Genomic DNA, 72,089 nt, shown 5'->3' on the forward strand with positions numbered 1-72,089 from the left:
CCTTTAAGTTACCACACGAGTACATGCCCATTGAGCGATTCGATCGGAAGCCGAGCGGGTGGTGTTGGACGCTGTGGAGCCTACTGTGATGTAGGTGTTTTATATCTACACCATCTATCCATTTTGCCCGCTTGTTTTAGCTCCCGAGCCTGAGAAGTAAGCAGATCCCAAGCTCATGTGAACCACACCAGAGGAAAATGTGGGGATGATGACACCTTCATATGAAACCTTCTTAGGTCCACCATGATATTTATTTGCCATCCCACCTCTTAATAAGGTTAGATAGATAGTTTAAGAAGATCTTAATGGTGGGCATCTTGAGATTTTGAGACGCTTCGTTGTTAGATTAATGCCATGTAATGAGTTGGCAAAATTAATTAACCGCGTGAATTAAACATATACATCACGGTGGCTCACGGTGGGGTGGTTTTGACTCACATCGCACCCAATTCGATTCCATTCCTTCACCGTCCGATGGGACCCACCTTATTTCCTACAGATCCTAGCCGCCAAAATTTCAGACTTCTTTTAACTAAATATGGGCCATTGTTGTATCATGTTTCCTAACCATACTTTGGAAAACAACGGGTCCATCTATCACGAGGCCTATCATATCAACGGACTGGATCACGGGACGGTGGACAGCACACGTGTCCAATCCAAACCGAAGGCCGCCTGAGGATCATAGACTTTCCAAAAATCTGACCAAGGTTAAGAACGATGGTTAGGGTTTTCTTTTTGGTTATAAATATAAGAAGACGGAACGTCGTTTTACATAAAGACGCGAACGTCCGTCTTTTCGGCCTCTCTTCTCCTCCTTTTATCGCCGGAGACTGCATTTTCCGTACTATACCCGGCTAATTCGAATACGCAATTCGAGCTGTTTTGACATTTTCCAGCTAAGATCTACTCGTTTTCAGCGAATTTCCGTCCAAAATCGGATCATCTAATACAGTTTCCGGTCTTCTCTGCGTGAGATTGTGCTTCCCGTCATAGATCTGTCATCTTCCGACAATATTCCGGCGAAAATCAGATCCTTTGTGCAGATTTCCAGCCGATTTCACCGGAGATTACATTTTCCGGCACAAATCCTGCCGCCGCAGATTGCATTCTCTTGCCGTTTCTAAGGAAGTATTCATCTCCCGGATACAGTAACTTCTACAGATCTCCATCTGTTTCATTCCATTTCCGGCGAAAATCTCCGATTTCTATTGAGTTTTTGCAAGCTTCTAGGCGAAGATGGAGGGAGAAGATCTGAGCTTAAGCTTAAGCTTACGAACGGCTGACATTGATCCGACTAACCCCGCGCATCCATCGCTTGCAGGTAAGATATTTGGAGACTTTCCTTGTCAACGTCTCAAATGCGTGAGTGATCGAACCTTCTCATAGGTGGGCTCCAGTCGCTAAATGAGATGACCCAAAATCGACCCGTTGTGTATCTTAACAGATTTTCATGATCAGAGCATCTGGACCCTGGGCCCCTCCTGATGAGCGGCTCTGATCTCGTAGTAGTAAGCTAGAACAAAATAAACGCACTTCTCATTTCTCATCTCTTTCTCTCTCTCTCAGAATATCGTTTTCCTTTCTATTCCAACAGAGATGGAGACGAGATCCAATGCAAGAGGCATCGACGTGAATCGGATGCCTGCATTGAATGACGGAGATACGGATGACGCACCATCATCGTCGCCTAGGAATGGCGGGAAGAGACGTAGCGCGGATAGAGAGGAGAACGATGGAGGTGGCAGAATGACAGGGAGCGACGAAGAGGAAGGGGAGACGACGAGGAAGAAGCTGAGGTTATCTAAAGAGCAGTCTGCCATTCTCGAAGAGAGCTTCAAAGAGCACAACACTCTCAATCCGGTATATACACTTACACGCTTCTCTCTCTGTTTCTGTTGGCGCACGTGTGCAGTATCCGAGTCGTTCATAAAACGTGTCCATTGCTGGTCATCTACCTGATGAGTAGCCCACTTTCGTTCCTAGTAGTTTTCAGAGCAAGTTCTTAATAACTGATCCAGAGCATCCTGGTTGTGGGTCCCACTAGGCATGGGCCATGGCCCAATCACAACGCTTGTCGTGGATTGTCCACTGTTCTGATGAGCCGATCATCCAATCAGTGTGATTTTTTTTTGCTATGATCATCTATAATAGTGGGTCCCTCGGCTCGGTTGGCCCCGCTTGACTTAGATATAATGCCACGTGTACGGTGGATATGTTGGGGCATCCACCACCCTACTCTATGCGTGAGCAACATATCATTCCTCTCTGGAATTATCAGATACAATAATGAAAGAGGTTTCTTGGTCCCACACGTGTACGAAGATGTGGGTGAAGATGTGCAAGATCCAATCAGTCAATCATGTTGGCCACACGGTATAGATGTATACGCATGACGATCATAACAATTCACGATTCATACAGTGTGGTCCACCTGATGAACCACTCTGATCTTGCACATGTGACATATTAGCATGTTGATACACACGTGTAGTCTTGCAAAATCTATTTTTTCGATGATTGTACTTTATTTTGTTTTGTTAGTCTTCATCATGGGGTAAAGCATTTTAATATCCGCGAGCATTCATAGGCCAATGTACTCGTTGATCTGAGCCATTCATAAGAATAGCTACACTGCACAAAAACCCAGAATGGAACAGCGACTTCTTCAGACGATTTAATCGATCAGGATTTTGGTCAATGGGCCACCCAAGAGTTGATTCTTCTTATTGACGGCTCAGATCAACTAGTACATAAGCCATTTCACGGATCCTCGCCAAGTTGGTGAAGGTTAACACAATACCAACCTACAGGCTTGGATATTGGATCAACCTCTCTTGGGACTGTCGTCAAACTTGGATCCTGGATTGAGGCAAGACGATACCCATGGTAGGGCCAGGTCAGACAAACCTGGTGGACCATCCTATTATTTTTCATCCCTAATATTGCTTTTTTATTTTTTATTTTCTTTTCTAATAAAATTACATTTTCTTCATTTTAATGAGTAACAGAAGCAAAAGCTTGCATTGGCAAAACAACTGAATCTAAGACCTAGGCAGGTGGAGGTCTGGTTCCAAAACAGAAGAGCAAGGTAAATTCATTTTCATGTGTGAATTCGAGTGGGTGCATTTTCCATACTCATTTCAGAAAAATAATCACATGCTGTCCCTTTTCTCGCCAGCGAGCGGTCCACACCATGATGGCCACCTGAAAATCAGGCTGATCTATTCATTGGACCCGACAATACGATTCAAGGTACAGCTGTGGCTGACACAATGAGTAGATCTGCTTGATTTTTCTATTCCAAGTGATCCCCTTTGCAGTGCCCACTTTTTGAAAGGATCAGATTTTCACGGCAAAAAAAGAAGTGTTAAACAAAAGAATCTTTGAGAATAACCCACATGATATCCTTACATCCGATCATCAGCTTATAAAATGGACGGTGACGATTATTTATTTGGAAATAGGCCCAATCAACAGTATGATCGATCCATCTATTTGTTGGGGCATACCATGGATTGGTTATGGTTCTAAAGAATCACTCTCATCAGACAATCATAACCACCCATCTTGTTCATCTGAGCAGCATGAACTGCATTTTGCATTGTATAATTTCTTTTTTATTTATTCATCTATGTTTGAAATCTCGCAGAACGAAATTGAAACAGACGGAAGTCGACTGTGAATTCCTGAAACGATGTTGTGAGAACCTAACCGAAGAAAATCGGAGGCTCCAGAGAGAGCTGTTAGAGCTAAGGGCGTTGAAACGGTCCCCGCATTTCTACATGCCGGTCCCGGCGACGACCCTTACCATGTGCCCATCATGCGAGAGAGTGGAGGCGTCTGAGAATCAGGCTCCGTTTCTTTCTCGGCAGCAAATCCGATCATGACCGTCCTTCTTCCTTATTCTTCTTCGCTGATCATGTTCTTCTTATTCATATCTACTCTAGTACACCTGCATGTTTCTTATCAAAAAGGAGAGATTCTTGTGCAGCCAAAAAGGAAAAGCGGTGAAAAAAAATTTTAAAAAATCTAATGTAGAAATAGAAGAGAATTTATAAGCTTTGCATACAGATGTTCATATGTTTCATGCACTATGTATGCCTGCTTTTAGCATATATACATCTACATATCAAATGGCCCACTCGATGAAGAATCCATATCAAATATGGGCTCTACATTATTCGCACTAAGCTTTGTTTAGTGTCACGTGTAGTGCGTAAAGGCATGCCATAATTGATGCACCACCTTAATCTAAAATGATCAGCTTTGACCCTATGCTCCGAAATAAGTAGATATGTTTAGAATGAAACATATATGATTATATTATGAGAAGATTAGCTACCTACTTAGCCACTTGCAGAGTTTTATAACGATTAGGTGATAATCAAATGGCCTAGTTCTTCCTCCGAAAGTTGATTATAGATTTGAATTACAACTAAAAACCGTAGCTAGGAATTATTGCTATTGGATCATTGCTATTCTAAGATAAACTAAAATAAAAGATAGATTTGTTTTGATTTTGTCGCGTTGGATCGTTGATGATTTCGCCAGTAAACTAAAAGCCTTTCTCTAGATACTTCTTTTTTACTTTTCTTCTTTTGGTTATTCCTCTTATGTCGGCCTCGCTTTGCTTTTACCATCTCAATCATGTTTTGCCTTCCGACCGCTCAACTGCGCTTTGTAGCTCTTGGTCACACTCCCCTTATCTCAACTGCTTTCACATGAGATTCTCGGCCACAATCGAGCTTCCGAATATCTCGGCCACTCTCGACTTTCCTGCATTGACACATTTTCCCTCCTAATTGGCTCAACCATAATGAGGCTACAACATTGCCCCCCATGTCACCTCGCATTTGGTTGAAAAGATGAAGGCGACCTAATTCGTCATTAATGCAATAAATGTGACTGTTTAGCCAAGCAAAAATATTAATTTCAGCCATCTTGATTGAATATGATCGTCTCAATCGAAAAAACATCAAATTCAACCGTCTTAATTGAAAAATAGCAAATTCAGCTACCTTAGTCGAATTCGGTCGTTTTGGTTGAAAAACATCAAATTCAACCATCTTGGTCGAATTCGGCCATTTTGGTCGAAAAACGTCAAATTTGGTCATCTTGGTCGAAAAATAACAAATTCGGCCATCTTGGTCGAATTCGATCGTCTTAATCGAAAAATATCAAATTTAGCCATTTTGGTTGGATTTGACCGTCTTGATCGAAAAAACATCAAATCTGGCAATCTTGGTTGTATTCGGTTGTCTTGGTCGAAAAACATCAATTTCCATCGTCTTCGTTGACAAACATCAAATTTGGTAGTCTTGGTCGAAAAATAGCAAATTCGGTCACGGTAATGGAGGCCGCTGGTCAATCCATTCTGGATAAGGTTTATGGTAGACCAGGGTAATGGTACAACTGAAAATTTTGCTTGCAGTTCCAGATGTACCTAGTTTTGTCTTCCATAATATAGTGGATTCCCAAGGAAAGGTTGCCCCCAAGTATACCCTAGTTTCCTTTTATGGGAATGACTTTTTTACTTCCCATTCTGATCACATAAACTCAACAGGTGACAGAAGATTTCATACTTCATGTACTGGATTAGGATGCGTGTTCCATCGTAGAGGAGGTGCTTGTGGTATTGGCTGTACCAGGGGCATCAATGCCAGATTTCTGACAGAACTAATATCAACATGTTGCTAAGGTGCTACAGATGTTCTTTCAGCAAAGAGTCATCATCCGATTCATATTTTCAGCATGACTGGCCATCCATCTGCCTAAAGTTTCAGCCTAAACTCGTGAGTGTTCGGTGATATGCTAAATTCTTCGTTGCATATCGAGCATTCCGGCCAACAAAATCTTAAAAGGTTCAACTCAAGATGAGGATACCCTATCTGAATTTAATGAACCTATATTCAACTCATGATTTCGCAAAATTAATGTACCAATGAGTATACTAATACTCAATGTCCCACCGGACATGCTAAAAATTGTTGGCACTCGGTTTATACGACCAGTGCACAATAAATATTTATGACAACCTAATAATTGTTAGTCCCACCAGGCGTGCCAAAATTTGTTGGCACTTAGTTTGTTTTCTATCACATATAGTGTGTGCGGGCATCCCATAATCGATATAGCGGCTCGGTCCAAACCGATCAACTTTAACCCCAAGCTTGGAAATAAGTAGATACATCTTTCTTTCTTTTTCCTTTGAAAGGAGGGTCATGCCCCTATTTCTTTGTAATTATGAATAGAGGATGAACAAACCAGAGTTTCAGGTTGGCTCCACAAAAGGACATTGGGCCTAAGCTATCGTATCTCCTAATCAACAAACAAAAAATGAAAAACAAGAGGCTTAAGCTACCCTATAAGAAAACAATTCTTCAAACCGGCATCTCCTACTAATAAAGAGACATATCCCTGCTCCACCGCTGATCGGGATTGTTAGCAGCAACCACTCTTACCAAGTAGCCCAATACTCAACCTGGGAGCCAACAACCCCCAGACTCAAACCAATGACCCTGAAGCCATGATGCACCGGTCCAGCAACCACTCCACTTGTTCAAGCTTCCCACCCAAAACAACCATCTCCCATCCAATCCGGCCACAGAAAAACAAAATCATCTACAACAGCCCCTCCACAGTGAAAGATGCCTCCATAAATATCCCATAAGCAGACATGCTAGACCAGAACATAAGCTATCACGGCGTCCCAACTGATCAACCCTAAGATCTGCATCACACATCAAATCAGCAGAACTTCTGAGTTACGCCGAGAGCAAGGACCCACAACTTACGAAGCAAAACATGAACTGAACCAACCTAAAAGAAAATTGCACTACACTACTACACGGCTGTCAGTCGCATAACATCTTGCCACTAGCCATAGAAATCAGCATCACACAATGAACAGAAGACATAACCAATCAGCCATCATACACCAGCCTTGCAACACACACCCAAGTGTACCTTAGCCCTTAATAAAAAAAACAAAAAAACAAAAAAACAAAAAAAAAAAGGATTCTTGCATTTTCTTTCTGTAATTTGTTGTTTGCTAAAACGGATGGGACGACTTGAGACCTCAGTCAGCCCATCTTGACAAAACCTAGCCCCACCCTGTCTAAGAGGAGAGTTCCCCGAATAACAAAGGGGAGTTTGGAGGAGGAGTGAAAAAGTAGTCGCTGTTGGGATTCACTTCCTAATCTAGCGAGCCCATGTGTCACTTCATTTGTCTCTCTTGGCAAAAACAAGATCCTCAAACTAACATTTTTTTCTAAAGTATGAGACTCTGGCCCAGACGTACCAGAAGACCCAACCCGAGGTGCAATCCTTATTAAGCAAACCCACCAAGCTCTTGGAGTCACTCTCTATAATGATTCGCGAAAAACCTCTTGCCATGACCATGGAAAGGCCATCCAACATCACCCTTGCTTCGGCCCTAGAGTTTGTGCCGAACCTGTAGCCTGAGGAGAAGGTGAAGAGAAAGTCCCCATCACTCCTACAAATCCCCAGCCCCCCGACTGCCTGGGGTTCCCTCGAGCTGACCCATCCACATTTATCTTCACCCAGCCCTCGTCAGGCCTAGTCCACCTTACAAACGATGGCCCCTTACTGTGGTGGGGGTGTAATGACCCGGAAAATTTCGTGCAAAGACCCGAGTTCTACCTCTAATTCTTGAGAAGTTAATTGTGGGTTAATTAGCGCTAAGCTTGATTGCTTGTGAAATTAGCATCAATCACTTTAAATTTGATCTGCAGGACTCAAAACCTGTAGAATCGTTAGTGCTATGTTACTCTGAGATCTGGGATTCAACGCTAAATCCAGTTGCTCTCGAGAATTTTTGAAAACTTTATATCGGACCTGGACCGCGCGTCGAAAGTCCGATAGCGATGATCTTAGACAGTTATGGTCACCTTGTTGGGCTTGACCATCACCTCAAAAATCAAGTCCAGATGATGTCTTGGGTCAATTTATTTGAGTCCGGAGTAAAGAGTGTGAGAACGGTGAGAAATTAAGTATGATTTATGAAATCTGAGTCGTGTCGCTTGCGCGACGATTTTAAGCAATCTGACCGTTGGATTCTGACCCAATTTCACCCTCAGATCAGGGAAGGTGGCCCAGGTATGTCATAGTGCTTGTGGACCTGATCGAGTTTCGATGACCGTTGAATTGAGATTGGTCCGCCACGGCTGATCTGTAAATTCGATCGGTACAAAAACTCAGTCTGACCTAGATCCATGATCAGTGAGCTTAAGTCCGACCGCATATAGAAAAAGGACCACCGGAAGTGCTCTGTTGGATCGAAAGAGACCTGATTTGGTTATAACCTAAGTATACCTTAGCCCTGGGGCTATTTTCATCAATGTTAGGCCTATATAAAGACCTTAAAACCCTCACTCTCTATTCCATACGAATTTCCTAAACCCTAGCTAAGAGGGAGAGAAGAAAGAGAGAGAAAGTGAGAGAGAAGTTGGTGAATCATCTTGAGATTCTTTCTTGTTACTCTGCATCCTTCAACCATCACTTCTGAATCGTTATTCCGGCGATTCTAAGTTCCTTCTTGGGTAAGTTAATCAAACCCTAGTCTATTTTAGAGCTTAGAATAGTCTATGTGTTGATGTAGCTCATTTCGATTCATGCCTTAGATTATCTAGTCGCCGTTGACGAAGACTTATCGTCTGAATCAGATCGGTGCGCTTTTTCTGGTTTAAGGTGCGGACTATATTCGTATAGGTTATGGTTTTCAAGGCTTTCAATGTCAAATAATGGTTTAGTATTGTTGTGGGTGTAATTTCACATACCAAATGCGATGTTTATATTGCGCTCCTGATATATTTGAGTTATATTGAGATTTGTGTATTCCTTGTGTATGTAGAAAGTATCGTATACGTATAAAATACGAACATGTGTTTGCCATGATTAATTGTCATGTACTTATGCTAGTTGTATGTGTGTCAACTCCTTGGTAAAAGGAATTGTCCAAATGTGTGTTATCACCAACATACGTCATGTATGTTGGAATATGCGGTCTAAGTGTTTGTAGAAATGTCTGAATGGTCTAATGTGTAATATATTATCCTATATTCGGACGTTGAGAAGAGATTCTCAACTCTCCTATTAGTGTGTATGATTTCCTACATGCAATTTACATTCCTTGTTGGTTAAATTCAAGCATGTCTTATATGTACATTCATGTTAAGTTGATATTCTTCAAATGCTCACATATTGTATGATTTGAATTATTGTTCTATTACTGTTCTAAATTGTTAATATGAATATCTGTTATAATTGAATGTGTTTGGGACTATGGAATAGTCCAGGAAATCGGTAACAGGCTTTGAGTTCGTGGCCAAAGTTGTTTTCGCCACGTAGGACGTGTTTGACGAACTAGAGTCGTATTAGGGTTGTCGGCAGTGGTTTGGCCATATGAAGTGTTTGCGCACTATATGTCGTTCAACTCAACGTGCGCTCATGCTAGTCGAGTTCGTCAAGTAACCCGATTGTCCCGATGTATGTTCACCATGTATGGATGCTATTGTTTGAATCTAGGGTACCAAACTTACCGATGCAATCCCGTTAACCGTTGTACCTTGATCCGCTAAGACTCATGAGCCGGACATGGTGGTATGGGACACCGTGGTCGAGCTGTCGGCCTACGCTGGGGTGACAAGCCTCCCCGTAGTGACCAGTGAGCACACCAGACTCGTGAGCCAATTATGGTGGTATGGGACACTATATTCGCGCTGTCGGCCTACATTGATTGGTGACGAGCCCTTTGTAGTGACCTCGAGCATACCTTGATACTGCATTAAGGCGACGAGCCTTAGAGTAATAACTAAGGTATAATAGGCGTACATTGATTGGTGACGAGCCCTTTGTAGTGACCTCGAGCATACCTTGATACTACATTAAGGCAACGAGCCTTATAGTAGTAACTAAGGTATGATAGGCATGCATTGATTGGTGACAAGCCCTTGCGGCGACCTAGAACTATATGATCGTATGAGACTGTCTAGGACTGACGACCCTAGAATGGATCACTGTGTAGAAATTGATATGAGGAAGGTACATTAGCTTCCCAATCCTACTGTATGAAAAGGACTAATAACAACTTGGTAATCATGTTCATGCACCGCATTGCATGTGCGTAGGAGTTGTTGGCATTGCGGGAGGTTGTCATGCGTACCGTAAGATGAAGACAGTGAGGGAGTGCAGGCGAGGGCATGCATCATTTCTTCATACATCCTTACATTAACAAGAGTACTTAGGACGTGTTGATTGTATTGCCTTATCATTACTGTTTGATTAATTTGATATCATGTTAACTTTTACTGTATAGTTTCACTGAGTTGGTCACTCACTCCTATATTCTGGGAAGGTGTTTTCAACACCAACCAGACCCTATCTTAGATGCAGATGATGACGCGACCCCTGAGGCAGAGCAGGAGTACGAGGATGATGAGGACGCGTTTTCTTTTATGCAGTTCTCAGGCGGGTTCATGTGAGCCGTGTCCTGATCGACGGGGATTCTGGGTTTTCTTTTAGAATAGATAATTTCATTTTGATACTTGTATTTTGAAGATAAACACTTGTAATTATGACCTAGCAGAGCATACATATCCCAGGGACTTGCACATGTACACATATAGTTCTTTAAGTCTTCCACTTGCGACTTCCACTTATCTCTGGATTATGTTTGCAGTTTGGCTAAATCTATTCCATGTTTTATGCACTCATACAGACAACATACATCCATCATTACATATGTTGCATAAGTGATGTTTTGGAACTCGGGAGCTGAGTTATGCTCGACCCCCGAATATCAGGGCGTTACAGGTACATAGGCCAGAAGTCACAGTAATTAAACACAAGTGATGATCTAGTAGTGAGTTTTTGTTGGCAGACCGAACACCGTTTACTCTAGCTTCTCAAGCCTTTTCCAGTCAAATGATTGGTCGGCCATCACAAGTGGACCCCACGTTTCAGTGATCCCACTTCAAATGACCCAGAAAAAAAAAACACTAACTCAAATCTATTAGGTGGTCCACAAATAGATGATTCATCGACATCTTGTAAGCCTTAATCCATCTTTCCACTCTATCACGATTCATATCCTCAGTTAAACCATAGTCCTTTTGAAGTCTTTTATTAGTACCTCCACCAAGGCACATGAGGGAAGTCCAGATGGATGACCCTCCGTCCTAACCATCATACCAACGAATTCTAGCCACCAGTGGATTGTGGACAGCTTCCAATACTACTTTGATTATCTATTTTCAGGATCTTAGTTTGCAACTGCTTATTTGGATTCTCTAGTTAAAGCGCACTTTTTGGCCAAAGGCAATCTATGGATGGACAACCCATACGTAAAATCCAATTAGGCCAGGCAGATTTACAATCAATCTCTCTCTCTCTCTCTCTCTCTCTCTCTCTCTCTCTCTCTCTCTCTCTCTCTCTCTCTCTCTCTCTCTCTCTCTCTCTCTACATATATATATATATATATATATATATATATATATATATATATATATATATATATATATATATATATATATATATATATATATATATATTTGTTGGGACGCATCACCATCATCATCAACATACTATAGTGCATAAATAAATGCAAAGACCATCATCCACAGTACAAATTGCAAAATAGCTGCTTATGTTTTTAATGAGATGTCCCAAGTCCAAACCGATTGGACCAGATTATCATCCACCTAGTTGATAACATCCAAACTGTCCAATAGGTTGTATGCATCATGACGATCACCTTAGGCAATAATCAGCCACATCCACTCATTGAGTGGACAACAATTATATCTTGTTATTTATCAATGACTAGATGTTTTCTATGCTATATGCTCCGGCCCTCCTGAGAAGTGGATGGGGCTGATTTTCGCACAAGGTGATCCTCACGGTGGGGCCAACATCTTGGAAGATATTCGACTGAATGCCCAATCCCATGTCCATGTCTATGGATTTTTTAAATCCTTGATAAAGGCCTCAACTGATGTTAAGAAAGTGGAAATGCCTTGCGTACTACACATGTGGCACATGTTTACAATGGTCCTAACCATGTATACAATTATCAAACTGATTTACTTATTGAAGAGTTTTAGGATGGATTAGAGCATGGAAAGGAGCCCAAAAATCTTTTATAATTGGCCAAATTCATAGACTCAACAATAAATTTACATTGGAGCATATGTAGTATACTTTTGGGTCCATAAAAAGGTTTTTTGGGGCATTTACCTTAAATTATGAATTTTGGATTATTTTTTGACGAACTCTTTGGTTTATTTTTGCTTTGTTTATGTCACACTTAAGTAGATAGGGACATTTTAGTCATTTTTCCTTGTTTTTAAAAAAAAAGATTGAGATTGTAACATCCAGTCCATATTTTCTACTTGATGTAAAACCCATATTAGTGCTATAGCTTCCCTTTTGTTTTCTTTTATATAAAAACTCAATAAACAGAAAATGTATAGTAGCTTTTGTGATATATCTCTTCTGTACAAGCGTTGGGCGTCAACACTTCTTTAGGGTTTGTGCGAGTACATGTTTTCACAAGTGGAGCATATGATATAGGCCATCAAAACTAGTGCATACTGTAATTATTTTCTGATTATTGCATTTTTTTTTACTTTTCTTTTCAAGTGGGAGAATCTTTATTCTTAGATTGGATGTGATTGGATGTGATTGGGTATGATTTAATTTTAGAGTTTAATATAACTAGGTGTGGTTGTGATTTTCATTCATTAGCTACACCAGATTTGGTATCAGAGCCTCCACTTCCACTATTGTTTCATTCTTATGAGAGCTTATTCTACAATTTTGCCACGTAGATGTAGAGGTCGTGGTACACGAGGAATGGAAGAGGAAGATATGGATCCTATGGAAGTGAGATTTGTCATGTTAGATAGGTAAATATAGACCATCTTCCAACATCTCTCTCTCTGCTATTAGCGAGGAATGAACAACTGACTTAGGAAGATAATGACAATAAGTCGAGTGGGAGTGGCATTAACCCATTCCATTGTGAAGCTCCGTTTGTTAAGCAACAACGAGTCACAAAGAGTAATTATTATAACCAAAGTAGGGAATTAGAAGTGAAGGTGGAAGTCCCTAAATATCATAGTACTATGCATGGGGGTAAATTTCTGGATTGGATTGATGGAGAAGAAAGTATCTTTGCTTACAAAAATGTGAACAAAGTATATTTATATATATATATATATATATATATATATATATATATATATATATATATATATATATATATATAAATTGTTGTCTTATTACCATAAAATTGAAATGTAGAGTTATCTCTCATGAAAGAAGTCTCTCTACCCATAGAGGCATATGCCAAAGAGTTCCATCATCTAGTGGCTCGGAATAGAGCAGCTCGTCACTCGTTTCATGGATGGGTTGCGGCCCACCATTGCAGATCAATTAAAGATTCAACCAATGTTTGTTGTTGCAGAAGTATGCAAACAAGCCACTTTGGTTAAAAATGGAGCAACGCTAGGAATGTTCGCATGAAAACTTCTAATCAATTCATTAGTATTCGGGAAATAAGTAGGAAGCCAGCAGGGAATTTGAATCGGGCAAAAAATGGCACTTCAATGTCTAGGTCACGAGTTCTTATCAACAGAGCAACAGGACAAACAGTCATGTCCTAAGTGTACGTAGGAAGCAACAAGTTAATTTGACCACTAGCTTCAAAGCCATTTTTAATGAACACTCGGTTAACAATGAGGGTGAGACCTATATAAAACGCATGATGCAGATTATGACATAGAAAGAAATGCCTTATGTACTACAAATTGGGCACGTGTACAATGACACTAACCATCACCCCCAAGTGCTGATCTTACATTTCTGACACAAGATCTGAATTGTGTAATTGGCAGAAGCTAGCCATGAAAGATGCTCATGGAAGGGAACATAAAATAAGAAATATATATACACACACACACACACAGAAGCTAGCCATGAAAGATGCTCATGGAAGGGAACATAAAATAAGAAATATATACACACACACACACACACACACACACACACACACACACACCAAATAAAGGTTTCCGCTCGTTCAGTTCCTTGCAAAGAACGCCACCTTTTCTTTTATTTAACCCTTGTTTATTACATGAATATTTTATTCCATCCAATACAAAATAGTACAATAACATGCTTCCCCTCTGATACAAATTAGTACAATAACATACATTCCCAAAAAACCTGTAATCATCAATGGAGATTTTCCTAGTCATTCTCTCTTTCATTTTTTCTCATTTTTTCTCTTTTTTTTTTTTGCTCCAGAACTCATTTCCCTGTCTTCATTTCCTGCAGAAATATGAATCCAGGTAATTTAAAATAAGTTCCAGATGTGCAGCAGAATTTCAAGAGGGTAATTTCTCTGTCTGATCTGAACTCTCCAATAAATTCACAATACATTTCATGGGCTGCCATGCAAAAAATCACAGTGATTGGTTGATCCAATCCATCATTGATTTGGTCTTATTTTCTATAGCCATCCTTTTTCCAAGCCAGGGATGGGATGGCTATGATTGCCTAACAGAAGTGATTCTTTAGAATCACAAGCATTCCATGATTGTCCCTAACAAATAGATAGATCAAATTGTTGCTTAAGGCCATGGTGGTTTCCCATGAATTGTGCATGAAAAAGTGACTTCATATACTACAAGGCCGTCGACTGGATACATACAACATTACGGTATAGAAGGCTCTATTATATCATTTTCCATGACGCATCATGGAAAGTACCTTATCATTTTTAACATTCTTTGATAAGTATTAGACGCTTACTGTAATGCATAAGCATAATGGGTCCTCTCTCTTGTTTGCAGAATATTGGAGATATCCTGCATTTAGAACTTAGAGCAAGGGTTTTTTATAGGAAATATTTATGGGCCAAAAGCAGATACATACCAAGGAAGTTTGAAGGTGTCTTTCCACCATCCTTGCTTGGTGCAGTTTGCCACTATCTTGTCCAGCCGCATGATAATCTCAGAAAACGTCGGTCTCGATGCATAATCTGGACTCCAACATTCTTCAATCAACCTACACAAGTACCGTCCAATGATTCATCTAGGAAATCATCGTTCCAGTTTATTTTCTATAGAAAAATGGTATGAGGCTTAGATGATGATGAAGTGATTAGAACAAAATAAATTTCATTGATGTTGTACATGAGAGATTTTTTTTTTTTTTTTTTGAAAGGTAACATGACCAGGGATTGACAGCTAACTAAGAACCATTCCCAGGGCGCAGCCACCACTAGACAGTACTTGGCCCAAAGTGTTGAATAAGTCAGGCAGGGCCAGGCCAATTTCAGTGGGCAGGCCTCTAGGTTCAGATTGACTACTCCCAAAAACTGATTACCATATCACGATTCAATTAACTGACTTCTTAAGCATCAGGAGCCCTTTCCTGTGATTATCTTCCAAGCAGCTGTCAAAAGGTAACCAGATTATAACTAGCAGACGATGGTCTAGTTCACTTTATCTACTAAGAGCTACTTAACCTTTATCTACTAAGAGCTACTGGCGTTTAAGTACTGCTACTAAAATATTAACATTATTACAGAGAATCCAACACCCCTCAACTGTAAAAGACAACCTCAAAAACTCACATTTGATTACAACTTTATAGACTCAACAGTTTTGAAGAAAGCTTACTCTTTGAGGGACGGAGGATAGCTTCTTGATTTGAGCTTGAAAGGCGGTCTCATCCCTTCTGAACAAATCATTTTAGCTGCTTCTTCTGGAGACTTGGGGTGGAAGGCTGCTGCTCCTTCTATCATCTGCATAACAAGTACAAACATTAAATAGACTGATGGAAAACAAGTCTGAAAAGATTGTCTGCATTATGTGCATCTGTTGGGCAATATGGACCCATTTGGATGCTGAGACTTCCAAGTTCTGATCTGATTTAATTTTAACCAGACCTGGTGAAAGCCGCGTGCTATGTTCTTTTCCAGTTGGACTAAAACAGCCTTTCTAATTCCTCTTGAGATGGTGTCGAGAAAGACCAGCAGTGTTTGACCCAGCCTTTCTAATTCCTCTTCAGATGGTGTGGAGAAAGACCAGCAGTATTTGACCCAGCATCTACTAGTGTCCCTTGAATTGCATGTGGTTATTAGGGGTTGTTTGGCTACCTCTAGATACTAAAATTTTAGAAAGAAAGCCTGAGTACTAGGAAAGAAAATTGTGGAGAGTGGAACCTGCAAGCCAGCTAGTAGCTGGGAAGCAAAATATGACCATTAAGCTGGAAAGGACATCCATTTCCCTGTCTTTCCAAACACCCTTAGGGAGCATTACCTAAGGAAACAAGTTCCTTTCCAGGGGGAGCCAAACGGCCCCATATGTTATTGTCTCATGGTTTTAATCAACTATGTCCAAGGTTCTAAATATCAGTTCTGGGGGGTGTATTGGCATTAGCCCAAAATCATTTTCATATGGGCCAGATCGACCTTTTATTTTATTTTACTTTTTGCCCAAAAAATTATGAAAAAGATCAGAAGGGGGAAAATGGAAAACAAAAGAATCTATCATTGGATTTGAGTTTTGTATAGGCATTCCACGGTGTATTAGGCCATTCTATATGGTGTTTTGAGAAGTGCATAACTACATGGTCTTTTACCTTATAAAATTGGAAGGCTGAAACAAAGAAAGGAAGGGAAAACAACAGAATGGTAAAAACAGACCTATGAGAAGCATCCAGGCAATTGACATGGCCCATACCATCCACTGATTTTTGGGCCAAGTTGTTTCAGGCCCATATCACATGTCGGACCAGGCTGAAACAGATCCACATTCACAACCGTGCCTGTGGCTACTATTTATAAATGAGATCTAGATCCTATGGTTTAATATCTCAATCAGTCAAGAATCAAGATATAGCGTGGTGTGGACTTAGCAGTTACAATGAGATTCTCTACTACAACTTCTTAACCATACCTCAAATTTTAATCAGATGTCCCAAAGACATGACCTCATCATTTTTGGCAGTTATTTAACAAATACTGAACTAAGTAAAGTTAGTGGCTCAAATATTTGATTTTTTCTTTTTGATTACTAACCAGCAAAAGGTATCGAGAAACCACACATGTTAAATGAAAAGGTGAAATTAGCCAGATGTACCTCGTAAAGAATGAGACCAAAGGAGAACGTGTCAACACTTTTGTCAAATATCTCATCTTTGTAAATCTCAGGTGCCACATATAAACCTATTATAAACAAGAAACCATCATTATCCAAACATCTGGGTGCAATGATTACAGCAAAAATTCAAATCGTAGCATAACATACTTAAAAATCACAAGTTCATTCCTCAAATGTTATTAATGGGAAGAAGAATAACTATCAAATGGAGCATTCTGGAAATGACCAACTCCAGTGTATTGATGGTACATTTGACAAGACAGTAGATTTTAAGGTTAGGGAGGAGGCAGATAAAATAACTTACTTGAACTGTCTATGAAAGCCCCTGATTGTGCTAGTTTGGCTTTGTCAGGTGATAATTTTGACAGCTTTATCAAACCAAAACCCGCTACCTTCAGCAAGCCTCCACTATCCAGCAAAATATTTCTGGCACCTTACCAAAACTTCAAATAATCAAGAACTGTACATCACCCCAATGAGTACAAATTAAATTCAACTCTTAACTGCTCTATGGAAATTAACTCTCTCTTGCATTTGGTCGTCTTACTTTGGCTTTAAATCACAGTGGATAATGGGGTCTGGTTTGCATTCATGAAGACAATTCATGCCCCTGGATACACAAAAAACATCCAACATGCAAGAAACCATCATAAACTGCACGATATTAGGATTTTCATGTGAACCCAATAATTAAATGCGAACACCGACATGCATGTCAATATAGACTGGTTATAAAGACGAGTGAATCAGAAAGTAGGAAAAAGTGTTAAGAATAGAAGTGAGGATATGAAGACAAGTGTATCAGAAAGTCGAAAAAAAAGTGTTGAACAGAAGTGTACTCTAATTAGACCATGTAATAGGCATGTGTAGGATGACTATCTATAAATAACTTAGTGAAATAACCATAAATTTCATGCTAACTCCAATGTTCTATGCACTACATGATAATGCACTTGTGTTTTTATGGGGCGCAGCAAGTGAAATCAACAAACATGCACAAACATGATCTTGAACTGAAATGCACTAGGCACTAAATGACACACATGTGAATGAAAGTTCATGAATTGTCAAGCTAATTGGCAAGTACAAATCATATGAAAGCCCATGAACAGTTTCATGGACCTGTCTTAAATAAAATGCAAAGAAAAGCAGGAAACAAACATGTGCCTGCATGCCATAGCTTGTGGAATCTTTACAAAACTCGGTTGGGGCATTGGTATTTGTCTTTAGTAGTTGATTGAGTTTTCAAGGAAAAAAATAAAAAAAGGTCAAGCCAAACCCAAAAGCAAGCTCTAAATCTTTTAGTGGGATTTCAGAGCATGCTTCATCTCATATCATAGCTGCATCCAGCAATGCAAGTACTCTAAGATAATTATTTCCACAAATTCCATAATCAACAAATGACAGATAGTAACACCAAAAAGGAAGTGATACATTCCCTATAAGGACTGTCCAGAAACATTGGTTTATTGTTGAGGGTCAAATATTGCATATCAGACCCCAGTTATTGCTTAGATTTACGAACATGGTACTGTTTAACGGCCCGATTTAATCGTGTTTGTGATGCAGGGTGTATTTACAAGCTTGGATTGAAATAGGATGCTAAAAGCATGGATTTAACGCTCATGAGTCACCAAGGCAAGGGACGGGCCCCAGGGGACCAAGACCAACGGATTTACACACCAGAGATCCGAGAAAATCGAGAAACTAAAATTCAAGTGGCCTGAAAGTCGTCCAGAATACAAGATCACAAGGTTCCTACCATCCGTTTGGCTCGAAACTACATACATGGCCTGAGGACCATAAATTAACCGTACATATCAAATTTCAGCCATTGGATTGCTGAGGAAGTGGCCCAACGGACAGATCAGCCCATAAAATCCGGATTTTGGGCCCACCTGCAATCTGGATATGCCTAAATTTTGGTCCCAACAGTTAAAAAGATATGAGAAAAGAGATGGACGGAACGGATTTCTAAAGAACATCACAGTGGATCCCACTTCACGTGGCTGGTGTACATAGCGGGTGTACACCCGCTGTGCACCGGACCAAACGAAAGGGTCAAAGTCGGTTTGACCGACCTTCTCTCGTCAAAAACGGAAATTTCCATTTTTACAGCGTCTGCAGGCAGATGGTCGGTTCGCAGTTGTGGGCCCCATCCATTGTCCATATGGACAATCCAAACCGTTCATTAGAATCCCACGGCCCATCTTACCAAGGCCTATGTGACGAAATTTAAAGAAATAAAAAGGATGGGATCCCAGCCGCTCAAACAGAAGACGGACGATGGCTTTACAGATTTCGTGGGCCGAATCAAAGGATGGCCAAAAAAACCCTTTCCCAACTGAAATTTTGAGTAGAAGACAATGGGCAGTATGGATTTCCCAACAGACGTGGATCATGGGCCCCACCAACATCATAGTGTAAGTCCTATTACACAACCCCTGTTTCATGGTCCGAAACCAACCGGTTTGGGGGTTATTGCACGATCATGGCCATGATCGAACGGCAGATCTGATCCGTTCATCATGTAGGCCACCCCAAAACGTCCCAACTCCCAAGGGACGCTATTTCTTTGAGAAGAAAGCAACGAAAATGGGTGTTTTCAGACCGTCTTCTTGACTGCATAACAGAACTTACGCAAGGGAGTTCTCGATTGTGTAAGGGGCTTTCTCCACCGCCTCTTGCCTGCGTGAACCGACCAACCTACCAGCTTTATAAAAAGAGAAGAGAGCAGAGAGAGAAGATCATCATATCTTAGTGTGGAGCAGCCGTGAGCATCAGGCAGGCAGCCGTGGAGGCCATGCATGTGGAAAGAGAGAGAGTTTGGAGTTTTCTTCTTCTTTTCTCCTACTTTTTATTATTTTTTGAGAGTTTTTAGTTAATCAAAACTATGGTTGGCTAAACCTCTTAGCTAGGGCTAAGAGGTGAAGCTTGTAGCGTAATTAGGATGATTGCTTTGCTTTGATTCATGGTTATTAAACTCTTATGGATTCTAGTTTGATTATTAAGGAATACTTTTAGTTTTTAATGGTTTATTGTGACTCAAATTACAATAGATCTGCAATAGCTTCAAGTATGTTCTTTTCATTATGAGATTGTGAACTTAGGAGGCCCTGTTGTTCGCCATCGTCTCATGGGCATGGTTGAGTGATGAAACCCTTCCTAAATTTCACAATTCTCTCATGATTGGCTGTGAGATTGGTAAATTGCTGTTGTTTGTCATAGTCTCCTGAGCATGGTTAGGAGACGGAATCACTTCCAAATCTTCGTCATTCTTATCTATTGATGATTAGACCCATGAGAAGTTCAAAGATCTGACAAATCTCTTCTTACCAACTGGATAGGACTTTGATTCCAGTCGTGTCCTTGAATCATTGCTAGGTAACTTCCCAATTGCTACAAATGGATCCTTGGCACCCTAGTTTCCTACCTCTGATTTCTCTAAGTTTTAGATAAATATTTCAACATTTTTCCCTCAAGTTCATTCGATTTAAATTTCATCTTAGTCTAGTTCTAATTCTACTTAATTTCAGATTACATACCGGTTTCAGTCCCTTGGGATTCGACCTCGGTCTTACCGAGTTTATTACTACATCACAATCACAACCCTATACTTGGGGTGTGAACATTTATTGAATTAAAAAACAATCAGTTGGTGGCCAAATATCAAGTTACGAGCTTACCTAGCAATATCAAGAGCAAATCTCAGAGCTTTAGAAGGCTGTAGACGTCCTTTCTTTTGAAGGTAATTTGCCAAATCTCCCTGAAATCCACCAAATTACAAGAATCCATATGGTTTAATGACATACATAAATGTTACCTAGACAATGCAGGCTTCGAAATAATATTTTAAGTGATGCCATATGTATTATCAACATCGATGTAAACAAGAAAAATGTATGGCAAAACTGCAATAGAATGGAATTATGGGACAACTCAAAGAAATAAAAATTTTAGATCACAAATCAGACAACCAAACTTTTATAGCAGACTGCAGCAACCAAGTGTGCTATTAGAAAATTTCCATATGAATGCAAAGATGCTTACTTTTGGATGGTACTCTGAAACAATCATCATGGGTATATTCTGAGTAACAGCTCCCACAAACTGAACCACATTAGGATGCCGAACCTTTTCTAACAATGTCAGCTCATTTTTGAAAGCATTTCTGTTCCCAAAAAAAAAAGGACATGAGGGAGGGAAAAACTACTCACTGCAGCCAAGTGACTCTGTGCATTTGGTTTATCAACAAATTGATAAAAGATCAGAAACAATTGAAAATTAACAGAAACACTTATAGATAACAATGCCTAGAGGGTCTTCATCTAAAAAGATAGCTCTTCAAATAACTGTTAGGTTTGACCTCATAAAATATCACTCAAGTACTTGCCCGAAGGTCATATACCATGAAGCTTAGGGCATGCTTTAAATGATTTATATTTCAGCATGGAGCACAAGAGTTCCCATGACCGGAGGTCTTTTCTCTCTCATCCAACTTAGGAATAGTTTGTGCCAATATCCACTCACTTTGCGATGATATGCTTGCAAAAAATAAAAAATCAATTTGGAATTTCTCGACTAGAATTTTCAGTTCAAAGTTTTGAATCTACGATTCAGATGTTTGATATGTTTGATACACTTGAATGCATTTTACATCAGCGAGTTACAGCATACTAATTTTTATATAACTCAATATTGTATGGCTAAGTAATGGTAGGGTTTTGTAATCAATTCTCTCAACCAATTATGCATTTGGAAGAATGGTGAAACACGCTATCATGTTAATGAATGAAATCCTAACAGACGACGATAAGTAGAATAAATCGATAAACATTTCTAAAATAATCTGGTGCTGCTTTTGCCCCAAGGTGCACTAATAAATGACTTTAATTTAACAAGGAATCTAAAATGCTAAGGCAATGACATATTGACATTAAATAACTTATAAAGAGGGAAACATGATGGCGGGAAAAGCACTGCAGGAAATAAGGGACTAAGTTTGAGGAATTGAATCATGTAGCAGCTACATTTATTTCCTCAAAAACTTGAGCAACTCCCAGTTCATTTCTTTTGATATGAATTTTGCATTGGACAGAGTTTTAGCATCAAAATCAGAAAGTCTACACATTGAATGAAACATCACACACTAGTTCAGTTGCACACCATGTAGAAGATGATTTGAAAAAGTGGAAACAACATTAAACATATAAATTTGACTGCCTGGGCTATTAAAAAGTCTGGCATCCTTGAATATCTTCGTTCAGGATAAGAATAACATGCAAAACACACACACACACAGAGAGACCAGAAAAAAAAGAAAAAAAAAAAAGAGATAGATGAAGAAGAAGAACAAGAATAAGAAGGGAAAAACAAGGTTAGCTGGTACATGATATCTGGATCTGAGTAGCAGTCCTTATCAAGTATCTTAACAGAAACTTTTGTTCCATTCCACTTGGCCACTTGATATGTGCCCTGCCAAGGAAATAAATAGAACTATCCATTAACAACTCATTTAGAGGAAATCAAATGTATCTACAAGCATCAAACCAGTAATTATCCTATTCTGAGGATCCACATAAAGAAAGAAATACTCCTCAAGCTTCACATTGTTAATTTATTACTACTGATTCACAAGTTAGAATACGCATGGATCAAAACTCGGGGACTCAACTCGCAGCCAAGTCAACTTGATGAGGTTTCAAGGCGAGTCAGTAAGAAACTTGATCCTGAGCAAGACTGTGTCAAATTGATGAGACTCGTCGAGTCAGTTCACTGACTCGGTCAACTCGACGTGACTCTCGAACTTAGTCAGTCACCTGTAAACTGTTCTTTTTCAGAAAAAGAAGGGGACGTTTTGAATCCAAGACCTCTGTGAGGGAACCAAATGTTTTATCCAGCATACCATATTCTGCTATTTTATATATTTTGCCTATGTAATTATTTTAAACATTTTGAAATATCATGTGAAGTTCTTTAAAAGACTATCTCGGTTGGAATTTGTCCCAATGCATACAAGTCTTCAAATTGTCCACAGACAATGAGCACATGTTACGTAGGTAAGAATCATAGTATCATACCAGTCACCGAAGCAAAAAACGAACACAGGAGAGCATTCATACGCGCTCTCAAGTTTTTGTATTTTGCCATGAGTGATATGATATGAACATCACACAACACAGTTATATTTCTGATTTCGAATTGTTCATGTACATCTTCTTCCTTTCTTGGGCAACATAATTAAATTCTTCTGAAGCAAAGTTACTGTTGGGTTTTTTCAAAATAAGAAGAAAAGGAATTTTTAATTTATATAAAGAAATCTTGGGAAAAGGGTTGTGGCTTTTGGTGATTGTGTGCCTCTTGGTAGAGGAAGCATAATTTGATTTTGAAATGAAGGGATGCCATTGTTGAAAAGACACCATGGAAGAAGATGTCTTTTCATGAAAAGGGTCTTAAAGCATCTGCTTCCCAAATCTGACCATGTTATGAGATGCAGTTAAGACATGAGAACCAGTAATCTTTTCAACAAATAAATAATGAGAAATGCTCCCAAGCTCTCAGAAGACTAAGTTATGATGCTCCTTAGTTGCACTGGGTCATTTAGACAGTCCAATCCATTGATCTAGACTGTTCATTAGGACCAAAGCACATTTCATGGGCACTGTAAGCTTCTGTTTACCAAATCTGACCATGAATTAAAATACCATGCAAACATCATCCCAACCTGACAATGGCATTTAATATGGGCAGTCAAGGTTGTTTACACAAAATAAGTCCAATCAACAATGTGATCCGTCTGTTTGTTAGGGCCCATCATGGATCGGTTATCATTCTAAAGAATCGCTTTTGTTCAGCAATCGTAGCCATCCCCATCCATGGCATGGGAAAAGTATGACTATAGAAAATAAGGCAATATCAAGGATGTATTGGTTCGGCTGATCAGTGCTACTTTCGTATGATATCCATGAAATGTGTTCTAGACTTGATAGACAGTTCAGATAGATCGATGGGACTATCCAAGACACTGGAGCATATCTCATTACTAATTTAGTTACAGTTTGATATTTAAGAAAATGCTCGTTGATAGCCAAAAAATGAGGTAATTTCTAACCAACAACTGATATGTATAAATGTCATGTATGATGCATCAGGCACTTTGTAGGAAAATTATGTTTCTTCACCCCATCTTCTGGGCCAGAAAGAAAAGATAATGTGAATCTTCATTTCCAACACATGTGGACATAAATAATATTGTCAAGAATGGGGACTGCTAATATCGCAGAGATTTTAAATGACACATGAAACATCTGTCACTGATCCAGATTTTCCATGTGTTCCATCCTGTTAATGGCAACCATCATGGGAAAATCCAACCAATCAGATAATCCTAACGTTCTGATCAATAGCATGAAAAATGATCAGTCGAAATCAAGCAGGGGGAAAAAGGTCCAATCATCCTGAAACATATATTCAATAGGTTGCGGGGATTGCTTCTGATTCTAAAGAAGCACATGGTCAGATGATGCTAACCTGACCAACCATTCTATGGCCTACTATAAAATTAAAAAAAAAATGAACCCTTAAAATAAGTGAACAACATTCAAAGGTTAAGATCATTCAATCAATGTGATTTTTTGCATCATGACCTCCCAATATAGTGGTTACAAACAAATGTAGTCTGGATAGATGACTGGGTGTCCCATGTTTCATTTAAAAGTTTTTGGGACACTGCTAACATCCCCATGGAGCTGGGGGAATGCCATGCACTCACACACGGGCATCCATCTTAGTAGCAAGCCAATGGGAATGCATCCACAAGAAGAATCAGACCCATCTAAAAGACTATGGCCAAGGCACTCAAACATTTCCAACAGCTACAAAAGTATCTGATAATTTTCCCCGTTCAACACTGAAAAGATTGCCATGCCTACAAAGTCCAAACTAACCTTCTCTTATTATCAAATTCTAACTTAAACATGCACGATGCAATATGGATTTTTTTTTTCTTCTGATAAATCAAGATTTATTAATGGAAGAAATAAGGATTTTCAAAAAGAAAAGCCAAGTATTTTCACCACCATTATTTGATTTCTTGTAATTTACAGAATCATGTTTTCCGAGAGCAACAAAAACCTTGAAAAGTAAAACTATATAAACCAGACCAAACATTAATTGGACATGCAAGCTTTTATGATGTCAATCAATTACTGATCATGATGGAAACAAGAACATGCCTTTGAGATCCCATCACACCGGCGAAGCTGAAGCTCTAGTGGATTAATCTCATACTCTGGAACTTCTCGAGGATTTGAAACAACCATAGGAGTCTTCCTGGTTTTCTGAAAACATAAATAGGGTTAAAAAACTTGACTTCAACGGACTGTTATCTTCAAGATGATATTGACCTATTCCTTCCTCAAAATCAGTGAAGGATGAGATCATACCGGAGCTTTGGCTCCTCGAGCTTTCAAGATATTGTAAATTTCGACATTTCCATAGTACTTTGCATCAGCGGCGGCCTGTCATGACAAGAGTACTATCATAAATGTTCGGATCAAAATGATGAGTCTGTTGGCTCTAGAACCCCATGAACTTGTGCCAACCACCAAAACGACAAAATTTAGGGATGTCAACAGCCAGGGCTTGGGTTGGCTTCTGCATGGATTTTGAACTTGTAGGGCTGGCCCTATTCAAATTTTCATTTTGATTGGGCCTGGGCCATTTACAACCCCAACAAAATGTGGTGAATTTGCATGGAAAAAAAAAAACACATTTCTTACAGCAATGTTGATCTTAGGCTCCAAAAACTATTATTGTACAGCCAAGACCACACGAAGCTAACATGCTCAATAGCAGGGCAATTGATTCATTTCCAAATTGCTGGCAGCATATATAACTTCAAGTATGAGTTTCGGTCCAGATGCAAATCGTGCAAGCAATCTGGTACAATGCACAATACATTTATGACTTCTCAATTTCTGATTGCAACAATCATATACCTAGTTAAAGACAAACACCTCAATGCAGGAAGTGTGTTCAAATCCATACAACTTCGTGGTACGGGGTAATACACTTGGACTTCAGTCTAAGGCTATGTTCCCAGCTTGCCCTAATAGCATATGTGCATATATGGTGACTATTTAGTAATAAGAAATGCATTAACCAAAACAGAATGGAGAAAACCATGAAAAATGAGCCAGCCATGAATCCCTCATGTCACCACAGAATGAAATCATCTCCAGTGAGTGCATGGCTTCTCCCACCAATTTGATGTTTCCTGGCCTAGCTGCCATTGTATTCACATTAATGTCATGCAGAAGAATGGAAACTTTAAGGTGTGCTTGACATAAATGGAGGTTCATGTCTGATGACTATGACTTCCAAATTGCAAACAGAAATTCCCTTTGATCAACAATAGAGGACAAGATGGTCCCAGCCAACCAGCCGATGGTATCCTTACACTCCATTCAGTAAGCAGCACAAACACAACCAAAGCCTCTTAAACTGTGTTACCCAAACAACTAAAACGGGCAAAAAGCTTGTATATGACACTTCAATTTTAAGTGTAAAACATTGCCTTAGGTTGGGAGGTACAAGCGAATATGGGACATCCTCCCAGATAAATGCTTACTAGATTTTAGAAAAAATGCAGCACAACCTACCCTCCATTCATTTGGGTTACATTTCAGATGGGCCCTAAAATAGATGACTAGCCAACTTGGGAATTTCTTTGTTAATAACAATTCCATTAACAAACGTAGCAATAGTTACAGAGGGATTAGAAGAACAGAGGCAACCTAATAATAAATTTGGAATAGATGTCCAGATCTTTAGAGCAGGTTTAGACACAACATCTCACCTAGGAGTTTGCTGTTACGTTCTCACAAAGAATATGACGTTATGAGACACTAGGAAGAGCATATTAGATGAAAGGTCACTGTACAGAAATCTGTGTCTCCACAGTCATCAGCCTTACAGCTTACCCACTAGATATTGCTAGGTGAAGTGCCTGATGTCATAATAAGAGAGTTTGAACAAGAAGCTTGGAAGACACACAAATGTTCTAAAAGAGCTGGAACTCGCACTTCAATTGAATCTTTAGTGTCGATAGGATGCATCTACCCAAAAGAAACCCTCCCACATACAAATGGTTATGTTCTTTGAAATTTCATCATAGGGAGACTACAACAACCAACCTCTAATTGTAAATTGACATTGGAAAACTTCACCCTAACTTGCTACAAAGAAATTGTCGTGGATTAAATCCTCTCCAGTACTGCTGCATCTGCCAAGGCAATTAGCACTCTAGAAATCCTATTGATCCACTAATGCCAGCTTCCTCAAAAGCTGGCTAAGTGACACCCAGCTTGGCACCCAAGTTGGTAGTGTACCTGCTCTCATGAGACATGGCCCAGATCGAGTCTCCTTACCATGGTGTTCAGAAAGCCAGTGCCTAATGCCCCTACAAACAAAAGAAAAGGCAGTGGGAAGGGGAAGCCTTCCATATAAGTCTAGCTCCTACAAGGGAAGGGGCCATTAGTCCACAGGTCCCAAGGATCAACTGCTGATCCTAGGAAGACCCACGCAGTCACAAACAAGTCTAAAAGGAAAACAATCATATGCCTATCATACAGGTCTACAACCAAGTCAGAGAGAAGAAAAATGCTATTGTTTTGTTTGCATTGCAATTATGTGAAGTGGGACAATATGACATGCATGTAATCTACACACTGCAGGCCTTTGACCCTTCGTTTCATGTCCATTTTTCTTGTATGATCTCTATCTTGTAATAGATAATTTATGGGCCTGTCGGGCTACTTTTTGCATAAATCTAGGCCCAGTTGTTGAGTAAACCATCCAAAGTTCTGGTTTTCAGCACATTCAAGATGGGCCTCATCTGATGGATGGTGTGGTTATCACATATATGTGCAAATTTGGCACTTGTGTTCTGAGTTGCCTCTCCCTCTTTCTTTTTTTTTCTTTTTTTTTTCTTTTTTTTTTTTTGTTTAGCTTTTTAGTACACCCACTGTCAGTTCACACTTCACTGTTAGCCACCCCCACTAGGGAATCGATACCAAGACCTCAGTGTTGAAACAAGGTATCTTTCACTCAGTCTACCACTTGAGCTATGGATCTGGGTGTGAGTCGCCTCTCTAATCATTCTTCACACAAGTAATAGTCTTAGGAGTTAGAACTATGGAATTGGGACTTTACGTTGTTAACCCGGGTTAAGGGTGGCAATGGGCCAGGTAACCCACCCAACCCAATGAGCCTGACTCGGCTTTGGGCTGGGCTTGGACCTACGAGCATGGCCCATGGGCTGGGCTTGGGCCTTGCATGCATGGCCCAATCAAGTTTTGAGTTGCGCTTGGCTCAAGTCATTTTAGCCCAACCCAACCGGCCTGAACTGACTTTACATGTGCGTATGTTATATCTTTTGACTATGCCATTCTAATCCTTTGGTTAGGCAAGCACCTATCTTGATTGCAAAACATTGGTTTCCTTCCTCTAAAATGTTTATTTCTTTGTGCATGTGTGGCCCAATTGATAAACGGATAGATTAGGAAAATTCAAAGGGAAGTGAGGATTTTATCAGTTTTCAGGGCTAAAACAGAAAAGCAATGGTACAAGCAAAGGGGTTGCCAACCACCTAAGTTACCTAAAAGAAAAATGAGAAATTTTTTGATACTCAGGTAGAGAATAATATATGTACCCATGCACATGGCCTGTGTGAACATGGCACAGACACAACTCCAATTAAAACCTCTAATTGTTAGGACCAACTAGAGATTGATCATAACACAAAATCCACAATGAAGAGATAATGACAAGTGACAAATCGGTTGTTGGTGAATCGCGGAATCAAACCCCAAATTCAAATCAAACAAGATACAATCAAACGCAAACACGAATTTACGTGGAAAAACCCTTCAGGAAAAAATCGCGGGACAAAGCAACAACGAATCCACTATTACGTACAAATTACAAGAGATAGATGGACTTACCGATCCAAAAAACCCTCAAAATCCCTTTGGGAAAACCTTAGCTTTGTCTTAGAACACCTCAGGAACGTCTTAGCCTTACCCTAATCCTAATTACTCCTGCTTATATAGAGTTACAACTGAATTATGAAACAAAATATGCACTTCTACAAAATCACGCAATTCTGTCGACAGGACCTTCGATAGGACCGACAGCCATCAAGGCATGTCGATGAGATCAAAGCCACCTTCGATAGGATCAAAGAATACCCCAAAAACTATCCAGTAAGCATAGTGGGGAAAACGGGATTTTCTTGATATGATCCAGTAGTCTATAAATGGGATTGATAGATGCTCGACGAGATAGAGTGGTCTATTAATGGTATCGATAGACCCCTGTTCCAATTAGATTGAAGACATCTGACAACAATCTCCACCATGGCTTCAATCATCATGAACCACAACTCTATCTCTAATCGCCTCCACCATAGCTCCACTATTATCGTTGCTTCTCGTGCACACTCCGTCTTCATCAACTTTTCGCTAGACCAGAAGAAGTCAAACAAAATCGGAACTTCTCTGTAGGAACCACATTTACAAGCATATTCGTCGGATTGACACTCATATGGATCTTCCCAAGAGTCACGTCGCCTTCCTCGAGCACATATCGAATAAAATGATGACGAACATCAATATGTTTAGTATGAGAACGGTAAACCGAATTTTTCGCCAAATTGATCGTGCTTTCATTGTCACAATTAACTGGCACGGCCTCCTGCTAAAACTCGAGTTCGTTCATCATTCATCTCAACTAAACACTTTTATTGAAAGCTTTTGTCACCACCATATATTAAACTTCGGTTGTGAAAAGGATAACCACAGACTAAAGGTTCGACATCCAACCGATCGCTCCACCCGCTAGTACAAGCAAGTAACCAGAAGTTAAACTTATGTTATCCACATTCCCTATGTAATCTAAATCTACATAGCCTTCCAATTTTTCCTTTGATTTCTAAAATGGCAATATGTAGTCTATTGTACCTCGTAGATAACAAAGTAGTCATTTCACCGCTTCCCAATGTTGTTTGTCGAGGCTTGACATGTATCTGCTCACAACATCGACTGCATGTGAAATATTCGGTCTCATAGAGACCATGACATACATTAAACTACCAACTGCGCTCGAATAGGACACACGAGACATAACCTATTTTTCTTCATCTATAATGGGACATCGCTCTAAAGAAAGTCTAAAGTAAGCAACATGGGGTGTGCTAACTAGCTTAAGCTTGTCCATCCCAAACTTCACCAATACCTTATCAAGGTACCCCGCCTGAGATTACTATAACCTGCTCCTCTCCCTCTCTGTGCATGTCTATGCCGAGAATCCTCTTTGCATCCCTCAGATCCTTCATTTCAAATGTCCTTGATAGCTGAGTCTTCAATATATTAATCTCAGACATGCTTTAATAGGCGATAAGCATGACATCAACATATAATACCAATAGAATGAATCCTCCATCGCTTAGTGTCTTAAAGTAGACACAATGATCATATTCATTCTTATTGAACAACTAACTCACCGTGAAAGTATTAAATTTCTTGTACCACCATCTGGGCAACTGTTTTAGGCCATACAACGACCTCCTTTATCTATAAACATTATTCTCTGACCCATTTTCTTCGAACCCCCTGATTACTTCATATAGATCTGTTCTTCCAATTCTCCATAGAGAAAAACAATCTTAACAGCCATCTATTCCAGTTCCAGTTCCATATTGTATTGAGCAAGCACCGCCAACACAGATTTGATAGATACATGCTTGACCATTAGCACGAAAATCTCGCTGAAGTTGACACCCTCTTTCTATGCATACCCTTTCGCAACCAATCTTGCCTTTGTACCTATACTGTTTTTTTTCTTGTAAATCCACTTGGACTAGATTGCTTTATTCCCAATGGGAAGCTCCACCAATTCCCACATCTCATTTTTGCATAGAGAGTCCATCTCCTCTTACATCACCACCATCCACTTCTCAACATCTGGGTCATCTAATGCTTCCTATAAGGTAGACAGATCCCCCTTATTCGTGATAAGGGCAAATGCAATGTTCAAGTCATCTTTGTATCTCGTCGATAACCTGCAATCTCTAGGTAGATTTCTCCTCACGGGTGGCTACTCCACCTGTACCTCTTGTTACAGCTCAGCTTCATACTGTGTTTCACCCTTGTCAATTTCAACATCAATCACTGCTGATTTTTATATTCCTTGTGTTCATCCTTATGGAACAAGGAATCCACGTCAAATCTAACGTCATGGCTACTCGTGATCTTCTGTCTGACCTAGTCAAACAGCCAGTATCTCTTCACACCATCAACATAGCCAACAAAGATACACTTCTTCGCCCTTTGGTTTAGCTTATCTCTCAACAGATTGTACATGAAAGTAAGTATCACAATCAAATACTAGCGGCCCTGAGTAACCAACTTCATGATCACTCCACACTTCTTCTGGAATTTTACAACCGATCGGCGTAGACGAAGACCAATTCACTAAGTAACAAGCCAGGTTAACGACCTCAATCCATAGCTCCTTGCCTAATCCAGCATTACTCAACATGCTTCGAGCTCTCACTAAGAGAGTCTGATTCATCCGTTATGTTACACCGTTCTGCTCTGGTGTATGCCCGATTGTGTTATGCTGTATGATACCCTCATCTTTACAAAACTAGTTAAATTCTTTTGAAGTAAATTCACCTCTATTATTTGTCCTCAAAACTTTCAACTTCCGCCCTGACTATTTTTTCACCATCACCTTTCACACTTGGAAGGTATCGAAAACATCAGATTCGTATTTCATAAAGTACACCTAAACTTTTCTAGAGTAGTTATCTTTGAATGATACAAAGAACGATGACCCCTTTCCAGAAACTATAGGTAATGGGCCCCCATACATTAGAATGCACATAATCTAGAGTACACTTACTAATATGCTTTCTAGATTTAAAAGATAACCTTGAATGTTTACCATATTACAGTGCTCACATATATCAAAATCAACACTTCTAAATGCAGGAATCAATGAACGATCAGAAAGTACCTTTATGCTGCACTTGCTCGTATGTCCTAGATGTACATGCCACAAACGTTCCAACATGGATTCCGCCACTGATGTTACAAACTCACCCGATACAGTATTATCGATCAACCTGTAAAGGTTATCATTCCATTGTGCTTTCATCACTACGAGTGCTCTCTTTGAAACCTTCAAAACTGGTGAATTTACACTCAATTACCTTGAGAGCTCCCAAAGAGATTATATTCTTCCGTACGTCAGGTGCGTGTCTCACATCTGTCAAAATATGTTCCATCCCATCAAATATATTGACGCTCACTATATAATTCCAACGACCTTACAGGCAACATCATTGTCCATAAACACCTAGCCATTGTCACGCTCGTTGTATGTGGTGAACCAATCCCAATGAGAGGTCATGTGGTATGATGCTCCCGTATATAAAATTCACTCATCGCTAAGATAGCTGGATTTGGATGCAGTCAGAACATCACTAATGCCTACATTCTCATTCGATTCTGTTGCGTTGGCCTCCTTTGGTGCTTCATTAGCTTTATCTCCCTTTTGTGCTTTAGGATTCTGACAATCCTTCTTTATATACCATTGTCTTCCACAGTTCCAGCACTTTATATTTCCTTTGCCCTTAGACTTGGACCATAAACACGACGAGTTTCCCTTCTCCTACAAACACATCCGTAAATGACCTTGTGTCGCTGTCCTTCTTTCTCAACACCCTCAACTGAAGGACTGAGATGAGTCTCGACATCAATGGTATATCTATTGTGGCACATAACGTCTACAAAGCTATCGTAAGACTCTGGAAGAGATTTCAACAAAATTATGGCTTGAACTTCTTCGTCAATCTTCACTTCCACACCCATCAATTTAAAAAGAATTGATTAAACGCATTGATGTGATCAATAAAATCCGACCCTTCCGCCATCTTCAGATTATAAAATTATTTTTTCAGATACAAATGATTCGACAATGATTTCGTTGTGTACAAGCTATCTAACTTCTTCCAAAGTCCTATTATGGTATTTTAATCAAGGATATTATAAAGGACATCATCCACTAAACATAGTTGGACTAAGGTTTTCACTCTTTCATTTAACTCTTCCCACTCTTCATTGCTCATAGACGTTGCGCAGTTCTCTACACCAAGGACTGCATGTTGCAACTCTTGCTGAATTTAAAGGCCTCCCTTAACACACCTTCCATAGTTCAAAGTTGTTTTTCCCAATGAACTTCTCCGTTTCATACTTCACATTTGATTTCTTCAACGACATGTTTCAGATTCAAACTCGAAACCCACTTGTTGGGGAATCACAGAAGCAAACCCCAAATTCGAATCAAACAAGAGAAAATCAAACGCAGACAAAGCACACAAAGAGCACATAAATTTACGTGGAAAAACCGCTGTTGGAAAAAACCACAGTACAAAGCAACAGCGAATCCACTATGAAATACAAATTACAAGAGATGGATGGATTTACTGATCTGAAAAACCCTCAAAATCCTTTTGCAAAACCCTATCTTTGCCCTAGAACACCTTAGGAATGTCTTACCCTTGCTCTAATCTTGATTACACCAGTTTATATAGTGTTACAGCCGAATTAGGAAACAAAATACGCACTTCTGCAAAATCACGCAATTTTGTCGATAGACAACCATCGAGGCGTGTCGATGGGATCGAAGCCACCTTCAATGGGATCAAAGAATACCCCAAAAATTGTCTAACGAGCATAGGGGGAAAAAATGGGATTTTCTCGATATGATCGAGTGGTCTATCGATGGGATCGACAGGCACTCGATGGGATCAAGTGGTCTATCGATGGCATCGACAGACCCATGGTCCAATCAAATTGAAGACATCTGACAACATCGGTGGACATTTTATGAATGATTAAAACAGAAATAAGCAACAATACAAGCTAAAGAATATTTAGAATAATTGAGGCAATTTAATTCACCATATTCATTGTCTTGTAAATATACCACAAAATAATTTTAGGGATCCAAGAGTCAAAATTCAGGCTATCAAACATAATTTCTAAAGTTTAGGAATCCAAAAATCCATGCTGCCAAACAAAACTGAAAATCCAAGAGTTCAATGTAAGATTAGAAATTCAGGATTTCGATTCCATGTTCCCAAACAAGCCCTAATAAACTGAATCACCATGGATGAGCATGTGAGTATGGTTTCGATACTTCACCAACATATATCAAGTAACTCCTCTTTGTTGTATAGGACACGTGTATAAGTCTTCTTCTCCTCTCTAAACTAATGTATATTAATTCATGAGGGATAGTGGTGATGGAATAGGAGCTTTTTGTATAACTTAGGAAAAGGTAGAGGATCTTTATAAATACACAAAAGGCAAGGGGTAAATATTAGTACAACAAAAAAGGAGAGGCTACATGCAAAAACTCTTCATTTTTATTTTTATTTTTTTGTAGTAGACCCAAGAAAAACTAAACAAAATGGAAAAGAAGTTTATACAATCATTAAAATGCATACATAGCCATTGAAACCATTCTGTTCTAAGTGACGCAATTTTCCATTAAATTAATCTGGATTGAGATCTCAAACTATACCTGTATGCAATGCGATAAATGCCTCTAAGATTTTGTAAATCTCACAACATTATTGCCAAATTTTCATCAAATGATAGTCTCGCGATTATATCATAAGATATTCAAGATGTCGCCAATTTTTAATTCTACATAATTTTTCTGTGAAATTAACACAAAATTATCGTAAAATTTATTTTAAAGTAAATTAATATATTTTACCTATAATTTTTAATTTTTAAAATCATTTATCAATTTAAAATAAATATTTTAAATGTTTTGTTTTAAGCAAGATTTTCCCAATAATATCAAAAGAAAAACGTAAATTTTTTTAAACATCTCTTTAGAGATTATTAAGCTGAGAAATTGCCCAGATTTGTCCCATGGCACAAGCAACCATTGTGACAAATATCTCCGAGATTTTGAAAATACGTGGACCATTGATTAAATGACATTTTTTTTTTCACAATAATATCATGAGGTTTTAGAATATTGGCATATATTTAAAATTTAAAAAAAAAAAAAAACCCTCACAATTTTATCATGAAATTGTCGTAATTTTAACAATATATATATATATATATATATATATATATATATATATATTTAGAAGTTAAAATAATGAATTCTATGAAAATTAACTACTTAATATGGAATTTACCTTCTAGTACCTTTCTTTAAAAAAAGATTTTCAATAAGCTACCCTATTAATTTAAATAATTATGCTTGGGGTCAGCCGTATGAGTGAAAGAATCTGCTACTCAGGTGGTCCCCACATGATGTTTGTGTGAAATCCAACTAACCACCATGTGCATCACCCCGTGTTAGGCCCAAGGACAAAAAATCAGCAACATCCATGATTCAGGTGGACCATATAATTGGAATCAGTATACAAGGCAACGCTTACCCTATAAACTATTTACATTGGTGTGGTCCACCCGAAACATTGATGGGGCCTGATTTTTTTTGGCCCCAGGAGTGAATTTTGGTTTGGCAAGTAACGTTGGAGTGAATTTCATACAATCATCATGGCATGCCCTGTAAAAATCAAGAGTGGACATCTCTTTCCCAATTGTTTCCTTTGGTGTGGCCCATCTGAATCACGGTCAGCCTAAGTTTTTGGCTCAGGCCCAACCTTGGATCACACATATGATGGTTGGAGTCGATTTCAAATAAACAACAACGTGGAACCCCAAAAATAAATCAAGGAGGTAGTGGCTCTACCAACTGTTCCATAAAAACAGAGATTTAAAGGGAATTTCAAGGACACCACCGTTGGTCTTTTATGGGTCCACCTTGATGTATATGTGGGATCCACGCCAATTATCAAATCTGTAATCCCATGATAGGGCCAGTGCAAAAAAAATCAGGCTGATCTATGCTTCAAGTGGGCCACACCAAAGGAAACGGTTAGGAGAGAGCATCCGCCCTTGATATTTACAGGGTCCACTGCGACAATTATATGAAATTCACTCCAACCATTAGATGCCAAATCAAAATTTAGGATTGGGGCCAAAACATCATGCCAATCCATGATTCATGTGAGCCACACCAAGGGAAACAGTTTGGAGGGTGACATGACCATGTACACTATTTCCAAATTGTATGGGAATATTTTTGGGCTTTTTGCCTAACATGGGTGACGCACATAGTTGTCAAGGTAGATTTCACATAAACATCATTACAAGAGCCCCATCCAAGCCACCCTTTGGCTCTCATGGCTGACCATTAAGAACTCTAACAGAAGGTGTTCCAATGATAATTACTTAAATTAATGAGGTAGTTTATTAAAAACCTTTTTGGCCAAAGGTACCCGAATGTAATATCTATATTAAGTAGGCATTTTTTAGTTAAAATTCCCTAAAACTAATTCAGTATACGCTTATCCACAATTTTAAAATTTTATTCAGCAATATTTCCCAATTATATTGCAAGAAAAACATGAAAATCTTAAAATATCCAAAGAAATTCCTGTGCTGAGAAATTTCGGAGAAGGAGAACTTATGTAAAACAACAAGGTTCGGCCAATAATGAAGTAAGAATCTGAAATTTACCGTACTCCCCCACCGATCTCTGGCATCAATGTTGGCCTTCCGAGTCAATAACAGCTTCACTACATCGACATGCCCCTCGCAGGCCGCGATATGCAGAGCAGTCCGCCCATCCAAATCAATATTATTTACATCAATGCCCTCGTTCAACAAATCCTCCACACCTTGCACATCCCCCCGGCACGCCAAGAACAGCAGCTGCATCGTCGTGTCGAGGTTCTCCGGCACCGACAGCTCATCCTGAGCTGGGCTCCGACGGTTCGGATCGAGTGAGGACTGCCGCCCGAAGCTGAAACGGAACGTGTTGCGCCTCGGGTCGAAGGACGATTGTCGCCTGAAGCTGAACTTGCCGCTCTTCCTCATGGACCCAGTCGAGAACTGACGGGAGATCCCTCGCTTCAACTGCGCGGCGATTTCCATGGTCAGGATCTCAAATTCAACCCCGATTTTCAGAAAAAATTTACTAAAAGGCCATCCCCTGATTCAGATCATGCAATTAAAAAAGCTGATTTTAGACTTTGACGTCGGAACCTCTTTTGCTTAAGAGATTTAGAACGAAATTGAGGTCTGAGAATCCGTTTCGAGAAGGGAATTGAGGAGAGCGTTGAGAAGTCCTTGGTTTCGAACGAAATTAGGGTTAGGAGAGATGATGGACGGTCGAAAGAGTTCTCCTGGAAACCCTCTTCCGATCGAGACCAGGAGTAGATTACAGCATGGAGGGAGAGAGGGAGAGAGCAGAGAACAGAAAGGGGTAGAAGAGAGAGATTTTGGGAGAGGATCGAGTCGTATGAGAGAGAATGCTGGGAAAATGAATGGCGTTGGAGAAGATTTCTCCAACCGCTTCTTTTTTTCTCTCTCTTGCGGCAAAGAGAAGACAGGAGCCTTTGAAATGTGCGAAAGAGGGTAACATATCGGCGGTTGGAGGATTTGAGTTAAAAGGCGCGGTCTTTGACTGGGTTGCGCGTATTTTTCGGAGCGGATTGCCTGTGACCCTCGGCACAGATATATCTCTGTGCCCGGGACTATGTGGGTTTCACATAGATGTTCGCGATGAATCCACTCCGTTCATCCGTTTTTGAAAGACCACGATAAGAATCAATCTAATCAAAAGCTCATGTGGACCACACCAGCAAAACATCTGGAATAGAAAGTCCATGGTTGAAGCCTTCCTGTAGCTTACCATGATGTTTATATGCCATCCAAACCTTTTGTAGAATTATTGCCACTCAGATAAACTGCATGAACAAATATCATCCTGGTACAAAACTTCCGTCATTGCTAGGCCTTCAATCCCCACTTTTTTGGTGTGGTATGACCCGTGTGAGTTTTGGATCCGCCTGGATTTTTAGAATCCTGTTCTACTGTGATATTTCAAAACAGATGGACGGTGTGGATTTGTCTTGGACATCTCTATAGCCCCACACAGACCCGAGCACAGAGATATCTGTAAATGTCACCTTTTACCCGGCGTCTTTTCAACACGCTCCCGAACTTTATTTTCCCAAAGTAAACTTGTCTGTACGGACACACTATTTACAGACGAAAATACCCTTACATTCATGGTGGCATAATGCCTATCACTACGCTTATAATCCGTAGCTATCTTTCGTGAATGCAAGGGCATTTCCGTCTGCAAATAATGTGCCCGTACAGAATGGTTTACTTTAGGAAAGTAAAGTTTGGAAGCGCTTTGAAAAGACGCCGCATAAAAGGTGGCATTTTCAGTGGTAAATTTCTCCCCTATTTTTTAGGGCATGGTGCGCGATGTACTTCCGCGGGTTGTAGGAGAAATCATCAGCACTGAAAGCTCATGGTACTACGCCTTTTTGTTTCCGCTTACATTGGGTATTTTTAAGAAATCTGGACCGTTTAAACCGTTGTAAATTCATTAGTATCCCTAATAGTAAAAATTTGGCTCATAAAATCACCAGTTAGACAACAAAATCGAAATCAGTGTACATCCAACGATAAAGAATAACATGTATCTGTTGATCTATTGATGAGCCTATTTGCACAATCATCACATCATATGATATTTGTGGCGGGGCCTATCTTTTTTACGGACCAGATTTCCTACACGTGTCAAAGAAGACATGGCACCACTCTGATCATTTCTCGGGCAAAAGGTGCGGCCTTGGCCTCACCACCTTATCCAAGACAGTGAGGCCCTTCCCGTGGGCCTACCTTGATGTATATATATATATATATATATATATTTATTGTATATCCATTCCATCCATCCGTTTTTTCAAATAATTTAATATAATAATAATAACTATAAATAAATCCAAATCTCAAATAGACCATGCCATGAGAAACCGTGGTTATTGACCATTAAAAACTTATGGTGGGCCACAAAACTTTTGGATCAATCTGATAATTTGTTTTTACCTTCATCCAAGTTCATGCGGCCTTATAAACAGGTTGGATGAAAAATAAACAAAATAGAAATATTGAACTGGGTCCTAAGAAGATTTTAATAATGGGTGTACAATTACCGCTGCTTTCTATAATATTATTCATGCCCCACGCGGAGAGAGTGGATACAGAATACATCCATGAATGTGGACCCACGTAAGGGCTGCACCGACTCCGTGAAGCCGGTCCGGATTTAATCCGCTTCGGCGAAAATGGGCCCAGATGAGAGGAAACGGATTGGCTACTCCCCCTACCACCAGCCCCGTGGCTGGTGATCGGTGGTCTGTCGGCCCCACCATGATGTATGTCTTTCATCCATTTTTACGTATCATTTTAGAGCTTTATCCCAAAAATTTAAGGGATATAAGTCTCGGGTGGACCACACTACAGGAAAACAATAGTTATTGGATATCCACCATTTAAATCCTCCTAATGCCCAATGTACTATTTATTTGACATCCAATCTGTTGATTAGGTCACACAGACTCAGATTAAGGTAAAAAAACAATGATCAGCTTGATCCAAAACTTTCATGGCCCCCAAAAAGTTTTTAATGGTCGACCTTCATTCAACACTATTTCCTGTAATGTGGTTCATTTGAGAGTGAGGTATACCTCATTTTTGGTTTCATAGCATAAAAGGATCTAAAAAAATATATGGACGGCATGGATGAAACACATAAATCATGGTGGGGCCCACAGTGCACCGACCATCAGCCAGGGGAGTAGCCAACCCGTTTCCCAGATGAGATGTGGAGTGATTATTACGAGTTTGAAAACAAGGAAGGAAATGAAGAGGCATTTGATACCTCGGCTGCGTACGACGCTCGATATGCAGGCACTTAGAAACGTTACACGTGGCATATATTAAACTAAATAAAACCCAATAAATTTTAACCCACTGTCTTTAAGATAGTTTATATCATTTTTGGACACTCGTTTTTCAAATAAGACCATTAAATTTTTTCCTTTATCAATTTTAACCATCCAATAAATGTTCACCAATCAAATACTTAGGCCAGTAAATAAGAGTTATTTTTGGCTCAATAATACTCTTCCAGATAATCAAAGTTTTTCTCGGAATGATACGGAAGATGACTCTATGTTTGTTGAATCACGATTAAGCCCATCCCACCGTACATTAGGCAGGCCTGAATTATGGGGAAGCAGATTGCGTTCGACACCATGTTACATGAACTTCTTGCGGTCAGAAACTGTCTGACCCACCGTAATGTTTGGGAGAAATCCATCCCGTCCATTTGGATCATTCTAAGAACTGGGCGAAAAAATATGCAGATAAAAACTCAGGTAGGCCATATTATAGGAAAAAGTGTGTAAAGAAAATACCTACCACCGTTGAAACCTCCCTGGGTCCACCATGATGTTTATATGTCATCTAAACCATTCATAAGAACCTCCTTGGGTTCACCATGATGTTTATATGTCATCTAAACCATTCATAAGGTCATTCTTATTATGATGATGAACTGAAAACACAAAAATATTACCCTGATCTAAAACTGTTGTCTCCCTAAAAATGTTTCAACCGTGGACATTCAATCTTCACTGTTTCCTGACGTGCAGCCCATTTGAATATTTGATCTACATCATCTCTGGGCTCATAACCTAACATGATCTGTTAAAACAGATGAACGGAGTGGATTTATCAGAAATATTGTGGTATGCCTACTTAGCTTCTCAGCACATGGACATCATGCAAAAAGGATTTTACAGTTTTCCGTATTTCATATCGTAACATAAGCTACCATGATGAATGAGTAAATTTAATTTCTTACAAACATTACGGTGGAACCTTTAGCTTCTAGAGGGTGTCGCTGGCAATCCTCATCCGATTTATGGTCCCCATCATATATTACCCATGATTAGAAAACCACATAAATTGAATGTGCAACGGAGGTGCAATTGGTGGCCTTCAACTGGGCAAAATAGAGTGTGGTTTTTGAACTGTGGGTCCGAAGGGGGGCTACCTGCTTAGTGGACCATCGGTAATTAGCCTTGCCACGTGTACAATAGGAGGAGGACTCGTGCACCACTTGTCATCTTTGGGACCGCGTTGTTCCAATTCATGTTTACGTCCGGTGGTGGACTCTCGGGAGTTTCAACACCTGGTTAAGGGTTCGAGTACGTGGTGAAATTCCACTACGGCGTGAGTGTGTGGTGGTGTGTGTGCGTGTGTTCAAAAAATAAATAAATAAATAAATAAAACGTTTACGTCCAGTCATTTCGACGGTGGGACCGATTCTTTCCACCACTAAGTGTGCTCGGTACTGTGGACCTTTTGTTTTTTTATAAAAGAACGTTGAAGTGCATTCCAGCCTCCACACGCTCCGCTACCCTCTTCCCGCACACGACAAATTTCACAAGCGTAAAGACTCGAACCACTCGTCAGGTGGGGCCCACTTTGTAACTTTATTGGTTCAAAGATAGGTTGATATGATCTTGGTGAGTCGCAGGTGTACGTTCAAAATCAGCTGCTAGGCAATTACTATTAAAGATCCATTTTTTTCAAACGCGTGTGGCCTACCTGTTGAGTTGCTTGGATTCCTCAAACATGTGCCACCGTCATGTGTGAGAATGACCAAACCTAATCCTACCTTCAAACAATATTAAATAAAAATAATAATATATTTTTTTTTTTAAAGGCCACCATAGATTATCTGTGCCCCATTTGTTCACCGAGTGTCGGTAGGTGAACTTGTATCTGAAACCATTCAAAGGTAGGGTGGGAATCTTAGCACACGCGAAAATGGACTTTTGAAATACTGCTAAATTTCTGACAATTTTTAAATGGTGAGGGATCTTGGAGGCATAATTACAGCAAAACTCTATGTAGGCTAAGGTTGTGCACGTCAATGAAATATTGATGAAGCGTTTGTCGAGTACGCAATTTTTTGTATTTGGATATTGGTAAAATTTGCAGAAAATTCAGATTTAAACTATAAATAAAAAGAAGTTAGGGGGTAAATTGTAATTGTGAAGAAGTTAGAGATGCGCGCTGCAAAAATATGTTCAGTATGTAATTTTTCGATTTTAAAATCCATGCTTCTCCAATTTAGTAAATAGACTTATTGTATACCGAAAGTGGACTAAATTTATTTTAACCCTCTGGATAATTTATTCAACTACCATTAAACTGTGAATATCACCTTAAAGATAATGACGCTACAACATGCCTTGCGTCTATATTTAAGTGTATTTTTCTTTATTTTCATCTCCTCTATGTGTCTCTACTATTTCAAAATGTTATTGTAAATTAGAAAATATTTTTACAAATTTGGGGGGAGCGGGAAAGACCAGATGGTCGTTAGTATATAAGAGCACATCTTTTTATGTAAATAATTGTAAGATTTTTAGTGTAAATTGTTTACATATTTTAAACATTTTACACCATATTTTCATTGAAATGCATGATTTACCGTGTTTACAATTTCGAGATCAACCAAATCAACTGTATTTTCCCTGTGCCGTGCTATTATTAGATTTTATTTTATTTTATTTTTAGTTAAGGTTGTGTTTTTTGCACCAAATATCATGATATTTCATAATTTTTGTAAATTTATTAAGAAGACAAAACAACCACTTCCCAATGGACCCATTCCTCCCACAGGAACTGGGCCAAAGATGGAGATTAACAACCTCAGCGAAGATAGAGATACAAAAAGGACTTCACTTTAATTATGATGAAAGATATACTCCAGAACATCACTAAAAGTTAGGTTTGTAGCTTGGAAATACAAAGATGAAAAGATTCAAAGCAAAATGAGGAAGACAATGCCATAACTAAAGTTCTAGTGCATATGTTTATTAAAATATAGTATCACTTCCATAGGTAATGAGTTTGTGATTGAAGAGGGCCTTTGGCGGGCGCAGCCCGAGATGATTGGATCGAGTTGAGGGTTTAACCCCAACCCAACCCAAAGGTTAAGATTCTTTAGCCGGGGAGGTGACCTAACCTGAGTCCCAACCTTGGGTATTGAATACTTAACCACAGCACAACTTGAGTTGGGTGGGTTGTATGGAGTTAGCGGTAGGATCTGGACCACAAGTACACAGCACTTCTGAATTACCAAAATACCTTTTTTCTTTCTTTCTTTCTTTTCTTTTTTTTCCTTTTTATTTTTATTTTTTTCTTTTTTGCCTTTCAAAAGGTAAACTAAAAAACTGTGCGTTACCAAAACACCTTTTTCTTTTGGTTTGCCTTTTATAAGGTAGACTTTATCGTTTGGTTTAAGCCACTCAGAAAACTTCTTGAATGAGAAACTATGCATATGGGCTACTCGCATTATACATGGTATAGATCTAACATTGGATTATGATTGAGTCTCCTGCTGGAAACCTTACCTAGCCTAATCTAGCTACCTTGGGGCCAAGTTGAAGATTTTCACGCTGGACCTAACCTTTTTACCACCCGATCGAACATTGGGTCGCTCCAATTGGGTTTGGGTTTGGCCTGGCTTAAGGGAACGTTTGTTCCCCTATTACTCCAATAATTGAGAGAAATAGATTTTATAATTATTGTACTTTTTCATTATATTATCATAAATATTTGAAAACCAAACAATAATTTGATATATTATGTTGATGATTTGACATTAAAGTAGTATAAAAATGTTATTATTATAGTTTTATATAACGATGTTGTTAAGAGACAGGTAAAATAAGTAGTGATTATTTCTCATTTTCTTTAAATTACAATACGCCACGTGAAAATGGGTGAAAATTAATGAGAAAATTCGACAGAGTTTGCCATTGAATGTGGTTTTGGTTATTTGATGGTAAAAGTAATCGCTTTTTTGAAATCGAGTATAAAAAAAAAATTGGACGAGAGAATTGCCCTAACCCTGTCGCCCCTCTCCCTCCAGGTAGCGCCCAAAACCCCTAAAACTTTGTTGGGAGCCGTTGCACAGAACCTTAGGATCTAGTCTCCCAAATAACACCGGAATTATAGGATAATAAAGCAATGAAATAAATCAAAGCACAAACCATATGACATAAAAGATTTTTATATGGAAAACCTTCAAAGAGATAAAAATCACAGGACCTCGTCCAGAGCAACAATTCACTATGAAGTAAAATGTTATAATCGATCACAAGCACATACCACTTGGATCAAACCCTCTTCACTCACGCAGGAGCGGATGAACAATAAGAGAATAATGAAAAACGGAGAGATCTCACCAATTACAAGGACATATAAGCGCTGAGACGTCGACTACGAAGTATATCACTTTTACGAGTAGAATCTCCCTTCCACAAGCTTCCTCTCTCTCTTTTTCTCTTTCTCTCATCCTTTGATAGTCCTAAACTCTTTAGCAAATCCTTGTAAAGCTTTAGAAAACTCTCTTGCATTGCCCTAGAATAACCATAGGACCTCTATTTATAGTTTAAGCAACTCCCTTCCGCACCTCTTGCGAAATCGCCTCAAATTTATGCAGTTTGCACCAAATCCGGACTAAATCTGCATAACCTCGACTAGTCGAGTAGGGTCCTTGACCGATCGAGCAGCACCCTCGACCGGTCGAGCAGACTCCTCGACTGGTTGAGCAGTGCGGAAGAATTAACACAATTGATCGCTGGACTTTGAGTCGAGCCAAGCCTCGACTGATCGAGCACCACCCTCGACCGGTCGAGCCATGAGGAGGAAATCCCATCAAATCTCCCCCTTTCTGACTCAGGAGAAATTCGTCATCTTCAAGTCATACAGGTTTCTACAAACCTCAAACTTACCCTTGAGTAATGCCTTGGTCATCATGTCTGACTCATTATCGTCTGTGTGGACCTTTTCAAGTTGTAAAACATTCTATTCCAAAGTATCCATGATCCAATGATATCGAATCTCTATGTACTTTGACTTGGAGTGCTGACTTAGATTCTTGCTCAAGTGTATAGTACTTTGACTATTACAATAAATCACGTGTTGCTCCTATTTCAGGCTAAGTTCCTGTAGGAAACTCTTCATATAAAGCATCTCTTTACATGCTTCTGTGACCGAAATGTACTTGGCCTTTGTTGTCGACAAAGCTACGACCTTTTGTAGCTTGCTCTGCCAAGAGACAGTTCCCCCTACAAACGTGAACATGAACTCCGATGTAGACTTCCTGGAGTCTATGTCACTTGCCATATCTGCATCTGTGTAGCCCTCTAACACATGTTTCCCGTCACCATAGCATAGGCTCAACCTGGATAAGCGTCTTAGATACCAAAGTATTCATTTCACCGCTGCCCAATGTTCTTTGTCAGGATTGGCAAGATACTGACTGACAACACCAACCGCATATGCTATGTTTGGGTGCGTACACACCATAGTATACATCAGACTTCCTACCACTGATGCGTAGGGTATCTTCCTCAACTCATCCACCTCTGCCTTCGTCTTAGGACACTGCATATTGCTCAATCTAAAGTGACCATGTAGTGGAGTACTGACTGGCTTCACTACATTTATATTTAACTGCTCTAGGACTTTATCAATATACCGCTCTTGTGACAGCCAAAGCTTTCTGCTGCTTCTGTCACTAGTTATCTCCATTCCTATGATCTGTTTAGTCGGGCCCAAGTCTTTCATAACAAACGATTTGCTCAACTTCTGTTTCAGCTTATCAATCTTCTTGATGTCTTTACCCATGATGAACATGTCATCAACGTATAATAGCATAACGAAGAAATCAACATCTGAGAACTTGCACGTAAGCACACAGTGGTCCGAGTCCGTTCTGTCATATCCATACTTTAACATGAACGAGTTGAACTTCTTGTACCATTACCTTGGAGCTTGTTTCAGCTCATACAAGCTCTTCCTTAGCCTACATACCATATCCTTTTTGTCATTAACTTCGAACCCATTTAGTTGGTGTATGTAGATCTCTTCTTCTAGGTCACCATAGAGAAAGACAGTTTTAACATCTAACTGATCTATCTCCGTATCCATGCTAGCCGTCAACCCAAGCAACACCCGTATGGATGTCATCTTCACCACGGGTGAGAATATCTCCTCGAAGTCTATACATTTCCTCTGACCAAACCCTTTCACCATAAGTCTGGCCTTGAACCTCATTTGTAAATTCTTCTGCTCATTTTTCTTTCTGAACACCCACTTGTTGCTGAGAGCTTTCTTGCTGTTAGGCAATTTCACTATATCATAGGTGTGATTCTTATACAAGAATTTCATCTCCTCTTGTATAGCTTTCAACCACTCCCCGTTATGTTCATCGGTTAGGGCCTCAGAATAATCTTCTGGCTCTCCCCCATCAGTGAGCATAATGTACTCATGCGGCGAGTACCTCTTGGACGGTTGTCTGTCCCTAAATGACCTCCTCACATGTGGCTCAACAGGTGGATCAGGTGGGGACTACTCCCCCGGTATATCTTCTGTAGGAACTCCCTTATCTTCTACACCTTGCTGTGCTCCCTTGTCATCAGGCACCATAGGAGGAATAATTAGATCCATATCCTCTAGCTCTCCTGAACTAGGTTGCGTCTTTTCTGGCTTACAAATGTCTTCAATACATTGGTCTTCAAAGAAAACCACATCTCTGCTCCTGACGAGCTTCTTCTCAGTCGGATCCCACAATCTGTAGCCGAACTTTTTATCACATACCCCAAGAACAAATATTGTCTGATCTTCATATAGAGCTTGGACCTCTCGTCCTTTGGTACGTGAAGGGATGCCCCACATCCAAACACCCTGAGATAACTGTACGATGAACTTGTCCAGTTCACACCTTCTCGGGTACTTCTCCATTCAACAGGGCTGATGGAGACTTGTTTATCAAATACACTGCCGTGTGCATTGCTTCTCCCCATAACGTCTTGGGCAACTTCGCATGCGATAACATGCATCTGATTCTTTCTACAATGGTACGATTTATTCGCTCAGCCACACCATTATGCTGGGGGTCTTGGGAACCGTTTGTTCATGTCATATATCCAGGGACTTATAATACTCATGAAAGTCACCGATGTATTCACCACTATTGTCAGTGCGGATGCACTTCAATGATCTACTTGTCTCTCTCTCGACCATAGCATAAAATATTTTAAACACACCAAAGACCTCGTCCTTGTATTTCAAAGCATAAACCCAAACCCTCCTAGATGCATCATCTATAAAAATAACAAAATACAATGCCCCACCCAAGGTTTTTGTCCTCATAGGACCACGAACATCAGAATAAACCAAATCTAATGCATGCACTTTATTAACATGAGAAGCAGATTTAACAAATGAAACTCTATGATGTTTTCCTAACAAACAATCAATACAGGTTTTGAGAGATATACCTGTCACGTCTAGAAGGAGTCGCTTCTTTGCTAGTAGCTGCAACCCTTTTTCACTCACGTGGCCTAGACGCCTGTGCCACATGTCAAGAGTTGAATCTTCTACTGCGTTCAACCCACCCTTACATACACTGACACTTACCTTGTAAATGGTGCAACACTTTTTCCCTCTGGCTTCGATTAACGAACCCTTAATGAGCTTTCAGCGCCCACTAGCAAAACGACTTTCATAAGCATCATGATCCAACCTTTCCGTCGACATCAAGTTGAGGTGAAGGTCTGGAATGTGTCTCATATCCCTGAGAACCAATGTGCAGCCCACATTGGTCTTCACACAAATATCACCAACTCCTACGATCTTCGATATGCCAGAATTACCCATCTTCACGGTCCTAAAGTCACCTGACCTGTAGCTTGTGAAGGAATCTCTGTATGGAGTCTATCACTCAATCGATGTCCTGACTCGTAGTCATGAGATAAATATCAGATATGTTGAAAGAATAACTACAACGTCGCCATCTGAAGTGACCGCAGTGGAATCTGATTCATCTTCATTCTCCTTTCCTTTTCCTTTCTTGTCATTCTTCTTCTTATGACATTCATGCTTGTAATGGCCCTTCTTGCTACAATTCCAGCATTCAACATTCTTCCTAATACTCGACTTACCTCTTGATTTATCTCAGACCTTCCCCCCATTTCTGTTCTTTTCTCTCCTTCGATCTTGTATCACAAGGGCCTCTTGTTGAGTAGACCCCTGAGACTTCCTCCTTGTCTCTTCATTGAAGAGACAATTAGTTACCTGTTCTATGGACACCTTTTCGTCTAGCGCGGAATTACTTAGATACACCACAAATGTCTCCCAACTGTCAGGTAATGAGCTAATCAATAGCAAAGCTTGTAATTCATCGTTCAGGATCATCTTCATAGCGGAGAGCTGGTTCAATATATTGCTAACTTCATTCATGTGCTCAGCCATAGAACTACAATCTTTGAACTTGAGATTTACAAGTCGTCTTATCAGAAAAATCTTATTGTCGCTGTCTTCCTCTCATACAACCCTTGCAATTTCAGCCATAGGCTAGCGGTTGAGGTCTCCGTAGACATATGGTAGAATACGGAATCGTCCAATCATTATCTAATAAACCCCACCACCTTCTGGTCCAACTTCTTCCAAAACATCACCTGACATATCATTTGTCTTTGCTGATATGCCTAGAATTGGAGCATACAAGTCCTTGTAATAAAGCAGGTCCTCCATCTTAGCCTTCCATATGGTCAAGTTAGAACCATTGAGACTGATCATCCTTGATGAGCCACCTTCTGTAGAGAATTCCAGTAAATCAGTTCTTGATTTACGGAATCCTCCTTGATTATAGGAGACATAATTTAGATTATACGGTTTTCATTTGTTTGTTATACGGTTTCCATTTGTAGTTATCTTTCCTATTTTATCTCTGTATTCAAACTCTACTCTGCTTTGTATATGTCTATATAAATGGAAAACTCAACCCCATAAAAGCATGGTGGTTTTACAAACATTGTTATGGTATCAGAGCCTTCTTTGGATTAACCTCCTCAATCCCCTCATGGCCGATTCTTCTTTCTCCTTCAACACCATGATCCACATGGTTACTATTAAACTCTCCTCCACAAATTATCTTCTCTAGCGAAATCAACTTCTCCCCCTTCTTCAATGTCAGAACCTCCTCAGTCATGTCGATGGTTCAGTTGCAGCGCCTCCAACCACCATCGCCTCTGATTCTTCCTCTTCTCAACCGAATCCCAAATATGTGGAATGGCAACTTCAAGATCAACGTCTTCTCAGTCTCCTCTTCTCCTCGTTGACTGAAGAAGCCATGGCCGAAGTCCTTGGTCTCACCACCGCTCGTGATGTTTGGCTTGCTTTGGAAAATTCCTTCAGCCATATTTTTAAAACTCGTGAGCTTCGCATCAAAGATGATTTGCAACTCATCAAACGTGGCACCCAAAGTGTCACTGAATATTCTCGTTCATTTAAGGCTTTATGCAACCAACTCACTGCAATGGGCCACTCGGTTGATGATACAGACAAAGTTCACTGGTATCTCAGAGGATTGGGGGCTGACTTTGCTAATTTTTCTACTGCCCAGATGTCTCTCACTCCATTACCAGCCTTCAAAGACTTGGTTTCCAAAGCTAAAAGCTTTGAGATTTTCCAGAAGTCACTCGGGTCCTCCTCCCCTATTTCCTCTGCTGCTTTTACTGCCACCAACGGGTCTCTTCCTACATCTCATGGTGATAGTTTCTCCAAGTCTCGTCGTTCTCGCGGCGGCCACAATGGAGGCCATGGCCATGGACGTGGTAAACGGGGTTCTTATACCCCTCGGTGTCAAATCTGCAAGACTGAAGGTCACGCTGTTGATCGCTGCAGGAACCGTTATGATCGTGCTGAACCGACGGCACAGCTTGCTGAAGCTTTCACCATAGCATGTTCCCTCTCAAATGGCTCGGAATCTGATTGGTTCACTGATACAGGCGCTTCCGCTCACATGACCCCTGACCCTTCTTAGTTGGACAAGGTTGAGCCATATCATGGTAAGGACTGTGTAATAGTAGGCAATGGTACTTCTCTTCCTATTACACACACTGGCACGCTCTCTTTCTCTCTTCCAATTTTCAACTTTTGGATGTTCTTGTTGTTCCTCGTCTTACCAAAAACTTGTTATCCATCAGCAAACTGACCTCTGACTTTCCTCTCTCTGTCACTTTTTCTCATGATCATTTTGTTATACAGAATTGAGTAACAGGAACGGTAGTGGCAAAAGGTAAACGAGAAGGTGGTCTGTATGTGCTGGAGCGTGGCAACTCTGCATCTGTTTCTGTCCTTAGAAATAAGAATTTACATGCTTCCTTTGAATTATGGCATACTCGCCTTGGTCATGTAAATCACTCTATTTTATCTCTTTTGAATAAAAAAGGACAATTATTTCTTACTTCTCTGTTGCCTAATCCATCTCTTTGCTCTACTTGTCAACTCGCTAAGAGCCATCGCTTGCCTTATTCCCCGAATACTACTCGATCTAATGTTATTTTAGGTCTCATCCATTACGATATTTGGGGTCTCGCTCCCGTCAAATCTAATTTGGGATTTAGCTATTATGTGTTATTTATCAATGATTACTCTCGATTTACTTGGCTATATCCAATGAAATTAAAATCCGATTTCTTCGATATTTTTCTCCAATTTCAAAAATTGGTTGAAAAACAATACTCCACCAAAATCAAGCTTTTTCAAAGCGATGATGGCGCCGAATTTACAAGCAATCGTTTTCAATCTCATCTTCGACAATTTGGCATCCACCACCAACTGTCTTGCCCATATACTCCTTCCCAAAATGGTAGAGCTGAGCGCAAACATCGTCATGTGACAGAAACTGGCCTTGCTCTCCTGTTTCACTCCCACGTTCCTCCTCGGCATTGGGTTGACGCTTTCAGCACAGCAACCTACATTATCAACCGGCTGCCTATGCTTGTTCTTGGTGGTCTTTCACCTTTTGAAGTTTTATTTGGTAAGCCTCCTAATTATGAGAATTTCCATCCCTTTGGCTGTAGAGTTTACCCATGCTTACGTGATTATGCACCTCACAAATTTTCTCCCCGTAGCTTACCGTGTATTTTTCTTGGTTATTGTTCCTCACATAAAGGCTTCCATTGTTTTGATACTATAACTTCTCGCACATATATTACACGGCATGCTCGTTTTGATGAGAATTTTTTCCCATTTTCACATACTTCCAGTGCTGCTACTCTTGCTGACATTGATTTTTCACATTTTTTTGAACCCTGCGCCCTTGAACCATCTCCTAGCACATCTTCTCCTACTACTACGCAGGTCCCTCCTTCTCCTTGTCATTTTTGTGCAGATGACTCTGCTGTTGAGTCCTTGCAGGTTCCTTCTTCTGCTACGGAGTCCACATCCCCATCTGTTGCAATCTCGCCTGCACCTGCAACTTCTATGGACTTGGCTCCTCCTGCAGCTCCCATGGACCCAATACATGCCATTACTTCATCAGCTCCTTCTACTTCTCATCCCATGACTACACGATCAAAACTAGGAATTTTCAAGCCCCGGCATCCTGCTCATCTCAGCCTTGTGCAGTCTTCTCCATTGATCCATGCACTGCTTGCCACCTCTGAGCCCAAGGGATTTAAATCAGCTGCCAAAAACCCAGCTTGGCTTGCTGCCATGGATGAAGAGATGAAGGTGCTTCAAACCAATGATACTTGGGATCTTGTTCCCCGGCCCTCCAACACCAATATTGTTGGTTCCAAATGGGTTTTTCGGACTAAATTTCTTTCTGATGGATCCATTGAGCGCTTCAAAGCTCGCCTCATTGCAAAGGGCTACACTCAACTTCCCGGTCTTGATTACACGGACACCTTCAGCCCTGTGGTCAAAGCCTCCACAGTTCGTGTTGTTCTCTCTCTCGCCGTGTCTCACAAGTGGCCCATACGTCAACTTGACGTCAAAAATGCCTTTCTCAATGGCATTCTTCATGAAACTATCTATATGGAGCAGCCCCCGGGCTATGTTGATCCTTGCCATCCCCTTCATGTTTGCAAATTAAAGAAGGCCCTCTATGGCTTGAAACAAGCACCCCGTGCTTGGTTTCAACGGTTTAGTTCATTTCTTCTAAAACTTGGTTTTTTTTGCAGCCGTACGGACACTTCTTTATTTGTCTTTAATAGGCAAGATGATCTTCTTTGTCTCCTCCTTTACATTGATGACATCGTACTCACTGGGAATAACTCTGCTCTCATCCACCGATTTATCTCCCAGCTGCACTCTGAATTTACTGTCAAGGACTTAGGCCTGCTGAATTATTTTCTTGGACTAGAGGCATCTTCCACACCAGACGGTCTTTTTCTCAGCCAAGTTAAATATGCTACTGATGTCTTGGCCCGTGCTCAATTGTTGGATAGCAAACCGATTACTACTCCTATGATTGTCTCTCAACGACTCTCCTCTGAAGGTACTCCATTTGCGGATCCGACTCTCTATCGCTCCTTAGTGGGAGCTTTGCAGTATTTAACAATCACGCGTCCTGATCTTGCCCATTCAGTCAACTCTGTAAGTCAGTTCCTTCATGCGCCTACTGATGTTCACTTTCAGGCAGTCAAGCGAATCCTTCGCTATGTCAACGGAACACTTAATCTTGGTCTCCAGTTCACTTCCTCCTCTTCCATGGGCTTAGTTGCATACTCGGACGCTGATTGGGCTGGTTCCCCGGACACTAGACGCTCCACCTCTGGCTACTCAGTTTTTCTTGGCAAAAATCTTGTCTCTTGGAGTGCCAAGAAACAGCCGACAGTTTCTCATTCAAGCTGCGAATCCGATTACCGAGCTCTCGCCCTTGCTGCTGCTGAAGTCTTATGGCTCACTCATCTCCTATAAGATCTTCGAGTTCCTTTAACTCACCGGCCTCTCCTTCTTTGTGACAACAAGAGTGCAATTTTTTTGAGTTCCAATCCCGTGTCCCACAAGCGCGCCAAGCACATCGACCTTGATTACCATTTTCTCCGTGAGCTCGTTGTTGCTGGCACTCTATGTCTCCAGCATGTTCCGTCTCACTTACAACTGGCTGACGTCTTCACCAAGAGTGTCTCACGGGATCTTTATGTCTTCTTTCGATCTAAGCTACGAGTTTGTGTTAATCCCACTCTTAACTTGCGGGGGGCTGTAGAGAATTCCAGTAAATCAGTTCTTGATTTACGGAATCCTCCTTGATTATAGGAGACATAATTTAGATTATACGGTTTCCATTTGTTTGTTATACAGTTTCCATTTGTAGTTATCTTTCCTATTTTATCTCTGTATTCAAACTCTACTCTGCTTTGTATACGTCTATATAAATGGAAAACTCAACCCCATAAAAGCATGGTGGTTTTACAAACATTGTTACCTTCTATGATTCAGAACCGATCCCACTCCGTTCAACCAACTTGAACGCTCTGATACCACTTTGTGGGGAGCCGTTGCACAAAACCTTAGGATCCAACCTCCCAAATAACATCAAAATTATAAAATAAGAAAGCAATGAAATAAATCAAAGCACAAACCACATAACACAAGAGATTTTTACATGGAAAACCTTCAAAGAGGTAAAAACCATAGGACCTCTTCCAGAGCAACAATTCACTATAAAGTAGAATGTTACAACCGATCACAAGCACACACCACTTGGATCAAACCTTCTTCACTCATGCAGGAGCGGATGAACAATAAGAGAATACTGAAAAACGGAGAGATCTCACCGATTACAAGGAGGTAGAAACGCTGAGACGTTGACTGTGAAGTAGATCACCTCCATGAGTAGAACTTTCCTTCCACAAGCTTTCTCTCTCTTTTTCTCTTTCTCTCACCATTTGATAGCCCTAAACCCTTTAGTAAATACTTGTAAAGCTTTAGGAAACTCTCTTGCATTGTCCTAGAATAACCCTAAGACCCCTATTTATAGTTTAGGCAACTCCTTTCCACACCTCTTGTGAAACCGCCTCAAATTTACGCAGCCCGCACCAAATTCAGATTAAATCTGCATAACCTTGATTAGTCGAACAGGGTCCTCGACTGGTCGAGCAGTGTGGAAGAACTAAAACAATTGGTTGCTGGACTTTGAGTCGAGCTAGGCCTCGACTGGTTGAACACCACCCTCGACCAATTGAGCCATGAGGAGGAAATCCCATCAAATCTCTCTCTCTCTCTCTCTCTCTCTCTCTCTCTCTCTCTAAACATGCTTTCTCTCGGTAAGCCCTAAACCTAACTCGCTTGCTCTTTTGTACTATAGATTACAACCATAAGACGATATCAAATCACTTTTTTGCTGCTACAACTGTATATTATTAATTTATACCATGGATGGGTATGTATGTATTCCTTTTCTTTAACTATGTATTTATAGGCTACTAATTGAAAGGTATTCTTATTTCAATTTTAGAGAATTTTGGTGTATCATCCATAATTAGTGGGGCCCATCAAACCTATGGTCTGGATCACAGAATCATAATTAGTGGTCTGAACCATGTCTTCTTGTGTACGTAATTTTGAATGTGAGAGAATAGTGCATTTGATTCCTCTCTTAAAGAATCCAAAGAAATGATAGTCATTGATTTTGTATGCATATTTCATGCAAGTTTATAATGTAAACAGTCTTCATGTAACACCCTAGTTTTCAAAATCCGAGTATATTACTCATTTCCCGAAATCTTGAGCGTTAATCTTGAAAATTCAAATCTAAATTTAAATAGTCTTGTTATCAATAAGAGTTAAAAGTAATTACTAGCGGAGTAAACCATGCATTGAGTAAAAGTTTTCCATTCATAACAAAAATCTAAATATAGTACCCATACATAACTTATACAACTCAAATATCAAAAGTATACTGATATGAAATGGAAATCTATCAACTAATGATGAAGCTCGATATGTCTATTAGGACATCGTCTAGCCCCCCAACTACCCGATCCTTTCCAGCAACCAGGCGAACTGCGTCGGCTCACTTTACACCTGCATTAACTAATATGTTTAATAGCATCAACGACTATCATAGTAAGGAATACTCTCTAAAATTACACACTCATTATTTATTATCCAATATAATTCATAAGACATTGAAAGAGATATATTAAATAATAAAATTCAAACTCATGATCATCTAATTAGAAATATAGCCAAATAATATAATTTCACCATTAGAAAAATGAGGTAGAAATCGCAATACGAGTGAATATATCCATTTAGTCAGATGATCAACATACAACATTTTATTGCACTCGAAAGTTATATTGCATGCGAACTCCCCAAGACAACTAGAAAATCAACAAGTGAACTTCTACTCCACTTGAAAATCATATAGAACTCTGCAAGGTGACTAGAAAATCAATAAATGAATTTTTACTTCATCCGAAAATAATATGAACTCCACAAAGTGATTAGAAAATCAACAAGTAAGCTTCTACTTCACCCATAAATCACAATACAAGCGAACTCTGCAGGGTGAATAAAAAATCAATATGTAAACTCCAACATCACTCGAAAATCATATGAACTCCGCAAGGTGATAAGAAAATCAATAAATAAGCTTTACCTTCACTAAGAAATCATATTGAACTCTACATAATGATTCCAAAAATTAGTAAGTTTATACAAATATTTCATCAATGCCACAAAAGGACAAATAGTCTTTCAAAGCCACATGTGGCAAATATTTAATCAAAGCCATATAGAAAAAATATTCATTCAAAGCCACATAGAAAAAATATTCAATCAAAGCCACATAAGGTAATTATTCAATCAAAGCCACATGAGGCAAATAGTTCATTAAATAATGCGATAAAAATGGATTGTCCCTAAAAGCCACATGGGCATAAATCATCCGCAAGATGGTAAGTCCACAACAAATTCCATATGATTCATCAAACTGAAATATTCACTAGTTTGAAGACCTCTAAAAATATATCATCAAATAATCACAAGTAGCAAACATCCAATTGATTGACAAATTTTCAACTTAAGATAACATGTGGCAATCAAATCATACATGCTTACTATAATTAAAGAGGATGTCAATTATTCAATTCAAGAATCATTTGCGCAACAGATTAGCATATTTATATAGCGAGTCAGGTAGATTAATCAAGTAACTCAAGAGGTTCTAAATGTAAGAGATTAAAACAACATATATATATCAAGATTACGAACTTAAGTGGAAATCTTAAAGGGGGATTCCCCACCTTAGAAGTGTGGTTTCTCTCTCTAAAGTTGTTAAAATGTGTATAGGATCCTTTGTATCGAGACCTTGAATTGGCTTGAATGACTCGGCTTATGACTTGGTATGACTCGATGACAAATCGATGAAACCTAATGACAAAATTTCAACTTGAGATAACATGTGACAATCAAATCATAAATGCTTACTAGAATTAAATAGGCATATCAATTATTCAATTCAAGAATCATTTGTACAACAGATCAACATATTTATATAGCGAGTCAGGTAGATTAATTAAGTAACTCAAGAGGTTCTAAATGTAAGAGATTAAAGCATCATCTATATCAAGATTACGAACTTAAGTGGAAAGCTTAAAGGGGGGAGTCCTCACCTTAGAAGTGCAGTTGTCTCTCTAAAGTTGTTAAAATGTATGTTAAATCCTTTGGATCGAGTCCTTGAATTTGCTTGATTTGACTAGGCTTATGATTCGGTGCGGCTCAATGACAAATCGATGCAACCCAATGTGAACTTAATGAAACTCCGACCTTCCTAGGGTACTAGGTGCCTTTGAATTGAATTCAGGCCAATCAAGCCAGACTCGAATCTGACTCGGTGGGTTAACTTACTGAGTCAGCTACTCTTCTTTTCCTTATTCCTATCTTTCTTTTTCTTTCCTCATTTTTCCTTTCTTCCCTGATCCAACTTACGTTTGTGTTTGTATCGAGGAGATTTTCGATCACACTGGGAAGTTATAAGACAGGGATCTACCTGAGGGGATGATGTTTGCAAATGTTGATTTAAGATCCGTTATTAGGTGGTCTCCAAATACGATTCATATGATTGTGAACTGAGATTTTTTAAACATGTATTTTAATTTTTTGATACTTGTTTGTTGATGTTTGGATATATATATATATATATATATATATATATATATATATATATATATATATATATCATTTTTTGACACTTGTGAATTAGGATTGCATGCCTGAATATAAATGGATTTGTTCATTTTTCATTGATGGGTTTTTGCTAATTTTGATTAGATATGTTTGGATTTTTTACTCTCTTTTGCCAAACATAACTTCTAGATTTAGGTTGTCGATTCAAAGTCAGTTACTGTTGATATCGATGGTGTATTTGCGATGGATAGCATGCATAGATCATCTTTCGCTAACGAAACAAATTATAATACTTCTTATTGGCCGTTCCGTAACTGGAAAATGGTCGACGTCTTCCAATGCAGATCCACCATTGCCATTAACTGTATCCAGCTTCGAATTGGTAGCTGAAAATCTCAGAGGGATGCCTGATAAAAGAGAAAGATGGACTACAATGACCTAATCTTATCACGATGACAACTATATAGGCAGTTCTTTCATTGTTTACAGAAAGTCTGATAAAAAATAAACAAACATTTTTTGATTTTCTCCAGATGGCAATACAAAACTGCTTTCAAGTGTAAATTGTTCTTCCATCTTGAAAACCGCAAGATCGAGGTGTAAGGGGAATCGATCTTATAGTTTTCAAGATCGGAGGCTCTGTTCATACTCAAATACAATTTTGTGTTGTCGTCTGGGATAATGAGATGAACTATAGTGACATTCTCCTTTTCCTAAATGGCAATACAAAACTATTTTCAAGTGTGAATAGTTTTCCGCTCTTGAAAATTACAAGATCGAACTACAGGGGGAGTCAATTTTATAATTTTCAAGATTGGAATTCTGTTTAAACTGGAACGTGGTTTCATGTTATCGTCTGGGGGAAAAGAGATGAACTACAATGACATGATCTGATCATGATGATAAGTATGTAATTAACTCTTCCGTTGTTTACAAAGAATTCGGTCAAAAAAAATAAACAAACATTTTTTCATTTTCTCCAGACGTCAATACAAAATTGCTTTCGAGTGTGAATGGTTCTCCGATTTGTTTCACTACAAGATCGAGGACAACTTGCACAACCTTATATCTCTCTTATGAGCTCAAATGATGTAGGGGGAGTTGATGACGGAATTTCTTTGGATGGGCCTCCCAAGTTTTTGGCTTACGATTTAAAGTTGGTTACTGGATGTAATCGGCAACTGAATAATCGGGCGGTATGTCCGGAAAATTTCCATCATCGACTCCCTCTACACCATTTGAGCTTGCACGAAAGCTCTTGTTAATCATGTAGTGAAACAGATGGGAGAACCATTCATACTCAAACGCAGTTTTGTGTTGTCGTCTGGCAAAAAGAGGTGAACTACAGTGACCTGATTTTATTACGATGATAAGTATATAGGAAGCTCTCCAGTTATTTGTGAAGAGTGCAGTCAAAACAAAAATTTTAATACTCAAACTTCATTATGAATTTGTTACAATGGCTTACGACCCTATGGCTCAGTGGTAGACTCACAAGAGTTTCAACACGAGCTCAGGGTTTGAGTACCCATTGTGGTGTGAGTGTGCGGGCGTGTGTGAGGTGTGTGATTAAACAAAACTAGTTACAGTGCTAGTTTACATCTTAAGAACAAGTTACAAAGCATTTGGGATAATGTTGCTTACCGTTGAAACCTTCCTAAGGCCAATTAAGATGTTTATTTGTCATCGAACTTGTTCATAAGGTCAAGCAAACTTGGATGAAGGTAAAACACAAGTATCAGCTTGATTTTGGTGGGCTTGCATTAGCTCAGGGAGAGCATATGGGGGAAGTTGATACTTTGGGCAATTGAATTCGGTGAGGCCAGCGGTGACGGTCAGGATCCAACGACAACTAGTGCATCGGACCTAATGGCCGCCGGGTAGATGTGGCCAAAGCACCCACATGAATACGCATAGACATCTAGAGTACATTGGCAATTTCAAGCTACCTCCTGCTCAAGGTAATTGGAAAAGTGCATATGATTTCATCTTTTTATTTTTTCTGTTGAAATATTGTGTTCATGAATTTTCATTTACTTAGGATTTTCTTTCCGCATAATATTTGGCTGGGATTAGAGGTATTCTTGGGAATCTTGATGCTCCAATTATAAAATGTCAGCAACCTTCTTCTACTGTTCATAAGGTGAAATCGTTTATCTTTTCAGTTGTGTTTGGGTGCATTGTTCGGATTGAATTGCATTAATTAATTCGTGAAAATGATTAAATTGTAATTACTTGAGTATTCTCACTATTGGACCCTTTTATTTTATATTCAATGTATGAGTTTGTGTCATTTCTTAATGTCCATGTAAAAAAAAATAACTTTCAGGATTTAGATATTCTTTAGGGGCCTTAGATGAGAGTAAATAGAGGTAAATGAGTGAAATTGGGAGTAAATGGAGGTAAATGATACTTGAGACGTGTTTAGATAAGAATAATTGCATGTAAATGAAATCAAATGGGAGTAAATGTGCACGTAAATGAAATGATTTGGAAGTAAATGAAGTGAAATACCTTTTAAAGCTCCATTGGAGAGTTGCACGTGTAAACAAAGATGCCATTACGCATATTCCTACCATAAATATGTCATAATAATGATACTTTGAAACAATCCAATGATCGGTTACATAATTAAAATAACCATATAAATGGGTGGTTAAAAAACGTTGGTAAGTTGTTTATTTGTGATCTTTACATTCGTGTCCTACCCGAGGTTCGAGATTTCCTCACTTTTTGTTAAAATATATATTTTAGCGGGCTTATTACAATCATTTTATAAAATATCACAAGTGTACACTAAATTTGGATATTAAAGTTGATTCGGGATATCACATATATTCATGTGAATATATTGAAAAAATGAAATGCATTCCAATTCCTCACATTTACTCTCATCCAAATAGAATATTTAGACTTTAAATGCATTTAATTTACTCCTTTCCAAACATAACTTTGTAAAGTCATTTACTCCTTCAATTATATCAAAATTTACTTTTCATTTACCTTCATTTACAAGCTCTCAAAAAGGCCCTTAAATGTATTGAATTTTATATGATTTTAAAACGAAAAAACAAAGAATCATAGTGATTGGGGATTGTATAAAATATGTTTTTTTAGGTATACGGACATATCCATAACATCGAGCCTCCAAATTCACCAAAATCTGCTGTTTTTTTCTCATATCCAAACAAAACTCGACGAGTAGGGGCCGTCAAATGTTGAAAATTTTCAGCAGAGAGCGGCAACCCACAGCCATCAAATGCATACCCATAATAGCAGGTATGGACCGCCAATTTTCTCCCCACTAGCAACCTAATTCGATGTCTCCAGCGAGACTGACGGAAACAATTTGGCGTATGTAGGTCGACTCTTTCAGACCACCGAAAATAATCGGACGATTTGCTCCATCAAATTTCGCTTTCGACTTCAAAATATTCTACGATAGTTTTTGTCGAATTTCCAAAAATTCGACAGCTATGAGCAGTGAAATTTAAAGCTTTTTCACTTAGTAATTGGTGAAACAAAAGGGGCTTTAATTGCACCTTTAAATTAAAGTTAGAAATTAAAAAACCTTAGCTTTAGGCAGACAATCTCCTACCCAAGAAATCAGTTTTTCTTTGTCTTTTCTTAATGATTCTGTCCTTCTTTATTTGTCTTTACTTTCGTACTCTTAATACCCCCTAAGTGGAGTCACATCCACCGAGAGGAAGGAGTTACCGTATGAAGCAAGCTTGGATCGTGGATCCATGTGTGGACGGATGTACCAAGCATTATGTGTGGAACATGCTGTTTGAACGCCTGGCCCATTAACTTAGGTGGCTCTAAGAACCCTGAAAATGTCGTGTGTGGGACATCGAGGAATAGTCTACGCTTTGACCCACGTGTGGCCCACACGACAACTGAACCGCCCATATTTCCTATGAATGGAACCTACGCAGGGACCCACCTAATGCATGGCCCTCATGATGGGAGAGTATGTTTCCTATGGTGTGATTCACCTAAGATTTGGATCTCTGTATTTTCTAGCTCATGCACTGAGATGATCCAACAAAGATACAGACAACATTGATATAAGACACATACATCACGGTTGGCTCCACAGGAATCCACTGAATCCGCGTCCCACATCATGCACACGCATGCGCCTCCTGGGGGCCCACTTACTTTTTTAGTCAACTGGATGATAATGTAGAATATCAGTCACAGTTATATGATTACAACCTACCGACAAAGAATACGTGGGCGCGGATTGGGTGGCTAGAGTCGACGGCCCTGTTAGGACTTTGTCACGTCCAATTCAATGTATATCTTAGATCATTTTAAGGCATGAGCCTATAAAGGAAACAGATCAAAGGTTTAAGTGGACTATACCATTGGAAGCAGTGGGGATTGAAATCCTACCGTTGAAAACTTCTTGGAAGCCAACTGAAGTTTTGGATCAAATTGATATTTATGTTTTCCCTTCATCCAGGTTTATGTGACCTTAATAATAAGTTGGATGGCAACTAAACATTACGGTGGGCCTTAGAAAGTTTTCAACGGTGGGAGTTCAATCCCGCTATAGTGTGGTTCACTTGAGCCTTCAATCTGCCGACATGATCTGTCGAAAAAGAAATACGGTGGGGGTAGTATCCGATCCGCGCCCAGAAAACATGAATGATTTCCAGAACATTCATCGGGTGGGACCCACCACTCAATTTGCAGTTTACAGATGTACTTCTGAGTGGGACTTATTTTCAGATTCGCAGTTCTGTGGTACCTGATGATTGGACGGGAAGTAGATGTACCCACGTGTGCCACGTCGGCACGTGTGTTGCAGAGAGAAATCTAAATTTCACACGCGAGGGGTAGCATGGGTAAAACTGATCTACCATTGCATGGACGCGGATTGCGTACTACCCCGGCCCATCTCTAGCCACGAACGGGCAGCTATGTGGGCCGGCCCACCGTGATGTATCTATTTATCCAAGCCGTTCTTCCCTTTCCTAGGATCATTTTAAGGCACCCAAAAAATGAGATAGATCCAACGCTCAATTGGACCACACCAAATAATAAGCTTGGTTGCATTAAACGCACAAAGCATTAAATGCCAGTTGTATTAAATGAAAGAGTCAGCGTTGGATCTGCCTCATTATATTCATGCTTTAAAATGATACGAGAAAAGGAATGAACGGCATAGATAAACAGATACATCACGGTGGGACGGCCGACTAGAGACCGGCGGGGCTAGGACGCAATCTGCGTCCCCAGTGCATAAGCTTTTGGAACCATAACGAACCTTTTATGGGGCTCCGCGGGAATCCACAGACGTCGGTGAATCCCTAGCTTTGGGTCCACTCTGATGTATTTTCCTTACAACCACACCGTTTATCCGTTTTGACAGCTTATTTTATGAGACGATCCCAAAAATAAATCCAAATCTTATGTGGATCATACCACAGGAAAGAGTCATGAATGAATCCCCACCATTAAAAACTTCATGGGCCACTGGAGTATTAATTTTCCATCCAACTGTTAATAAGGTTACAAATAGCTGGATGAAGAGATTACAGAAATATCAGCTTTATCTAAAGCTTTTATGGCCTACAATAACTTTTTAATACTCATTTACCACTGTTTACTGTATTATGGTCCACCTGAAATTTGGATCTGCTCCAGTTTTTGGATCCTGCCCCAAAATGAGTTTTCGAAACGGATGGATGGCCTGGATATAAGGCACATACATCAAGGTGGGTCCCACAGGAATCCACCAATGCCGAGCCTCTGAAAAAATCAGTGAAACTAAGACGTGGGTCGTCGGGCCCCGACGACGTTCGAGAACCGACTGATCATGTCAGATCATCTCGGAGATGCGTCTACAAACCACTTTTCATTTGAAAAGGAGAGTGATTTGCTACTCTAGCGGACCGCGACGCCTGATCCGTAAAAATCCAACACGTCACGACCATTGACTCAATCAGATCCACTAGATTGTCACTAGATTGTCAAAGCTTATCCCAAAATCCTATTGGTTTAATCGTTACTATCTCTGATCGGGTAAACACTTGATTGTCGAAACATGACTCTTGTTGTTCGAATATGGATGGACAGGGGCACGCCCATAGGTATAAGATGGACAACCTGCGTTGGATATTTGCGAGTACCCTCGGATGCATAAGCCAGGTAAATGAAATTACGGTAGAAATAAAACTTGAGTTTTGTTGGGGCCTTGCACAAAACTTGTTGGGGCCTTGCACAAAACTTTAGGATCTAGCTCTTAAGAACAAACCAGAATTATGGAATAATAATGCAATGAAATAAATCAAAGTATAAATCACGCGACATCAGAGAATTTTACGTGGAAAACCCTCAAAGAGGTAAAAATCACGGGACCTCGTCCAGATCAACAATCCACTATAAAGCAGAACGTTACAACCGATTACAAGCATATACCGCTTGGATTAAACCTTATTCACTTACGCAGGAGTGGATGAACAATAAGAGAATAATGAAAAATAGAGGGATCTCACCGATCACGAGGATATAGAAGTACTGAGATATGTACTGCGAAGTGGATCACTTCTACGTGCAGAATCTCCCTTCCACAAGCTCTCTCTCTCTCTCTCTCTCTCTCTCTCTCTCTCCTTTGATAGCCCTAAGCCTTCTTAGAGTACATTTGGAAAACCTTAGAATACCCTAAAATACACCCCTTTATATAAGAATAGAAAGATGTATAATCAAAATAAGAAACAAATTCCGCAGAATCCGCGTTTCCACAATCGCATCTGCATAACTCTTCGATGATATTGAAAGTCTTTCGATGACAGCCTTCGATATCATCTAAGGTCCTTTGATGATATCGAAACAGGACCAAAACTGTCAAGCGACCAGGGGTAAAAATCCCTACACTTATCGATGTCATCGAAGGTCTCTCGATGATGGCCTTCAATATCATCTAAAGTCCTTCGATGATATCGAAACAGGACAAAAACTGTCTAGTGACTAGCGGTGAGAAATTTGACAATTATTGATGATATTGAAACTGGTTCGATATCATCGAAACAAGTAATGAGGAGAAAATCCCCATCAAGTTTGAGTTTTTCTTGCTTACATTACCATTAGGTAGCTTCTGAGTTAGCGTATCTTGGTAGGATATATTGAACTTGTTGAACATGTTGAAGGCTCCATATTTGAATGGAGATCTGTTTCCGAAAATATCACCAAACCCTCCCTTAGTCTGTAAGATCTTTTGCTAGAATCTTACAAAATTGTTCATTTCTCTGTACAAGGTGGGATTCTCTCTAAATATCCCACTTCTTAGGTCGGGATCGATATGATCAGCTTGGCAGGTGAGTCATGTTGTTGAACTCCGCCTTTGAGTAATTCAGCTCGGTGTCGGTTCTTCGAGGTCCCCTCATCTCATAATTGATGCTTGGATAGCTTTAAGAAGTTCGTTTAGGTAACACTTAGTTAGCACAACTCCAAGATACTCTTTCTATGATTGGTTGCACGTCTGCTTGTATAACATGTCAATTCAATTTTCTCATAATAGTTGTCTCCTACTTCCGAGCACGGCATGTGTGAGCTTAGGAAGTCAGAGATTAAACAGATCTATAAGTGCAGGAACTGAATTTTAAAAGCAGGTAGCTTGGTCTCTTCTTTTTTGAATTTTTCGTCTAATGATGAGGGCGAGAATAAACATTAATCGAAAAAAATATGATGGTGATTGCGTAATACGAGGGGATGCCTATTAATTGGTGAGCGCCATTCAACTTTTACATGATTCACTGACGAACACCTGTCACCCAAGCCGATACAATTTTACTTGGGCCAACCCTGTGATGCTACATTTAAGGGCACATCAGTCGAGGTGCCTTCGATCCTCGTGCTTTAATGGATGCCATAGCATTAAATGCCCTGATACTTGAACCTGTATAAATAAAGGCTCCCCCCTCATTGTGCATCTACTCAATTATGTGAGGCGTGAGCTTTGCCAATTTAAATCCTTGCATGTAACACCCCGTACATTTTAGTCATCAGGTGTTACCGTGTAACCTAACTTAGCATGAATACAAACCTAACTTAACGAACATTCACCTGATTTTCAGTCTAAATCCAACCATGATAAAAGCATCTTTCATCCATATATTAAGCTATCCATCCATTGATCTAAAAAGCCTATTTTTAGGGCTTGACCTCCTTAATAGATGAGCCTAACCATCCATTGGTAGGCTTTGGTGTCAGATCATTGAATCTTTCAACCATTGGTCTAAGAAATTTGGGGTAAATGATACATGACTATACTATAAGAATTAGCCCTTAAATCCAACTGTCGTCTTTCAAGATGGATCATCCTACCATAGAATTTTAAGTTGGATCATCACATCACCTAGAGAACCGCATTGAATCTCATGAGGCTTAATTCTAGGAACCTAATTGGGGTAAAATGTCAGATGACGTCCTGTTAGCTTGATTAAACGGTGGAGAGTCGGTTTCAAGACTTAAGCCACTAGATTCACCATTTCTTAGACTTACAACCAATATTTGGGCGGTCCATCCCTATAAATCACCTCAATGGACAGATTAAAGCGTCCACTGTCAATATCAATCTCCAGGGATCAATGATGGTCAGGTTTGGAATCGATCAGACAGTCGGATGGATGGAAATCATAGTTTGAACCCAAGAGAAAACGTTGTGTGACTCATCTAGTTAAAATAATATCAGTTTAAAATAAATAGTGGCCCTGGGTGGCTCACTAGCTAGATATACTGATCATGGGTGTGGACCACATACCACCTTGAATCGATGATAAGTAGCGCTTAATGGCCATACTCCTGTTGATATGGCCGACATAAGTCATGGATCTGCCTCATTCTTTGGACTGAGTATTAAACTAAGTAAATAAAATAAATGAAGGGCCTGGATCCATCAAATCATTACTGTGGGCCCCACATATGCTGCGAGAGTTCAGACAGTGGGCATACACCCGCGTCGCACTAGACCAGGAAGCTCGGTCAAGCGGGTTTGACCCGACGAAAATGGAATGGGAGAAGGGAGCTTTCTCCCGCGTGCTGGACGATTAAACAGACAGCGTCCATTTTCGAAGGCAATGGGCCACCAGCGTGGACTTTTTCCATGATCCAAACCGTCCATCGTCCCTGGGAGCCACCTTTGACCAAAATCTTATGTTTTCACCCGATAAATCGCGCGGATGTACTCACAAACACTAGCGCAAGATGGCTGTTCGTGCTGCCGTTTTTTCGAAAATAAAAAGTTCTATTTTTCTTCCATGCTGGCGATCCGCGTGAGGCTAAATCCACGCATCTTGGCCATTGGAACAAGCTCATCCCAACCATCCGTTTCCTCGTAGTTTATGGATCCCTTGGCAAGATGAAAACCACGACCGGTTTTGCCGCACCAGTTATTTTCACTTACCTCTCTGCCACATATTGAATCTAGGCCATTAAATCTGGATCTAACGGCCCCGAGAGCGTTTACGGTATAATATATAGATGAGCGTCGAGTAGGCTACAAGTCTCCACCTCGCATTCTTGCGGCAACTCGGCAAACAGCCGCTTCCCTCCTTCATTCGAACCCACTGAACTAACCCTCCCAGACCTTCGAAAATCCATACCCGCAAGCTCCCTGGAGCTAAACCAGACCTTCCAGCAGTGGTAGTTTGAAGGAAAAGCCATCGAGCTTTATTCTGCCATTGACACTTGAAGCATCTTCCTTGTTCAAGTTGCACCGACTCGGTTCAAGTTGGATGTAATTTTGGGCGAGACTGGACCTTGTGAAGGTCTAAAAAGAGAGGGAAGGAACAAGGTAGAGGGAAAAAAGAAAGGAGGAAGAGCAGAGAGAAGTGGGGGTGGCGGCGGAGCTGCACTGCTACTGTCGCACCAAGCTGGTTCGGTGGAGTTGCTGCTGAGTTCGAGCCTTACGTCGAGCTCAATCACTGCTAGAGGTAGCAGAGAAAAAAGAAGAAGAAGACGGTAGGGAGAAAGGGAGCAAGAAAAATGAGAGAGGGAAAGAAAGAAAAATCGAGAGACAGAGAGAAAGTGGGTGGCTGTTGCACTAATTCGACTCGGCTGAGTCGTGCGTGAGTCAGGCTTTGTCCAAAAGCTGCTGGACATTCCAGCATTAGAAGAGAGGGACCAAGAGGTGCAGCCATTGTTGGTGCATCGAGCTAGGCTGACTCAACAATTGAATTCGAGTCAAACCAGTAGACGAAGAGGAAGAAAGGGGGTCTCTTGGGTTGCTGCTGCACCGAGTGAAGAAACTCGGGCTGAGTTGTTGCCTGGTAAGGCCTGCTCAAACATTACCTGAGTTTAGACGTTGCTAGACATTCCGATAAAAATAAAAGAAAGGAGAAGAGAAGGGGGGGGGGGGGGGGGAGAGAGAGAGAGAGAGAGCTAGCAGTCTTAGTGGCTGTTGAGTTGGCTCGGCTAAAACTGAGTCCAGCCGAGTCAAGTTGGGTGGGGCTTGGTCCAGACCCATTGCTGGACATTCTAGGCTTCCAGCGAAGACAAAGGGAAGAGAGAGCAAGAAGAGAAGGAGGAGAAAGAGAAAGAGGAAGAAAAATAAGAGAGAGAGAGAGAGAGAGAGAGAGAGAGAGAGAGAGAGAGAGAGAGAGAGAGAGAGAGAGAGAGCATGAGGCTACCCCATTGCTAGACATTCTAGGCTTCCAGCAAAGAGAAAGGGAAGAGAGAGCAAGAAGAGAAGGAAGAGAAAGAGGAAGAAAAATAAGAGAGAGAGAGAGAGAGAGAGAGAGAGAGAGAGAGAGAGAGAGAGATCATGAGGCTACCCCAACACGTTGGTTAACACACAGGACCGGTTTGAGTTGACTCAGTTGGTGCTTGGACCCAAAATCGGGGTTGGGTTGACTCAGTGGGAAAGGTAAGAATCATCTCAATATCCTAACTTCTGAACTTATGATAATTGTAAGTATTTAACTCTAAATTTTATTTGAGCATGTAGGAATTCTAGATGTCTCTTAATTAGGACCGAGCCGACCTCTTACGATTCCAATTGAGTAGTATTCAATTCTAAGAAGCACACACCATCTAGCAATGTGAACCAAACCATCAGGTGAGGACTCACCCTTTGAGCTTCCCACTTAAATTCATCATTCTAGTCATAGATGATGCCTTAATTTCTTACAGTTAGTAGCTCCTAAGTTATTTCATAGTTTATCTCATTACATGAATATGACAACCTATTGCGCAATTGACTCGTGTAGCGCATAATTGATATGTATCTTTAATTTTATCAAGCATGGATAATTTGATTGTTGCATGTTATCTCCATTTATGAAACTCGCTGCATGTTACTACTTGCAATACTTGATGGATTAAATATAACTTGTTGTGGAGTCACCGTCTTTGGTCCCTATTTGACTTATGGGGCCTTGATCACACATTTGCCATATGTGGCTTGGACCGCATATTTGACTCATGCGACTTGGATCACATATATTACCTTACATGGCTTGGATGACTTATTTGCCCTTCATGGCTTTGATGGAACATTAGCGCTCTTTTGTGGCTTGTTGGCCATATTTGCATATATTGTTGATTTTCGGGTCATTATGCGGAGTTCGTTATGATTTTCAGGTAGACCTGAAGTTCGCTTGTCAATTTTCTAGCCATCTTGCTGATTTCATGCGATTTTCAAATGACGCCGTAGTTCCTATATTGATTCTCTCTTCATCTTGCGGTGTTCAGTCGTATGGTGATTTCTGAGTGGAGTTGCAGTTCGCTTATCGATTTTCTAGTCATCTTGCGGTATTCAATCGTACAATGATTTCTAGGTGGAGCTTAAGTTCGCTTATCGATTTTCTAGTCATCTTGTAGAGTTCACGTATGATATAATTTTCGGGTGGTCTAGAGTTTGTATGTTGATTATCCCTTCATCTTGCTAGTTCAGTTGTATGATGATTTCTGGGTGGAGTTAAAGTTCGCTTATCGATTTTTTAACCATCTTGTGAAGTTCACGTACAATATGATTTTTGGGTGAAGTAAATATTTGTATGTTGACTCTCCCTTCATCTTATAGAGTTCACTTGTACCATGATTTTCGGGTGGAGCTGAAGTTCGCTTATCGATTTTCTAGCCATCTTTCGGAGTTTACGTATGATATGATTTCTAGAAAGTAGAGGTTTAAAGGTTGATTTTCTATTCACCTTGCAAAGTTCACTTATATCGTGATTTTTGGGTGGAGCTAAAATTCGCTTATCAATTTTCTAGCCATCTTGCGGAGTTCATGTACAATGTGATTTTCGGGTGAATTAAAAAGTTGCAGATTGATTGTCTGACATTCACTTGCATTACGTTTGCTATTATATTTTTCTTATAATGAGATTATGTTGATTGGCTTAACTTTTGAGTAAATGATTAAGATTATGAATTGCGCTACTTAATATATCCATTCTTACACTACGCCAAAACAACAAAAAAAGGACAGTTGAAAACCGTCTCAAATGACCAAAAAGGACGGTTTTGAACTGTCGCATGGGCCGTCATATTTTGGGGCGTCGTATTACTTAAAGGACGGTCATGAACCGTCATTCTTATTGACTTTTAAAGGACGGTCATGGACCATCTGTAAAAAGGACGGTCATGGACCGTCCTTAAAAAGGACTGTCATAAACCGTCTCTTATGACCATTAAAAGGATGGTCATGGACCGTCTTTAGAAAGAACGGTCATGGACCGTCCATCCAAAGGACTACTATGAACCGCCTCTTATGAGGCTTAAAAGGACGGTCATGGACCGTCCTGAAAAAGGACTGCTATGAACCGTCTCTTATGAACCTTAAAAGGACTGCTATGAACCGTCTCTTATGACCCTTAAAAGGACGGTCTTCGACCATCTCATATTTGAATATTTAGAAAAATATGGACGGCCTAGAGCCGTCAGAAATTTTCAAATATGAGATGGTCGATATACACCTGTTACAATATATTTCATCGTATTCTTCCTAATATACACCTGTTATATAATATATTTCATCATATTCACATTCACATCCATATAAACCCAAATTACATAAATCTATCCAAACATAAACTACATTCATCCAAACATAAACTACATCCATTCAAACACAAATAATCTTATCCACATTACATTCATCCTTACATAAATACATATAAGTTTAACATCATAAATAAAAAAAGAAAAAAAATCAGCAACAATTTTCTTTGTATCTTTCATCTAATAAAAAATTTTCAACCAACAAAACATTATAATTAAGAATCATGAAGAATTGCAGAAATTTCATTCACTTTTTTTTTCTTCCAAAAAAGTGGGCACACTTTTTTAAAATAAAACTGATCATTAAAATAAAACTAATGCAAGCAAATAATGCAAAAAAGTGTTTCAATTCAAGTTAATAGAAACGACAACAAAAATTAAAGCTTTGTAAAAAAGGTCATGTGTTAAAAGGGATACATTCTTGTTTGTTGCCATGTGATTGGGCTACATTATTACAGCAATCGGGTTCGGGTTCGGGATCGGCTTTAGGTTTGGGTTTTCAAGTTTAGGTTTAGGTTTAGGTTTAGGTTAGGTTAGGGAGTTGAGATTAGGATTAAGTGTAGGTCTAGGTTTAAGGATTTGAGAATACATTTAGGTTTTAGGTTTAGGTTTAGGTTTAGGTTTTAGGTTATAGGTTTAGGTTTAGGTTTTAGGTTTAACTTAAGGTCAGGTTATAGGTTATACATTTAGGTTATAAGTTATAGGTTAAGGTTTAGGTTATAGGTTTTGGTTTAGGTTAAGGTTTAGGTTTAGGTTATAGGTTTAGGTTAATGTTTAGGTTATAGCTTATAGTATATAGGTTTAGGTTTAGGTTATAGGTTATAGGTTATTAGAGTGCAATGCACTCTAATACCATCCCTAATACCATCCAATCTGCCTGGCCAAACAGGCCCTTATTGTACTGAGTAAACCTAGTAGGGCCCACCTTAAACCCTAAATCCCTAAATCCCCAAATCCCCAAATCCCTAAATCCATAAATCCCTAAATCCCTAAATCCCCAAATCCCCTAATCCCTAAATCCCCAAATCCCCAAATCGATATTGAGATTGAGAGAGATTGAGAGAGAGAGAGAGAGATAGAGATACCTCACTGTCGTGAATGACCTTCAACCAAGCTTCAGAGAGAGAGAGAGAGAGAGAGAGGGCATGCGTGGGTAGGGCGTTCGGCAACGGACCGCAAGAGACGGAGAGGGAGGGACAGATTAGGGAACAGAGAGAGAGAGAGAGAGATTGGGGAACGAATAGACAGAGGTAGGAAGATGAGAGAGCTTGAACAAGATCGGGAGAGAGATAGGGTTAGGGAACGACGAGAGAGAGAGAGAGAGAGAGAGAGAGAGAAATGGAGGCATTTTTGGGCGCGGCTCTGTTTTGAGCGCGTGCCCAATTTTGGGAAACGTACGGTGGTCGGTGCTCTGTGGGACCCACCATGATGTTGTGTTGCATCTATGCCGTCCATCTCTTTTTACAGATCACTTTATGGTATGAGACCAAAAATGGGGTATATCCCAATCTTAAGTGGACCACATTACAGGAAACAGTGTTGAATGAGCGTCGACCATTAAAAATATTTTAGGGGCCATAAAAGTTTTGGATCAAGCTGATTTTTGTTTTTTGCCCTTCATCTGGGCCTGTATGACCTAATCAACATGTTGGATGTCAAATAAACAGTACAGTGAGCCTTAGGAGGATTTTAATGGTGGATATCCAATCACTATTGTTTTCATATGGTGTGGTCCACCTGAGATTTATATCCCTCTCATTTTTAAGATCAAGCGATAAAATGATCTTTAAAAATGGATGAATAGAATGGATGAAACACATACATCATGGTG

At 39.8% G+C, this 72,089-nt stretch overlaps 2 protein-coding genes across 4 annotated transcripts; one reads left to right on the forward strand and one right to left on the reverse strand.

The window, feature by feature from the left end:
- Positions 1-788: 788 nt before the first annotated feature.
- On the forward strand, positions 789-4,074 carry LOC131240234 (homeobox-leucine zipper protein HAT4-like). Of its 2 annotated transcripts, none has more exons than XM_058238363.1 (4): positions 789-1,324; positions 1,570-1,863; positions 3,012-3,091; positions 3,653-4,074. In XM_058238363.1, the coding sequence occupies exons 2-4, from the start codon at positions 1,600-1,602 to the stop codon at positions 3,888-3,890; spliced, it is 582 nt and encodes a 193-aa protein (XP_058094346.1). In that variant the 5' UTR covers positions 789-1,324; positions 1,570-1,599; the 3' UTR covers positions 3,891-4,074. The 2 variants fall into 2 exon arrangements, with proteins under 2 accessions (XP_058094346.1, XP_058094345.1); XM_058238362.1 differs by having other exon boundaries at positions 1,598-1,863; positions 3,653-4,064.
- A 10,034-nt stretch (positions 4,075-14,108) lies between these two features.
- LOC131240235 (integrin-linked protein kinase 1-like) lies at positions 14,109-37,850 on the reverse strand. 2 transcript variants are annotated; one of them, XM_058238365.1, is made up of 12 exons: positions 36,881-37,849; positions 25,640-25,714; positions 25,430-25,534; positions 22,585-22,670; positions 21,246-21,366; positions 20,882-20,961; positions 17,743-17,805; positions 17,500-17,621; positions 17,175-17,260; positions 15,711-15,835; positions 14,962-15,093; positions 14,109-14,355 (listed from the first exon to the last, which is right to left on the reverse strand). In XM_058238365.1, exons 1-12 carry the CDS (start codon positions 37,295-37,297, stop codon positions 14,349-14,351), a joined length of 1,419 nt encoding a protein of 472 aa, XP_058094348.1. In that variant the 5' UTR covers positions 37,298-37,849; the 3' UTR covers positions 14,109-14,348. The 2 variants fall into 2 exon arrangements, with proteins under 2 accessions (XP_058094348.1, XP_058094349.1); XM_058238366.1 differs by lacking the exons at positions 21,246-21,366; positions 22,585-22,670 and having other exon boundaries at positions 36,881-37,850.
- Positions 37,851-72,089: the final 34,239 nt, after the last annotated feature.

This window comes from Magnolia sinica, chromosome 3 (genome assembly GCF_029962835.1).
Source record: "Magnolia sinica isolate HGM2019 chromosome 3, MsV1, whole genome shotgun sequence".
Classification (NCBI taxonomy): Eukaryota; Viridiplantae; Streptophyta; class Magnoliopsida; order Magnoliales; family Magnoliaceae; genus Magnolia; species Magnolia sinica.

Excerpts from the sequence above, each read along its gene's own strand:
- LOC131240234 (XM_058238362.1), top strand. The coding sequence starts at position 1,240 with ATGGAGGGAGAAGATCTGAGCTTAAGCTTAAGCTTACGAACGGCTGAC. Across the intron at positions 1,325-1,597 it reads CGCGCATCCATCGCTTGCAG|AGATGGAGACGAGATCCAAT; the intron begins GTAAGATATTTG and ends CTATTCCAACAG. Across the intron at positions 3,092-3,652 it reads TTCCAAAACAGAAGAGCAAG|AACGAAATTGAAACAGACGG; the intron begins GTAAATTCATTT and ends GAAATCTCGCAG.
- LOC131240235 (XM_058238365.1), bottom strand. The coding sequence starts at position 37,297 with ATGGAAATCGCCGCGCAGTTGAAGCGAGGGATCTCCCGTCAGTTCTCG. Across the intron at positions 21,367-22,584 it reads TACTCAGATCCAGATATCAT|AAATGCTTTCAAAAATGAGC; the intron begins GTACCAGCTAAC and ends TTTTGGGAACAG. Across the intron at positions 15,836-17,174 it reads TTGGTCTCATTCTTTACGAG|ATGATAGAAGGAGCAGCAGC; the intron begins GTACATCTGGCT and ends CTTGTTATGCAG.